The sequence below is a fragment of the Cygnus olor genome, chromosome 18 (assembly GCF_009769625.2).
Source record: "Cygnus olor isolate bCygOlo1 chromosome 18, bCygOlo1.pri.v2, whole genome shotgun sequence".
NCBI classification, from domain to species: domain Eukaryota; kingdom Metazoa; phylum Chordata; class Aves; order Anseriformes; family Anatidae; genus Cygnus; species Cygnus olor.
The window spans coordinates 4,048,859-4,111,434 of NC_049186.1; the positions used below are offsets into that span (position 1 = coordinate 4,048,859).

At 44.3% G+C, this 62,576-nt stretch overlaps 1 long non-coding RNA gene across 1 annotated transcript; it reads left to right on the top strand.

Moving 5' to 3' along the window:
• The first annotated feature begins 1,221 nt into the window (after positions 1-1,221).
• On the top strand, positions 1,222-47,656 carry LOC121057082. The gene is made up of 3 exons (XR_005813619.1): positions 1,222-1,463; positions 1,624-1,812; positions 46,539-47,656. It is a non-coding gene; the product is annotated as an uncharacterized LOC121057082 (long non-coding RNA).
• The last annotated feature ends 14,920 nt before the right edge of the window (positions 47,657-62,576 follow it).

Below are 62,576 nucleotides of genomic sequence, written 5' to 3' on the forward strand. Positions count from 1 at the left end.
GAATGGAAAAGGACAGGCAGATGCCCTTCGGGTAGGGCCTGCTCCCTGTCCGTGCCTGTTTTACGAGGCAGCTTGAAAGGGGCTGGAGAAAGAACCAGGAGCAGCCACTGTGAATCTCAGCGTAGTCTCAAGATGATAGCCTACCGTGGATCTCCATCTCCACGCAGAAGTGGATCCAGCTGCAGCTTTTGGGCACAGACCAAGTGAAACTGTGGCCCTTTCATTTCCATCAGTAACAGAAATAAGAGCAGGTTAACGGGGCTGCTGCATGAGTCTGAGTTATGGGCTGGTGCTGGGGAAGAATGACAAATGCAGGTTTGGGAGTGGGGCCTGTCAGTGGGATACAGGAACAGAAAGGGAGAGGTTAAAAGCTCCAAGTGACCCCACAAGCCCTTAAGCTAAGAATAGCACGCAAAGAGTAAAATGAGATGAATAAATTCAAAAGACTCACTGAAGCCCTATCCCTCAGTTCAGATAACAGGAATAGGCAAAAACTTATTTTCGTGCATAGAAGAATTGGAGATGTAGCAGAGCAGAAGAACTTGTTAGAGGGTGCCTTGCTTAGTTAGAGAGATGCTTTTTTGTAAAGTAGGAAATGTCTCTAAATACACTCATCTACCAAAAGTGAGAGACACATTCCCCTTACGTTTTACTTTAGGTTTATCCTTTCTCTTAGGTACATCAGGAAAAATTCTAAATGCAGAGAAGTATATTTAGCATTGTTTTATAAACTGGAGAAACTGAAGTATGGAACTGCTTGACTGAAAGTCCTGGGTGCTGCAGGACACAAGGTGTGCGCAGCTCCTCTGCTCACTTGCAAACAGGTCAGCTCGTGGCTCTTCCTAGCTGGTCCTCTTCTTGAGGAAAACACCAGTGTAAACCCTTTCTTTTCCTCTCCCCTTCTCCTATGCTGAAGTAATCATGTTCCCAAAGGAAGATCCATTAGTTTATGGCCCCAAGTTCCTGTGCTGGCTCTTTTATGGGAAGCAGTTAATGACCTTAATCTCTGTGAATCACACACTTGGTCAGAAAGGCCCTTCAGAGAGGTGTTTGAGGAACACGTAGATGTTCCTTGAATAATGCCTCTTTTTTTTTTTTTTTTTTTAACTTTCCCCTCCCCTCCTGGCCTCTGTAAAAAGCACAGCCTGCATCTATGTAACTAATCAGATTTTCTTGCTGATTGGACCCTAAATAATTACTGCATCTTTGGCTTCCTAATAGCTGGGCTGTTAAGAACAGAAGAGGCTCTATTAGGGGACAGAGACGCAATTGGGAGCATCACAGGTGATGCCAACTAATGTTCTCTCTAGAGTGCACCAGGAGTTCAACCCTATATGCCTAATTAATCACATTGTGAAACACTTGCAGTGCTGGATTGGTGTTAATCAGACTAGGCTGGGGATCAGCACGCTGCCCTGGGCAGCACGTGTTGCCGAGGAGGGGAAGCATATCTCAGCTGAGAGGTGGGTGCTCATCCATTTATTAGAAGCAACTTTAGGCTTTTGCCCTCCCTTCCCTGTTTCCTAGTGCAGATTAATGAAGAGACAAAAGGTTGCTTCTGACGGCTTTCTGGGCTGCTGCTGTGACTAAAAAAGTCTTGGTGATGGTGTTTTTTTCTTCCAGAATAAATGATACGCTGTTTTCTCTTCTTGTAACAGCACAACAAAGCGCTGCCAGAAGCCTGGTGCGTCTGAGGAGCCCTGCAATAATGAACAGGAAAATGAAGCCTAGTTCTTGTGAATAATCTTGTGTGTTAAACAGCCACAGTAGCAAGATGTTGAGACCATTAGGATGAATGCACGTTGCTCATCAGTAAGAGGATCTGAAATAATAATACGGAATTGTTATTTTTACTATGTTTAGATACTGATCAGCAAGCTAAAGCCCCCATGTAGATCCTGTAAAAAGGTTTTAGGATGAGACATGTCTGAATCCCTAACTCAACTGGTTTTAAGGAAGGAGAATGAAAAAGAGAAGCTCAGCTTGCTTCATACCCCTGCTGCTTGCCCCAGGGCTCTGCAGAGCCGTTTCCCCACGCATCTCTCATCCCTTTGCTGGTTCTTCAGATGCTATTGAAATCTCTACCCAGCTGTTGTTCCTCCTCTTGGGACCATGGTTCTCTTTAGTTTTGGTCGTGTAGCAAGAAAATGCAGTGTGAAGAACTGAGCAAAGGGAATTGAGGCTGTTCATGGGGTGTCTGTCCATAGCAGCCCAAGTCTGCTAGCATTCAAAGTATGCTTTGAGTTCCCATTTTCTCTGTATTCTGCAGGGAGAAAGGTGAATCTGTGGAACTTGTCTGATATTTCTGGTGGGATTTTTACTTATAGCATGATGTTGATTAAGTCATTCTGTGATTTATTGATTTTATTTAATTAGTACAGTACAACTCTGCCACCAGATATTAGAATAAGAATGATGGGAGCCATCTAAGCGTATTAGAAAGGAGGTCTGGGGAGAATGGGGACTTGATATGATACTATTGCTGTTGGTTGTTTTTCATCTGGTATGTGAACTGCTTTGAATCTGGGGACTTCACGAATGGAATAGGTCATTAATCCTAGAAAAGCTTGCAAATTTCTACCAGGTAGGTTAATACTGGAATTTCTGACATTCCTTCTTGTGCCTTGGTGTTTAATCTGTGATTGAGCTTTGTTCAGAGCCTCTTTCTTTCACATGTGCTGTGACACTTTCCTAAACCATTTGCTCTTAAATTAGCATCAGGGTGTGGAAGATAGCTTTTCTTTTGTTTTATTGCCTTTCTGTGGTAATGCTTTGGTGCACAGCTTTCTTCTACATATTTAATTACAAAAAACTACAAAAAGCACTTAAACCATTTCCACCTGAGACTCATCACTGCAAAATTAATATTTTTTTTTTCCTAGAATCAAGTTTATTCCCATAAAGATGGGGATGTGTAGAGATGTATCAAGTCCCAGTGAACACCCATGCATTAGGTATGACATCAGGGGGGCTTTGCCACACTGCAGGTGGCTCTGACCTTTATTTCAGAGATGATCCAGTACCACAAAGCTGAGGGCCCAAAGGGTTCTGCCTGTGTACTGAAAGACTTCGGTTGACTTGAACATAGGGAGTTGCCTCTGGAGGTGTTCTGGAAAGAAAAGCAGCAGGGACTGGAAAACAAATGGGGATTTCTTGTAGTTCCTTGCCTTACTGGTTTCCTGTTGTCAAATATTTTGATTTCCTTTATTCTTCTAAAGGCTTGATTCTGGCTTTAATGGAGCTGTGGGTAGGGTGTGTTATCTAATCAGGCTAAAGCTTGTGTTCCCAGAAGGAGCACCTAATCCATTAAGCCCCTCTGTCATCGAAACACTTCACTTCCCTTTTCAAACCTCCTTTTTAGCTCTGCCAGGTATTTTTGTTTGTTTTCCTGTCAGGTTAGGTCTTCAGTCTCTTTTTCTTCTCTTTTCTGGATTTCCTCCAATTTGTCTCTGCACTTTTTTTTTTTAAATCTTCAAACATTAACTTAATCTACAGGCCCTGTAGACTCCCTCCTGGGAGAACAAGCAGCAAGTATTTGAAGTGTTGCATTGTTTGTTATCGAGGTTGAATTGTCTGCTAATTAGAGAGTAGGATTAGTATATGGCTACTGGGGAATAACCATAAAGGTGGTGTTTTTGTCCTTTTCCCCCTTGTTTTGCAGCTCTTTATGTTAGCATCTGTTCATTTGCCATATGGCTCTTCCTCTTGGATCCTGCGATGTGCAGTTCTCTGTGCTCCCTGTCAGGGCTGGAGGACCTCTGTTGGCTGATCAGTGTTTTTGTAATAAATGAAAGGTATTTAAATATAATCATACTGTGGTTACGTGACTTATACTGAAGTGTGTCTCCTCTGGCTGGAATGCATATTATTTTTGTCTGCCACTGGGATGGCTGCTTCGGCTGATCAGTGCTCTGTGATAAAATGTTAATGGGACAAAATAAGGGGGAAACATCACATGGGAAAGGAGATAGAGCAGCCATTCTTCATCACCTCATGCCTGACTTTAGGTGTGTGTGTGTTCAAATAAACTATGACTCCAGCTGCAGCGGCACAGGACTGGACTTGTGTTTGAAGTGATGTCTGATGGATGGGACTGTTGAGATGTATTAAAGAAAGATGCAGGTAGCAATTCATTTGTGTTATGGAAGTAGCTCTTTTCCATGCTAAGGACTGGTGCCAGCAGCTGCCTGTGGTTACCTCTCTAAATTTGTATTGAGGAGGGAAAGTGAAGAGGAAGACTGATTTGAAAAGGAAGTTCTTTAGCTTTATTGATAGACAACCAAGATCCATCTGAAAGCAAGTGTTTCTGAAGACTTGAAAATGTGCCATGAATTTTTAACATCATCAGCTTCCCCTGCACAAAGTAGGAAAGCTTTTTGCTGCCAGTATTCCCTATAGGTTGAAAAGGCAAGGAGCAATTATGAAAGGGAACTTTTTTTTTTTTTAGCAAAAAGCTGCTAGGAAGAAAATGTCCGTGGCTTTGAGTCTCAGGAAAATCTATGACAGGATCTTGTCCAGAGCTTCGGTCTGTTCTCCAAAGTGCTTGTGTACTTTGGGCACAGGGAGAAGGTTCCTGTGAGAGCCAGCCCTTATCTGCCTCTGCTGCTTCATCTGCCTGTTCTCAGCAGGTTTGGGGGTCTCTGGGGGCTTTAATGGTGAGAATTTTCCAGGTTTCCTAATGAAGATGCTCTGGCAACTCTTACAAGGCTGGTAATCTTTGATATGTGATTTATACAGTCTTAAATACTGTTTCTTCTTAATGCTGTGGGTGATTTAGCACAAATAAGTGTCATTTGAATGTACTGATCCACTGCTCAGCCTAGGAATTTCCAGAGCAAATGTTTTATTTGTGTAGATATACATGTATACACACACCCAAATGTGCAAATGGGCATGTGTATATATAATTTCTGCTCTTATGTTGCTGGAACACCCTAAAATACCCTAAATGTATGTAAGGGTTCATGATTGTGCTATGCAATAAGCAGCAGTTTTCCAAATTGAGGGTCCCTCAGTGATTATGAATGCTTCTCTTGCACCTGCTTTCCCCTGATAAGGGACAGGAGTAATAAATTCTTCTGAAGATTGCTTTTCCCTGGCCAGGTAGTCATGTGGATGAAAGACTGCAGGCTTTGGTTTGTAATGCCACCTGTTGGGACACTTACAGTGAGCAGCAGTAAGGAAGAGGAAAGGAAAATTGGAATGAAGACGCATAAAAAAGGCAAACCAACCCAAATGTTCTGCAGGAACAGCCAGATGAATTACAGGAACATACCCCTATTTTGGAGTGTAAGCTTCAAAGCTATGCAGCTCTGGCTAAGAGGAAATCCAAACCCACATGCTGATGTGAAGCCCAGGTGGTGTGCAACCATCAGCACATGCTGCTCTGAACTTCTCGAGAAGCTGATTTATTTTTTCTGGGGAGGGTCTGGGTTGTGCCCACCCTGCTCTGCAGCATTTCCCCTAACTCGTGGTCTCTCCCAGCTATCAATCCTCCTTTTTCTTTCTTGTTCCATGGAAATGGCAATAAAAAGGGTGGGTTAATGCTGTGTGCTTTCCTACTATAGTTTTTCTTAACATCTGACTATACTGAAAGCCTGTAATAATGAGTGGGAAGTTATTGATGACTACAGTAGGGTAATTAATCTGGCCAGACCTTAAAGGTTTTTTTTTACTTGGGAATAAGCTGCTGCTACAGTCCCACTTTGCATTTTATCAATTTGTCAGTTTTTCTATCTGTTGTCTACATCGTGCTTTTGGTAAAAGATCAGACTTGCAAAGATGAAAATATTTTTTATTCTTCAAGTTCTAAAGTGTTATTGCAGAACTCAGAAATGAGTCTACTGAATAGAAAGGCCTGTTGGGGGCAGGGGGGCAAGGTGTAGGGGTGAGTGGAATTCCTAAGGCAGCAAAACATAGCAGTAATTGACAACTGAGTTGATAAAAGATCAGCTCTGTGAGTGTAATATTTATTCACTGTATAACATCAAGCCGTGTCTTCACAGAGCACCGTAGTTGTGTTGCAGGAAACTTTAATAAGGAAAATGACATTAAGTGATCAAAATGTGATGTTTAGGAGAAACAAAATGATCTTGTTAGTAATTCAGCTAAAATATTTGCTTAGGAGGCTTCTGGTCAATTGCTTAGACAATGCACATCTTAATTTTCTGCTGCTGGTAAGTGCAATGGGGTTGGTGCAGAGTAGTAGGAACCAGCCTTGGAGCAGCTGCTGCTGTGAAACGCTGCCTGCATGGGACGAGCTGGAGCTGGGCAGTTTGCCTCTTCAAAGAGGAGCTGGAGCAGAGCAGAGTCAGCAGCTGGAGGAGCTTTGGGTAGAGTTGTTGTTTGGGGATCAGACTCTGATACGTGCCCTTTTCTTTCTGCTGTCTGTGAGCACTGACTGAACCAACTGAGGCAGTCGTGGAACAGCATCAGTAGTACCAGGCACAGGAATGTCTTACACCTTATGGTATAAACCACTGGTTGTATAGGCAATGCTCTCGCCTCCTCTGTATGGCCTCAGGTGGACCTGGCTATAATGGGGAGAGAAGCCTGTGGAGTGTGGAGGTGGTTTTTCTTTTTTTTCAAAACAAATAATAAAAAAACTGTACTGGACCTTATGGTTTCTTCTGCCTCTTGTATCTGCTGCACAGTCTCATGGCTGGTGTGGGCCAAGGAAGTTTGTCCTGTCAAGTAGCCTTCTGAGTAACTTGTCACTACTCCTTGTCAAATGTTCTTGAGGCTGACACAATAAAATCTAGGTTGATTAAACCATGAGATGCAGTGAAAGACACAATTAACAACTTTCCAGCTGTTCACTTACAGCATTCTGTTTCTCTGCTTTATTGGTGGTTGGAAAGTGATCTTATTTCTCTTTTTTTTTCCTTCCTCCTCACCCTTTCTCTGGCAGGAAGGGTTGTCCTATTCCAAAAACCACTATGAGAAACCACAGCTCATAAAGTCAGTACAGGCGTCTTTGTGGAAAAAAAAAATTAACCTGGATTCAAATCCAACTTCCTAGCAAAAGGCAGTTTTGCTCAAAAATGTGAGCAGCTTTATTTTCATTGAGATAGATAAAGTTGCCTATATTGAGCTAAAGCTTGTGTCTGACTGGGCAGGACTCACTGATTTTGGTTTAAATTTTGACTAAATAAGGCCAGTGGCATTTGGACTGTGTAAGGCTCCTTGCTCTGACTGTAAGCTTCTCAAGGTGTAGCTCTATCATTGACTGACATTTGCCTTTTTTTTCCAGATAAAGAATTCTTTTTTCCCCCCTATGAAACTATGAAAAGACAAATGCTTCTTCTCAGAACTCATTTGGATATCTAAACCTCCCTATAAAAAAAAACCACAGAATGAGGATTTCTGTCTTGTTTTGGTGCTTCTCATCCTGGCTCCTATTTCTAACTTGCAATTTGCCTTGCCCCAGTGGCCAGTGCATGTGTCCCTTGGTGGAAGGTGGTGTGGTTTTCCTTCCTAAAGTTCCTGTAATTAAGAAGTTCTTTCTTGAGACCTAGTGTATTTTGGGAAAATATGGAATAATTTCATTTTACGAAGCCTCCAACATGGTTCTTTGCTCATTACTGACTGGTTGTGATGGAGGGACAAAATCTTCAGGCTTGTGATTTCAATAGGAGGGGAAGCAATTGAAGTGCAGCAGAAATAATAATTAATGGCTGTTTAATAACTGAAAGGTGGGGCTTGATTTCTGCCTTTGTGTTATGAGAAGTAATGAGGAATATATCAGCATGAAAGTTGCCTGAGGCATGGAAGGATTTGCTCCTGGGTGGGCAATGGGAGCATTCAGCTGTGTACAATTGCTGTTGGGAAAATCCACAGGACAAATGCAACAATTTCATGTGCCATTTCCCAATTTTTATGCTTTTCTTGTTTTTGACTTATTAAGGTTTTCTAGAGAATGTGGAAATTGCTGTTTATTTTTTCCAGTTGCAGCTGGTAAATCACTTGTTTGAAGCTGGACTGTGTTGCAAAATGTTTGCTTACTTATTTGAGTGGTTTATTTTTTAATGAATTGCTATGATCTTTATATTTCAGTCACCCTGGCTCGGTGCTGTGTCCACCTTGTTCTAGGAGTCTAGGACATCCCTGCTTGTCCCTGCAACTGCTTTTCAGGATTGATCCTGAAAGTTCTTGTGACCTTCAAGGTATTGCTCAAGAGATCAGCCCTGAAGCTTTGAGGGATTTGGACTCCTTTTGATTTATGGCATCTGCTCTTATGAGCCAGGATGACTCTGTACCAAAAGACTTGGAATGGAAAAGGAGAGGAGTCTAACAATACCCAGTTTTCAGCTTAATAGATGTGCAGGCTCTTTAGATGTCTGCAATCTCGTTCTGAAGTTTCAGGGGCATTAACAGTGATTGGAGCAGGCAGGGTGGAAGCACAGTATTCAGATGTCTCTGCTTCTGGGATTTGCACATGGAGAGCTTTGTGCCTGAAGCATCCCTGGCCACCAGCAGCATAGGCTATTGCAATCTCTTCCCCATCCCACCACAAAACTCAAGACTATTTTGAGGACTGCTAAGAAGTGTGTCTTGTTTTGTGCACTGGGAGGTTGCATGCCTTTACTTTTGTGGCAATTTCTCAGCTCCCACTGGGCACCATTAGAGCAGGCAGGAGGGGTGGCATTTCCCAAGCGCATCCTTGCTTGTGGCAATTGCTGCTTCCCGCTCATGGTTGGTTAGGACTGTCTGTCCTTCCTTCTCATCCTGCAATCCAGAAAGATATCAATGCAAGCCAGCTCCTCTTTGATGGTACTTTCAGTACCACAAACTCTTTTGAAGGCTGCAAAATTGCGGTTGCTCCCTGGAGTCTTTCTCAAATGATCTGAAGTCTGGAAGTGATGCCACTGTGCTGCCGTGGTGTCAGATGGCCTCAGCTGTTCCATCTTAAATATCTGTTTTACCACGCCTTCCAGGAATGCATTTGGTTCACTGCATCTTTCAGATAAATGTTTCTTATTGCAATTTTTGTCTCCATTTCTAAGTGATAAGGAAACCTATTTTTTGACTTAGGAGATCATGTAGCATGCATTTGTTGGAGGGCAATTTCACTAATTCTCGTTGTGTACACTGACAGCACAATTATCATCTCACTTGACAGCTGTTCCCTTGAATTTTAAACATCCAAAACACATCCCAAGTTCACTGGAGGAAACCAGTAGTATTACAGACTGTTGCAAAGAAGTGGTTAGATTTTAGAGAGGAGAATGGGACTGCAGAAACACTCTGAGAAGGCATATAAAGTGCATAAATGCCAGATATCTGATGAGAAGAGATTTGGGAAATATCAGTTTTAAGAATAATTTAAACCAGGGAATTTCCTGAGGCAGTAGTTATGATCAAACACAGAGATAAAATAGAAAAATAAGAAATATTAATTTAGTAAAACTTTGGCAGCCTTTGACCAAGTTTTCTACAGAATGAATGGGGAAGAGGCAGCTTCCCGTGATGTTTCCTATGACTTTCTCTCGCAGTGTAAGCCAATTCTGCTGTGCGTTGTTCACTTCAAGTGTTGTGTGGGAAAAAGAGCTAAAGCATAATCAGGTGCTACTGAGGATCGTGGTGATGTTTCCAGTGACACTGATACACACTGGACTTGGTCTCCTAGAATAAATCTTTCAAAAACAGCAATGTGAATGAAGAAAATGCCAGCTGGAGAGTCTTCATTGCTAAATGAATCCCAATTTTGATGGCCCAAACTCAAATGCGGTGTCTTGAAGGTATCAGAATTAGGCTGCGTCTATTTGTTGGTTGGGGCTGAAATTTTGATACCAGGCAGATGACAAAGGGTGAGACTTTAGCGTTTCCAGAATCATTTCTGTCATCCATCACTACTTTTCTCCCCTCTCTTGCAAGGATTCTGCTTATTTTCTTTAGCTGAAAAGGGGGGGAAATGATCAAAACTTCCAGAAGGAGCCAGATGTACAAATCTCATGAAGTTTTACTTATTTGGTATGCATAGAGAACTCTGAATCTCTGATAGGTTTTGTGAGTCAAGCTGTTTAAACAGACCATTTGAGTATTTGATGCATAAGAAATACTGTGAATCAGTAAATAGGTATGAAAATCTTGGCTACTTATGATGAATTGCACTTTAAGTTTTTCTTGCTGAGGGCTGGGTTGCCCACAGGATGGTTTGCCAGGGCTTTGGAGAAGAAAAGCTTGGGACCTCTTCACTGCTTGATGTATTCCCCTATCCACAATGGACCAGACGATCTTCTTCTGGCGCCTGTAGTGTGTTCTGTATTAACTGGTGAAATGGTAAACCGGGAATGAACTTTAAGATAATTTCATTTAACACAGCGCTGAGTTCCTCTTCTGTAAACTGAGGAAGCTAAAAACCCAGTTGCCCTGGAGACAATGCAGCTATTACCTGGCAGAGAAATGAAGGGGCCATATAGGATTTGTGTGAAAAGCACACTTGAGTTTGTTCTGCACTTTTTCAGGGAGCTCATCTAGCTTCTGCTATAATTGTGTTCTAGGAACAGAGCAGTGGTTCTCTGTGTCCTTTTTTGCATCAGAAATAGAGAGGTATTTGTCAATAAATAGATTTTCTTTTCTATTTATATTTGACTCAAAGCTGAGATCAGAAAGCTGGGTTTTATGGTACTGTTTCAGTAGAAGAGATGGTCTAAGATGGTCAAGCATGGTGTGTTTTTAATAGCACCAGTTATGGATGGGTGCTTAGGACAGAGTTTGCCTTGATGCAGAGCACCTGTGCTTCAAACTCCAGTGACCCTGAACAGAGTGGGTGAGATCCTGCAGTCCTCTCCTGGAGGTGTTCAGCAGCTGCAGTAATTAACATTTGTACAGCAGAGATCCTGGTTATCCTCTGTGTCACTGCATGAAGGATCATTCTGTACTATTACAGACTTGGCCTTTTTGTGCATTTTGTTGAGCACTTCTGTAGCAAGTGCTGCTGGACAGCTCAAGTATTCAAGAACAAGGCAGGATTAATTCACTTAATCTTCCTAACCAGTGTTCAACAAATTTGGCAAGTTTCCTCTCATTACGTGAAATTAATGTAATTTGTTCCTCACTCCTATTGCCAAGAAATGAGCTTGTGTCCTGATCAGCCCTTCTGATGGCCAGTTGCTTACTGGATTTCCCCCCTTCCTGCTCTTAAATCTTTGCCCTGGCTTCACCTTTTGCTCCCCAGTATATCTGCAAAGGTTTCCCAAGTCTTCTCTGGTGGATGTTTGTCTTCATCTCCATTTCCCATCTGCTCCAATTCCTCCTAGCAGTATCTGTTGCTCTAAGTGTGGTGCTGCTTCCACAGTATTGGACAAGAATAGTTTACTAATGAATACACACTGACTGATACCTTTTCCTTTAGAACACAATCTTTTTTTTGTAATATTAACTACGGTGATTGTTCAGGCTTGTGTTTGCCATTGTGTATGTTGTACTTACTGTGCTTTCAGTCTATGCAATCAGCAGGACATGGAGGGGATGCTTTGGCACCTTCCCTTAGTGATTAGTGTTTGTATAGCACTTTGAAAGCTTAAAATGCTGTAAGAGGGATAAGTAGTATTACTAATAACGACATGCTCTGCTATACAGAATGGAGCTCCTGTGTATTCATGGTGATAATCCACAATCTCCTCTTTTCTAAATGCTGTTGTCTGTGTGATCTGCCTCTAGTTTATCTTCCTCACACCTGTCAGAGCGCTTTTATTCCTCCTCTGATTAAAGGCACGGGGTGGGTGGGTGGGGGAAGATTTTGCTTAACACAATTCAGCCCTCTGGTTTCAGTGACCATGTCCAGATGTGGTCACTAGACCATGTCACGGGACTTTTATCTAATCAGTTTTTCACTAATCTGTATGATTATGTATTGCTGGACTAAGACCTGCCACTTATTAAAGCCCGTTTGGTTTTCCTCAGCATGTGAGGTTTGATATTACTGGAGAAGTGCTTTCCTGAATCCAGGTAATGTTTCATCTGAGCTCTTTTCAAATTCATTTGTTTTTGTCACTCCCTGTAGCTTCTCCTTGGAAGATGAGCTTTGTGGCAGAGGGAGAGATCAACACAGGCACAGAGAACATCAGAGGCTTTTGTTCTCTTAATGGCTGAACATGAAACGCAAAGTTTCCTCCCTCCTTTTTCCAGTTCAGAAAGCAGGGTAAATTTTGTTTGCCCCTCAGCGCATTACTGCTGGAGCTTGGTGTAGGTAGGGCTGTAAAATTCCCATAGGAACTTGTGTGCTCGGGATTGCCTGGGCTAACTTGGTCAGACCTTTCTGGCCTGGTTGCTCCATGTTTTAGCCTGTTATTTTTGTCCTGGTAAAGGACTTTTCTGGTAGTTTCTAATGCCTGAACCCCAAGCCCTGGAGCTCCAGCACCGAGGGCAGCCTTCTACCAAGCACCCTGAGCTGCCTCAGGATTGCAAGAGCTCTTAAACCTTCCGTATGTGCTTGGGGGATGTATTTTTGTTGGTGCTCTGCCACAGACACCTGCAGGGTGAGGTGGGAGGTTATTTTAAGCAGAAGACAAGACCCATGTTTGGCACTGCTTTTAACCTCCTCATAAGGTGGTGACACCAGCTTTATTGCGCTCTTCTCCAAATTTCATAAAAACTGCTTTCGAAACGGTTGATTTGGGTGACAGCAGTGAGGCTGTGGCAATTCCACTTTTTCCAGGTTAAATAATATACAGCACAATGTAACTTCCTTGTGCACTCATATGCTTGAGTTTTGAGGGGGTTAAGGCAGGATGTCCAGAAGAGAGAAGTCCTGATGGAGTCAGAGGAATCGTGCGTTTGTTAAATGACTTGTTCTCCTTTGGCAGGACCCCTTCCGGTGCACAAATAGATGTGTGCTCAGTAGCACACTGGCATCGTCAGACTTCAAAAAGCATGCTTTAAAACTGAGCAGAGCAAGTGGCTTTGTTCATTGCTGGCTGATTGATCTTGGATGTTTTTGCAGGAGCTGCTCAGGTTTCCAATGCTGGTAGCAAAATTTTGGTGTACTGGTAACCTTTGCTGCTTTACCAGGAGATGAAAAAGATAATAGTATTTATTTTTTTAAAGGGAGGCATAAAGCCAATGATCTAGATAATGTGGCATATTTATGGAGCTCATGACCATGGATTAGAAGGGCTAATTCAGAGACAGCTGTGCTTCTGAGGAGCTGATGAAGGGAAGTTTTCTTGCTGACTCTTAAGTATGCTCTCTGGGGATAACGGGAGCAGAGGAGCTGAAGATGGAAAACAGTGAGCCATGACTGAATCCCTGGAGAAAATGTAAGTGCTCTCAAGAGATGCTTTGGAAGCTGGTTCCACTCCCCTGTGTGACCAGAACAGGATTAGAAGTTGGGAGGCAAAACTTGAAAGCATACTTCAGTTTTGTGGGCTTTTAAAAATGATAGCTGGGGCATTTAAACTGAGGAGGTGTCCATTACAAGTTTGACGGTGTTCTCAGCTCATGTGGTGGGAGGACCAAGGCAGTGCAGGGACCAGGCTCAACACGGGACAGAAATTAGATGACTGGGGGGCTTTCCTCCAGCATGGGTCACCCTGTGAACCAAACCACCAATTCTCATAGGGCAGAGTGTCTTCAGCACTTGCCCTGGTAAGCTGAAGGGAGGTGGGAGCTTTAAATTTCTGAGTAGATCAGAAGCCAGGGCCAGCAGTTGAGAATTATGGTTGCTTGCTTCTAGCTAAGTCTTGCATCTCTAAATGTCCATGATAAATATTTTACCCCAATGGTGAGAGGTTTGGAACACTTCTTGTTTTTCTGTGCTTAAATGGAAACTGGGGATATTCGCAACTTGCAAAAATTGGTTGCCTCAAGTTGATTGTCCAGAGTGGGAGCACAAAAATGAGACCTCTGCCCAAGTAGGGGTCCATTTGGAGGTACACTCAAGAATACTGGCTGGAAATCTCACCTGCAAAGAGCCTCGGGAAAGAAAAGGGAAACATTAGCAGGGAAATAACTCTCAACAGAAGTTATTTGGACAATCAGTCAGGTTAGACAGTGTGCAGGGGGAAGAGACTGGCATCACAGTACTTTAATGTGCCCATCAGCAAGAAGGTGCAGAAGAGCTGTGCTGTGCTGCATTTTTTCTTCTGCCTGGAAGAGCTGGTGAGTTATTACAGCCTTGGAGTTCTTCAGGTGGGTTTGTGGGACTGTGCAAGTGAATTGTCCAGTTCTGTGCCCCTCATTCTGATGTGTTGGGGTGCAACCCCCTTGCTGAGGCACCTGTTGTGAGCAGTCTGAAATGCAGAAAGCCAGCCTGAAACACATGGGTCTTTTTAGTATAGTCCCCATTTTGACTCAATTCTTTAAGAACTTCCAAGCATCAGTATAGCAGAGGCCACAGAAATGTGAAAGAAGCTTAGTGGAGCGTGATGAAGGGGAGAATCAGGCTTTCTGGGGAAACTCATTGTCTATTTTTAGAATATGCGATAACCAAAATCAAATTATTGAACCCTTACCAATAAAAAAAAAATCAATAATATTGGGCTGAGGCTTCTTTTTCAATTACCTGCAGCATGTTCAGAGACTTGAGTGTAAATAGCAATTCAAAGCTGCCTACTGCATAGAGGCTTTAATTAACTCTAATGATAATTGCAGAGCATGCGTTGCCATTTTGGGCAACAATTACCCAGCTTATGTGGGAAATCTTGTGTGGGTGGAAAGTGGTGGGGGGGGAAATGGGACCTGAATATTTTTTTCTCAGTGCTGAGACTTTTAGACAGAGGAATATGCTTTCAGCCCTGAGAACTGAGAAATGTCTGACCCTTGCTGCACATATTCTTCTGGCCTTGCAAACTCAGGAGAAATGGAGCCTGGTTTAGCATTTGTTTTCATTGTGAAAAAGCAGGACTGGTCTCTTCGTTTACCTTTCAATATTTCAAGGATCCTTCTGAATGGGAACAGAAAGACAGCTTTTCTCTACTAGAAGGATAGTTGCTTTGAAAACCCCCAGGGTGAGGATGGGTATGTGCTGCTGTAAGAAACCCAGGCCTTTGCAAATAAGCCCATCTTGATAAGGGTGGCACCTGTGGGATTGGGCTCCAGGCTTTCTTCAGCTGTCTTGGAAAGCCTGTCCTAAATGTAGCTGTTTCTGAGAGCACAGCCTCCTTCGGTGGACAGTCTTGCATAGACCTGTCTATAAATCTTGGAAGTTTTCTTGCATGTAAGTGGGGATGCATCTTTAGTGAACAAACATAATTAGGCTATAAACAAAAACTCATTTTTAGTAGCTTTTCTTAAATGTACCTTTCTTCTAATACTTCATCAGAATTAAAAGTAATGAAGACTTGGGGCTCCATTTCTAGGGCAAGAAGAACATACCACAACTCCCTGTTATTGTCCTTTGTTGTAGGGAAGCTATTTCAAGTTGTCTGCTTGGAAGCATTGCTTTTTAAAAAGTGAACAACTCATTTTTATTTCAAGAAGCTAAACTTAGTGGAAAAACTTGCTCAATGTTCATTTTTTTGGTCACTGTTTGATGGACTTCAAGAATGCTCTTATTTCTGTAATATGAGGACTGTGAAAGGATCTCTAAATGTTGCATTCCACATCTATGTTGTTACCTACGCATAAAAAAGTGGATGAAAAGCTGTTTTTTATTTTTGACTGGAAGAGGTTGAAAAAGAACCAGTGCTGCAAAGGCACAAAAGAACCTCCCTTACAAAGACTGGTGTGAATGGGAAGCTGTGTATATCAACACTTTGAAAACTCAGCTAATAGCCTTATTTCAAAAGTCAAAGTGCCACAATGAAGATGATTTTTTTCTGCTTCCTGATCTTAAAATATATCAGATGACAGGATTTCTTCTAGAGTTTAAAAATAAAATTAATGCTTTGCTCCAAAGGATCATATGGGATAGTTTGTATTAATTGCACATTGACCCTAAGCTGTAGTTATTGCTTGGAAAGGATGAAAAAGAAATAAAGATAATCTTTACAGAATGTCTTAGAGGTTCCATACTTGGTGTTTGCTAAAAAAACCTGCTTAACCTGAAGAGACCATGAGGTGATTTAATAAAGCTTTCCATATTTAAGCTCTGCTCTGGTCTTAGGTGAAATAAGCTTGACGCAAGCTGAGGGGAAGATTACTTGTGTAATTCATACCTCCCTTATTAACTTAGATTTATTTCCTTGGCCTCACCTCTCTTGCAGAGGTGACTTCTAGTTCAGCTGGCAGTATCCACCACTTGCCTTGATGCCTTTTTAGGACTTCCTGATGGGTCATAGCTAATAACTTTGGTGTGAGGTGGGGCAGAACCAATAGAGAGAACTCTGAACCAATTACTATGCTGCTGTAGTAATAGTCATGTTTGATGTTTTGAGTTCAAAAGGAGATAAAGGACCATTTCGGATGCAGATTGTAGTTGCTGGGTGTCATTGCAAATATATTTCTTGGTGACTATTTCATGCTGAGGCTCCCTGGAGCGTTTGAGCTGATAAAAGGTTGCCAAGCTATGTTTTGCATCAAGTCTAATCATGCACTGATTCTACAATAAAAGGGCTGGAAACGATTCTGAAATCATTATACTACCACATGAGATATGCTTGCTGAAGATGTACGTGTGCTTGTGTTCATTGCCCAATTGAGGGGGTGGAACAAACACAAAACCATTATTTATACATGCCCATTTATGAATTCCACAGCAGTGCTCATTTTCCTGGAATTTTATAAATTGCTCTTGACACTTACCATGACTTAAAACCATATCTAGTCACAAAGAAGGTCAAACCTGGAAGTTAAAGCTGGCTTTAAGTTCTGCTAGCAATGCTGATGGAGTGCAGTGTTTTAAATAGTGTGCCTTAAAGTAACATGGCAATGCAGATGTTTCCCAAGGTTATAATACATGTGGGAACTTCGCAATTATTCTTAGCTATTGTGTGGTAATCATGACTGTGCCACTGCTGTGCTACAGCTATTTTTTCTCTTTTCTGTTCTGCTAGGAAAAGACCACTAATTAAAGCTTCAACACTCTGGCAACCCACCACTCTGGTCTCAAAAGTTGTGCTTTCTTTTCTTTTGTTCATCTCCTGGAATTTATTTATTTTTAAGACTGGAGCTAATCAAAGGTGAAAAATATACAGACTCCAGTAACAGCATGAAGCTTGTAAGTCCTCAAAGAGTAGTTTTTCAGGAAAAATACCTGTTCATGTGTCCCATTGACTTTTAGGGGTAAAACATTTTAACTACAGTACTTTTTGCACTATAAAATGACTGGGTGAGAGTGGGTAGTCTTGTCTGTGTCAGTGGAACTGTTACAGTAATTGTTTTTGTCATGTGGAGCCTGGGAAATGATGCATCCAAAATGATCTTTGGAATCACCTTGCAATGGGAAGGGTATGACTTTTTAGGTCATAGGAAAACAAAGGAAAACATTTAGGTCACAGGAAAACAAGAACCTAGGTTTTTCCTGGTTTGCAGGGCTGAGGTGCTGGTCTTGACAGAGAATGTGTCAAAATGATGTGTTAAGTTAAGCAGCAAATAATAAAGGAAAAAATAGAACAGTTGTATTTCTGGTCTTAAAGCAGTTGATCCTTTTTTCTCTGCTGTGTGATAATCTCACTATCTGAATTGCTTGTCAGAACAGAATTTCATAATGTAACATGCAGAGAATGTGGCTTCCATCATAATGCTGTAGGTGCTTTCTGTTTTATCTGCTCTTGCAAAAAAAAAAAAGGTTCAGAGCTGATCACTGAGCGTGGGTAACCCTAGGGCACTGCAGAACTGTCTAATGCTACAGTGGTTGCTGGTGCTATGAGCAGCCCTAAGTTTAACCTCAGATCCTGATCTCAAGCGTATCTTCGGGTATGTATTAGCAGTGCTCTCACCTAGTCCTAGTGTGAGGCTGATCACCATCTGAGTAGAAAACCTTGAAGTGTTTTCCAGTCACCTGCTCTCCTGTTACCATCTGAGAGGGCTGTGATCCAGCTGAGATTCAAGCCTGTTTCTCTTACTTTCTGTCCAGATCTGCATGTGTTTAATAACACTTCTTTGGGTCTAATTGATTCTGCCATCACTTTTTTTTAAACCTTCTCTGCTAAGACTCTGCCTCCTAAAGGATTTCAGGGTTGCTACTATTGCAGTCCATATCCCAGTTTCTTCTGTTTTTTTCCTTGTCTCTGAGTGGAGGAGCTTTTGCATCCTTGTTTGACTTTTCTGGTTTCGTGTCTTTCCCCAGGTCTGAATCACCACAGCCCTGGGTGTGTGCTTCAGTATCATCTGTATCCACTGGTATGCAGGAGTCGCATGCAGGGACAATTTCTTTGCCATGCCTGGTTGGTAGGTATTTGACTTGGAGGTATAATAGTGGTGGCAGGAGGATTTTCTCTGCTAGTCCTATTTTCTGACTAGGCTTGTGCAACCACTGCTCTCAAACGATCCTCATGATGATGTGGCAGTTTCCCTTAACAATAGTGATCCTATTCTGAAAGGTGACTTAAAACACATTTCATTTCCTGCTGCTCAGCACTTTGTGCATGCAGTAATTCCTCCTTGGTTGATGAGAACCTGTCTTTACAATTTACAAGGTGTCATAATTAGTTTGCCTCTTTGCCCTTGTACTAGGAAAAGTAGTTGGGTAGCAGCGCAATAAAGGTTCCTGAACAGGATCCCGTGCTTGTCATAGAAAAATATGTATTCTGAAATGAATGAAGGGTAACAGACTAGATGGGAGTCGATCTGAGTGCCTTTACTGGTAGCTGTTAATGAGCACAGGGGAGGATGTTGTCAGATCTCTGTATAAAAAAACTTGTTCTGTCACTTCTTGTGCTGATCAAGAAGTATGGGGACAAAGCTAGAGGTGACTTTGGTACTTTAGACGATTTTAAGATACGTGTAAAGAGGAACCTGAAGTCTGCAGTGAGCTGAGCGAGGCTGGATTATGGGCTGTTCTGCTGGTCTTTATTTGCTAAACAGTCCTTGCTCACAGCTCTACTGTGCAGCATTTCCCAACCCGTCCTTGCTCACAAGTCTCTCAGGGTGTTAAACTGATGCTTCTGTTAGAGCCTGCCAAGTGGCTTAACCAAAGCCATCATATTACTCTGGCTGTTGACTGAGTTTGTCTAAACTGCTGTTCGTGGTGCACAATGGACTTCCAAGTGTAACCTATTGATTGCATTCACGATATGTGGCTTCTGAGAAGCCTTGCATCACTGCTCTGCAAGAAGGCTGTATGCTGCTAATCGTTCTGACTTAAGGGTAAACTGAACTTCTAAGTTCATGATTGCATTGTAGCTAGGACCTTTATTGGTATCTCACAGGTGATTGTATTGCTGGAAACTTTTCTGATCAGGAACCAAAACACAAGATTTAATAGCACCCAATTTTAAAGAAATAGGGGCATTGTCAAAAACATTGGAGCAAAGACTGCAGACATTGGTAAGAGACATAAGTCATGCAAACTCCAAATGTGCTAGTCTATTGGTACAGTATCCTGTAACAGCAATAATGAACACAACTATGGGGTCCACAGATAAACAGATAAGAGCTGGAAATGAGGAAGAATGTCTTTTTGGCACTTGGAAAGAGAAGGCAGAACCTTCCTAGCTCTGTTCTGAAGAGAGACCCATCCTCATTTAGAGACTCCATCTGCAGGTGTTCCAGATATGCAAAACTTGTCCTGCTTGGAGGACAAGTTGGATAGTTGGAGGGCAACTTGGATAGTTGTCTGCTTGGAGCTTGGACCAGTGGAGCTGAAATGTTCCTGTACTGCAACATACAGATGTCTCAATAACTTTATCAACGTATGGGAGCAATTCAGCAGCCTGTGTTACCATTGCAAAGTACAATTGCACAGTTGTGCTGCCATTGACCTCCAGCCAAGTTCTTGGGAATTTTAAATAGGATGCAGCTGAGCTACCTGGCATATGCTGATACAGAAATAACAGTAGTACAGAGCTCCTGGTTCAAAGGGAGAAATACAGAATTTTGTTTCCCCTTAAAGACTTCAGCTGCCCTTATTTGTAAGACTTTAGCAATGCTTGTTTAAGCACTCCTCTTCCAGTTGTACACAGCTCTGCAGCTCCTTGGCTGCTGACTTATGGGACTTGAGGAACCAAAAAGATGCCCTGTCCTGTTGAATACTATCTGATGTAATTTCTAAAAGAACTACACTTTCACATGGAAAGCGCTTTCATACCATTTTAACTAGCATTAATTTTATGATTATGTGTGTGAAAGCCACATCTCCAGTCCCTAATTAGGATTTAGATTCCCATTAGTTAGGCTGATCTAATGACAATGAGGCATCTGATAATGACATGAGACATTGGAAAGGCAGCATTTCTTATCAAATAGCTCATTTGTTTTCCAAATGGTCAGCAAGTACTAATGAACGAGTCCTCCCCAGGCTTCCTTTTAGGAAAATAACTCTGGGTAAAGAGCTGGGTGTTATTAGGCCGTTTGTTTCCACCAGCAGCAGAACTACCAGGCTGGCATTATACTTGCAGTTGTATGTAGTGTTCAACACCTGAGACTTCTGCAGTGGTAGCTGGAGAGAAGCTTTATGTGGAAATCTTTGACATTAAAGGCAAAAAGAAGCAAGAAGCCCATCACTGTTAACAGCTTCTATGTCCTGGAGACAGCATCCTTAAGGAAGGGAAATGTTTGGGTTTTTGGATAAGGACGTGAGGGAGCTGCAGAAGGTGAGGTGCTGAGCTGAGTCTCCTCAGTGAGGGGAGGAGAGCACACGCTGAGGCATTTACTTCTCATTGCCTTAGTCGGAAAGCGCCAAGTCCTACAGGGAAGCACTGGGGAAATGTATTTGTGAGGAATGAAGTGCGTTGCTAGCCTCTGTCAAGTGTAATCTGCAGCAGGCAGTTAGCAGTGAGCTCACTCACTCAGTGCCAGAAGAGGATGGGTATGGGTGAGGGCTGCCAATTCTCTTGTTATTCTTGTTATTCTCCTGGGGAAAGAGGGTGAGCTGAGCCTGTGCTCCAATGTCCACGCTGGTCACACCTCTTTCCAGAAGGGTAATTTTATTTTTCCTTTTGCTGTGAATGTTCTTAAGCAATGCTATGCAGATGGAGGTGGGAGAGCTTGTTTTCCCAGGGAGTTGCTGATGTCCTTCTGCCAAACATCTGTTGTGGTGCCTTCGCAAGCTGTTGCATCTTCTTCCACCTGCCAAATCTGAGCTGGTGTCTGAGGACCACTTCATTGCAACTGGGGGGATGAATGGCAGCCCTGGCAAGGTGAGAAATCAGGTCAATGCTGCCCCTGGAGACAAGGCAGGCAGAGCCAGGGCAAGTGCTAGAGAGCAGCGAAAGAGAAATTGGGTACTTTTTGTCCAGGAGTAAGCAACTGTACGGCAATCCATGAAAACAGCAATTGCAACAAAAGGGTACAATTGCCCCGAGGGTCTGGGGGCCATGAACTTTAAGCTGTGGATAAAACTTAATCTCTCTTGAGATGTAGGAAACTGAGAATTGGCTTAAGCATTCCTCCACTGGAGGAATAGTTCAGAGCTATTCAAGAGGTTTGAAAACTCATACAGAACTAGACTGAACTCTGAAAGATATCAGTTTGAGCATGTTTTGGTTAGAAAACCAGCAAACCACAGAAGATGATGTAAGCTCCCTGTAGTAGTGATGGTAATGTGCTGTAGTGTCCTACGGCCCCTTTTGAAACAGGGCCAGCCTGAGTCCTGGCTCATCCCATTCTCATTTTGAATCCTGCAGATTAGTTCTCTGCCCTTTAAACTAAAATCTTGTTTCACAATGAATGCATTAGTTACCTGGGTAAATGTTGGCAATTGCATTTTTTTTTATCACCGTCAATAGACCTGCCTTTTCAAACAAACAGAAGCAAATTTCCTTTCTTTCTCTAGTGATTCTCCAGAGGATGGGAGCACGGAATCTACACGTAAATGGACTTTATTCAGATTATTCAGTTTTAAGAGTTGTTTTTTCACCTCTTACTACTTGGTTGAGCAGCATAAACTTCATCTGCTTCCCAAGTCCTTACTCCGCTGTAGCGAGTCTCTGTGTGAAATTACCAGCTGAGCACAGGGTCCTTCCAGGCATTGGAAAGCTGAGCAAATAGCCTGGTTAAAAGCAGTCAGCAAGCGTCTGAGCAAAGTTCAACCCTGTGCCCTGGTTGCCTGAGGATCCTAGCGTTAAAAAGTCTTCCTGTCAGCTTTCACTTCAGGAAGAGGCATATCTGCTCCCAGTGAGGTCCCTGACTTGTGTTCAGCTGCTTTCAGCTCATCTCACTCTCACCTTGCAGGTGTCCCTGGCATATAAGGTGGCAGCAAATTACATGGGAACTTGGGGCATCCTTCCTTATGGAAAGTAGCCCTAGCTTTCGGGTGACTTACAATTGTTCAAAAATCAAAACATATTTCAAAAAATTTCATGAACAGTCTAGAGTTTGTTCTTGCTATGAATAATAAGGTATTGGAGGCAGTGGGAAAGAGCAATGAAGAGCACACGCTGCAAGCTGGTTTTAAGACCGTTGCTTAAACCTGAATGTCCATCAGTGGTCACTCAAGTGAACCATGAAGGCCTTCCTGTGAGGAGCTTTGGGTTGTTGTTAGGTGTTCACTGTCAACACCTAATGTAAAGTTTATGCACTTGCTATTCAAAATTCAGGCCGGAGAATAAACCAATAGATACTGCTTGATGTTTTCAACAACAGGCATCAGGGAAATACTTTTGTCTTGGTGAAACTGATGCAAGTCCAGAGCAAATGCACGCACTGCAGCTGCTCCACCCATTGTATGTATTCTCCAAGAGTGTAAAAAAAAAAAAAAAAAAGTCTAGAATAGTGACATTTTAAATGTAAGTTGCTTGTGGTTTATGATAAAATCACTTTTGTCTAGGACATTGCAATCATTTGCTATGCACTTAAATCAGTCCTCTCTGACTATACGTGTTCTTAGCAGACACTCATTAGATGTTAGGACATAAAATTACAAGCCAGAAATACCAGCCATGTTTTTGTATTGTAGTGCTTACTAAACACTTACAGAACTACAGTATGTCTGATGCTGTGCGGTGTTTGTTGCACTTACTCAGTGAACACTGGTACCTGTTAGCCACACTGAAGAGCAAAATCAGTGGGAATAAGTGGTATTTACCTATGGGACAGTGATTCAAATCCACCTCCAGTAAGGACTTGAGCAACTGAGATCTGGATCTGATGTTGGCATCTGTCCCTTCCTCTGCTTTGAAAAGCTGCATCCACAAATATGGCCATTCACAAATACATTTTAGCCTGTTAGATTCCAGACATCAATCCCTTATTGTAGGAGCATGCTATTTTTTCAGCTGTTTGATGGAAATGCTTTATTTCACAGCTCTCATTTATGCCTTTAATGAGGTACTATTTTTTTTAATAATAGGCACTAACGGGCCCTTGATAATAATACAAATTAAGATCTTTAAGGTCCAATATATATAATTGTCAAATCATTTTGTTCTTGACAGTACCGGGGTGTGTGGAACAGAAACAGTATGTGCTATTTCAGTACCAAAATATTCCTCCAGAGGGAGAGAGCAGAGGCCCAGGAATGCTTGTGGTCTCTTCCCTGAGCCACTGAAAGGTTTGAAATGACCTCACATCTGCCCTGGTTTTGAAATGGAGGAAGCAAAAGCCCAGCTGTGGAAAGTCCTGTGCTATAGAAGATACCAGTCTATAGCTAGGACAGGGGCCTTGACTAATCTTTCTGTAATGTAGCAACACCTTCTGGCTCCATGCGTCTTGTCATTCCTCTGGCGAGTTCACCCTCTTCAACGCAGACAAGGTGACGATAACTTCATTTAGTTACGGGTTGAAGAATCACTTTCCATTGTAAAAATTGTCATTTTTTTCATTTGAAAGCTTCGCTATAACGGAGTCCTCACGGATGGCCTGCTACTTTGTTAGCTCAGTATGAATCATTCCAGCAGTTCCTTCCCCATGCCATATGGTCCTAATGCCCTGGCTCTGATAACGTGTCCACAAATTGCAGGTACCACTGGTTGTAAACTGAGAGATCTGTGAATCTTTCCTTCCCCCAGCTGGACACATGCAGATTTGAGTCATTAGATGGCTTTTGCAGTGTTTTTTTTTTTTTTGAACTGCAGAATGGCTCAAATGGGAGTTATGGGTACCATCTGTGGTAAGAGATGAGTAGTGTTTTTTCTTTCATTTGAGTTAGAGCTCCTCCTAATCCTTTGCTTAGAAATAATGGGGGATTGCAGTGGCCATTCAGGCTATACAGAAATGTAATTTTTCTGGGTTGTCAGATGGAAGTGGTCCCTCACTGGGGGACTGCCCCCATTTGAGGTGAACAGTTATTTCAGAAAAAGTATTGTCTCATTTATCTGTTGTAGCAGTTAAGTGTTCTGAAATGCTTCAGACAGGCTCCTACACTTCTGCTTTCTAACCTAGATTTGGTCTAGTTTTACACAATCATCATGGCTATCCCCCTGAGAGATGAAGACTCTGTGCTACTCAGGGAACCAGCTGAACTGTAAGACTTCAAAATGCTGGAGGTTATGAGGGAAGGGAAAACATTCAACAACTGTTAATTACACTTGGCTGCTCAAAATTGCCCAAAGGTGCGCATGGAGGAAGGAAATTGATGCTGCAGATAGGCATGTAACTTTGGCATTAGAAGGGAAGTAAGATAGAATAGAATCATAGATTCACTGAGGTTGGAAAAGACTTTCAAGATCATCAAGCCCAACCATCAACGTGATCTACTGAGTTCCATCGCTGAACCGGGTACCTTAGTGCCATATTCACGTCTCTTAAATACCTGTAGGGAAGAAGACTTCCACTTCCCTTGGCAGCCCATTACAATGCTTGACCACCCTCTCAATGAATACACTCTTCCTAATGTCCAATCTAAACCTCCCTGGTGCAACTTGAGACTGTAAGATATGGCAGAGTTCAATCTGTTGCTAAAATATGGTAAATTTCTGGGATATATCTAGCTCCAGTGTACAGTGATTGGCACATCAGACTGAATTGGAAGGTGACCTCATGTGAGAATGGAGTTTTACTGGTTTCTTTTCTCTTTAAAGGAAGCAATGCCAGGCTGTACATAAGTACTGTTATGACCCTTAGTTAGCCAAGTAAGGTGTAGGTGTTAACATCATTTGGTGTCCTTTCTATCCAAACAGCAGAGGACTATTTTTGTCTTATAATGGCTGTGGCTGAGTTAGAGTAGTTTGTTTCGTTCTTAGTCATTTATGGTGCTCATCCATTAAACTTACTACAGTGAAATTAAAGAACTGTGTCTATAAGTCTTTTAATTAAAAAAGAAGTCAGGAAGTGCATTCATGAGCTTATCATAATGGTTGCTTTTATAATGCAGACAAAACACTGTTTAATATTAATCAGAGAGCAAAGAAATTGAAGGCCAAATGTCAAAAGCTTTGATTGTGCAAATAAGAAATTTTCTAAGAAAGCCCACGTGAGCTCCAGAACCCATGAGCCTGCAGGGGAAGGCTGGAAATGATACGTTTTGTCACAGGGTGGCACCTTGTGAAGGGATTTGCCTCAACATGTCTACAGATAAGGAAGAAAATCCATGAAATTTACTGTTTCTTTGGTTTACATAGGGAAAATCACTGCTCACAGAGAAAGCCTGGCTTCTGGGTTTCAAGGAGTGCCTGAAGTCAGTATTTAAAAGTAGAAGGATGTGTAGGCTAGGCTTTCATTGTACTCTTTTTTTTTTTGACTAAAAAAGCAGGAAGAGAAGGTAGATTTTTCTTTTTGGTCATTCAAATACTTTCTAATCTTTTTAAGAGTCATGAGATTAGAAATGCATTTGATAATGTTGCTGACAACTTTTATGCCTCATTGAAATGTGGAGTGTGATATAGGTAATGACAGTTGTGCGTGACATTGCTTTCTCCTGTGTGGAAAAACTGCAGCTAGTTGTCAGTGATGCTGCTAGAAATTCCTTCTTCATGGAAGGAATTGTCTGTTAGGAAGGGACCTAGATAGCTGGAAGAGGAGGCAGATCTGGGAGCTATTAGAAAAAGCATCCTTAGTTGGGCAGAAACTTTGAATCTTAGATTGTAATATGCAATTGAAATTGTAAGCAAACAGAAAACAGATCTCTTCTGTGCCCCCCTACCCCCTCTGATTCTGAGAAATTGCTCCCTTTTGGCACTGCATCCTCTGTTATCCACATAAGCACTGCTGTCTAGGTTTGGGATACCAGAGAAGCATTAACTATGCGAGCAGACAGGATTATTGCACCTCATTGGCACTTAAGAAGGAACTTAAGAAATCACTGGCAACTATTGCAGGAAACCTGAGCTTGCCAGGTATGTGGTGTAACCTTGTGTAACAGCTGGTGATCTCAGCGGTTTTGATAACCTGCCTATTCCTCTTGCCTCTCTGTGCCCTGCTAGGGAGCCCAGATAATTGAGGCCTGTAAAATCTTCCACTTAAGACTTAATTTTCATGGCCACATTGGTGTTCATATATATATATATATATATATATGTATGTATGTATGTATGTATATGTATATATATAATATATACACATATATTTAAAAAAAAAAAGGCAAATTTCTTTCTACCTGCCTTTAGTTTTCTGTTGTTTGAACTGTTTTTGTTCATCACCCATCTATTACTTACATAGCAGTTCAGTGCATCTATGTCAATGTATAGTGCCATCTTATTTCGTGTGAACGTATAACTGGGAGAAGTGACATAATAGGACCTTGGACTTGAACAGCAAGTGGGTGTTGCAGGAGATTGGTCTGCAGCAAAAAGCAGGGAAGTGTTTTCTGTGGTGCTTTGAGCCTACAGTGCCCAGGTACGTTAAGTTAAAATCTCGACTGTTTTTACAGTTTTCTTTAAGACAGAAGTTTAGGCAGGACAGCCTGTGTTCAGAGGGTCGACAGGGCAGCAGCAGCAGCGTGAGTGCTGTAGAGTCTTCTGTATGGGCAGTGTAGGCAGAGCCCAGCCTTCTGCACAGCCTCCCGTACATTAAAGCCATGAATCAACTTCAACAGAATTAATGGAAGAAAGGGAGCTTGTTGCTGAGTTTTGGATTGGGCCTATTTCCAGAAAAGACCATTTGCATCAGACATTTCATCTGAGAGCTGGAGGTTGCTGGTCTGTGACGAGCTTGATATCTCACTTCTGCCCTTTAATTCAGTTTTTATCTCCATCCTCTGCTGTGGACTCATGCCAGGTCATAACTGGTTATGTCAAAATTCAGTAAACTGTTCTAAGCTGAACTGGCATCGTGTCCTGCATGCGTAGAGCTGGGCCAGTTTGGCTGAACTGACATATGCCATCTCTTTTTGTGCATGGAGAACAGCACGTGAGTCCCCATGCCATGTGTGCATGGGCTTTGCTGGCCTCTGTGGTTGAATGTGATGTTTCAGCCCAGCTCCCAGCCCCTTCTCAAACCCTTGTGAAGCAGGGGGACTTCTGGCATTGTTTGACTTCTTTTTCTGCAGTCCTTGACTGTCATCAGCTCAATTGTATGTCTCCAGCTTTCTTATTGTCCTTTGTAACTTCTTTTCTAATTTGCTTGGTTATCTCTAAGGATGTAATAAATGAGAAGGATGAAGGTGACTTGGCATAATTATCGTCTGGTAGGTTAATGGGGCCCTTCAACACACACAGTGATTATAAACATTAAGTCCAATTAGGAGCATGGATAACAGTTCTGGAGAGAGCTGCATTTCTATATTTTCTGAACTGTGATGGATTTCCTCCCTTGCAGAGCTCAGTGTGTTTAGCTTCTCTGTATTTTTTTCTCCTAGGAGCAAAAAAAAATACCCATAAATACTGGGCAGTGTTCCTAGTACTGTAGCAAAAAGGGTGCATTTTAATTTCTTTGACCACTAGCCCTGTGGATTGCAATAGGATACTCCAGGAGGAAGAGGAATACATCAGACTCCAGGGAAGCGAAATGAAGAAAAGAAGGAAAAAAGCAGAGAAAATTTCAAGGCCAAAGAAAGCAAGAATACTAATAACGAAGGGCTCAGGAGGGCATGTGTAACAAGCAGCTAATTCATGAGTACAGGAGGATGAAACTTGCTTCGAAATCCCTGATCAGGCAGCCAAGGTCAGGTGTTGAAGATCAGGGGGAGGTGGCTGGAAAGGTTTTAGAGAAGGCACAGTATGTGAAGAAGAAGGGTTCGGAACTGTCTCAAATGCTGATGAAATGTTAGTTTAATAGTCACCTAGACTGCAGGAATTGTGTGGCATCTGAGCTGTATGAGTCTACATGGATTTACTGGGGATGTATAGAGCAAGGAGACTGAGGAGCCACCTTGGAAAGCCACACTGTGCATGGAGGTGAGGGCAGAAAGTGGCTCCAGCTGTGTGCCAGTGGTAGCAAATCAGAGTGCTTTGCTTTTGTAGTCTAGCTATTGTAACATTTAACATCAAATATCTTTGCATGCATGATATGCATGCAGCATGCAGAAAATGACTTCTCAGACCTTGAAAGTCTGCAAGTAACTGCTTTTTGTTTTAGTGACCCCAGCCATAAAATCACACTGACTGCTCTGTATTGCTGGCTTATAAAGTGCTTGGATATCTACGGGCAAAAAACAACTGGTAGGAATAGACTGAAAAATCTTCTCTGGACTTTGTGCAGCACTTATCAAGAAATAGGCTTATATGCTTCAGATGATGTAGATCTATGGAGTCTGTCATTTATGTGAAGGATGCACTGCGAGACCTGAAGTATAGCAAAAAGCATAAATCCAAGTACCATGTGAGCCTTTAATGGAAATGAGAAGAAGTGGGCAGGAATGGGAAATACACAGGGTCACATTCTGCTAGTTTTACACAAAGCAGATGCTGCTGACAGTAAGTGAGGTAAGGCAGAGCTGTAAGATGGTAACTGATTTGTTAGCCAGGTATTTGTGACCAAGAAAAATGCTCTTTGCTCTGCCAGGTTGCCCATGCGGAGAACTGTGGCTCCAGTTACTTAGTTAAATACTCCCTTGCATACCTGGCTCATATAGCTTGCGCAGCAAGGAGTGATAAAGTGCTGTGAGCCGTGATGAGTCTGCTCAAGGTCACGACCATAAAACTTGCTAAACAAACTGTTAAACCTAACAGCATGTGTGAAGAGGGGTCCCAAGCTGGGCTTCAGGAGGTGAACTAACAGGCCAGTGGGGCAGGGAAGATACCAAGCTGTTAAATAGTCTGCTAGAAATACACCTGCAGGGTAATGCCTCTTCGAAAAATAAACTTGGTCTCCAACGAAAATGGCTGTAGGGTGGTGCCTGTGGCAGGGGCTGAGGCTGGGCCTGGCCTACCTGCAGGGTTGGGCCTGAGGGGAGGTGGAGGCCTTATGCCTCGGCTGTCTCTGGGTTTCTTTGGGAGGGTTGACACAATGACGTGGTGAAAGGAATGAGCTTAATCCTGCATAGCAGAGGGCCTGCAGGTGTGGACAGGCTGTTCTGTGGTCTGTGACCTCCACTGGAGGTGAGCTGCCAAATGCAGCTCCGTGGCAGATCAATGGCATGACACTGTGCTCGTCTCAGACCACCCCAGCAGAAATACTCTGCGATGTAGTTTTAAAGGTCAGAGACATACAGAGAGAGATCTCCCCAAGATACAAACTCTCAGCTTGCGTGCTAAGAAATGAATGGCACCGAAAGGCTCTGTGGCCAGTGCTCCTCTTTCTTAGAGTAGTGATTCAGGGAGCAGTCACAAAGCAGAAACAACACAGTTAAAGCTCAGCTACAAATCAGAGCCAAACGGACACCTGAAAAGTCACTTCAGGACAAAAGAGAAGAACAAGGCAAAGAGCAGAAAGCAGGAAGGGTAGAAAGCAACAGGTAGGTAGAAGGTGGGAATTCAAGAAAAATGCTAGAGAAAAGTTTCTTGTAAGGCTCTGTCCCTGCGTGAGACTTCAGCTTAGCTTGCTGACTGAAACCTTGCAGCTTCAGTGCAAATGGATTTCTATCTTCATCAGTTCCTACTGTAATTAAACAATTTGAAAGAATCCTCCCCAAATCCCCAACCATGCCTGTTGTACTTAGCTCTCCCTAGTCTGCTTTCCTCCTGGACTGGTAGCTTGTCAGAAGGGTTTTGGAGTTGGCTGGCTTTGCCATGAGCTCTTGCTGATTCATATTTAATCAGATCTTGGACAGAAGATACTGGGTCTGAGCCCAAACCACTAATGCTCAATCAAAGATTATGGTTCAGAGGTCTCTGCTTAACCAGAGCTTGCGTACAGGTGGATATATTTTTCGCCAGTCTCTGGACTAATTATCTTTTGTTAGTTGTCTTTGCTCTCAATGCCCTGTACCTAACTTGTACCCCAGGAATGCAAATATCGCTTAGCTTGGCTTGAGTTCCCCTATCCCTCTGAAATGTTGTGGGTTTTGGTTTCCTTTGTATTCAGAGCATTGCTTTGCTTTGCTCCTCTAATGCTATGATTGATGCTATACTGCTGTGTCCATCTCGGCCAGGAATGGCACAAGTAGGCTAAAACTGCTCTGTGTAAGTTCTGGCTGTGGAGATGGAGAGCATCCTGCAGCAGAGGGAAGCTCTGGGCCTGCTCAGCCTCCACACTGCTGCAAGTGCTTGGACTATTTTTATTGGGACAGTTATTTAAGTCAATGTCCCTGTGGGCTTCTACAAGCTAATAGTCTGAAATGAAGAGCTCTGAATGTGTCCTATTTTTGGATCCTTGTGTAGCACAGGAAAGGGATGAGACTTTTATTCCCTGGGGAAAACCGATTAAGTAATTTCAGATATAATTCATTTTCAACCATGATAAATATTCTACGGGATTCATGCTGTAATCACAGAGCTGAAAAGATCCCTGGGATCTAGTCCAACGTTGCATTTTATCTTTGTGTACCATCTCCACATCATCTTGGAACTCTCGCTCCAGGAGCTATTTTGAGAGAGAGAGATTGCAGCTGCCGGGGCTGCACAGCTCTGTGCCCAGTCACTGCCCTCCTGGCACCAGCAGCTCATGTAACACTGTGCTTAGTTTAACTGGAAAAGTCTAACTGGAGCTTGTGGTAAGCTGATGCTGTCCAGTCTGGAGTTTTGGTTATGTCATGTGTTATGACGGTTTTCTTTCCCCTCTCTCCAAAGTGCTGCCAGAGTAATTTTTCTTTCTTTTATCCTTCATCTGGTGAATGTTAAACTGGTATTATTTTTTTCTAGTGTGCATGACCTCCCAGGCTAGTTTGATTCCCTGGATCTTGGTGAATGTTGCATCAGGGCATGGAATAGCAACTGTGTTCACAGTAACCAAAATAAAAGTGACACAGGCTGTTAATCAAGAGATGTCAGCTGGGGTCAGAGGAGCATTCCCAGACACTTTGCATAAATGAGCTATGAGTTTGCAATCTTGCTGCTCAACAAGATTAAATGTGCCTGTGGCCTTTTCCACCATAGGAATTCTGACATCCCTGCATGAAAATGCAGAATGTTTTTTTCTCTTGCTGTAACCTTGTGAAGCGTGGCAGCCAATGTCATCAGCCAGAAAGCACTAGATTTGCTTTATCCAGGCCCCAAATTCCCATGGCAGGCTGAACTTATCCCATGTAGTTTCAAGCATGTGAAATGCCTGCTTCATATCTATCTAGTCAAGGAAGGAAGATTGGACCAGTCTCCAAAGGACGGACAGACAGATGTCACAGGGAAAACACTGTGGGCAATGAAACTTCCGAAGTCTGTCTTCTGGAGTCACAGTGGAAGAGCACTGCTTTGGGTGGAAGAGCATTGATTTTTGTCAGAAGTGTGTGGGTCACTTGCCCAAAACTGCCGTGTTTTCTCCTGGTGGGGAATTTCACAGCATGGCATTTAAACCATTGGACTGGGCCACATTAGAGGTGCACTGGATGCGTTTGTAGCTCTCTCCAGTGCTACTGAAGCATTGCAGATCAGCACATAGTTCTGAGAAGGGCCCATTTAAATCTTCCTTTCCTCCCTGCTCCCATCGTTCTCCACTTTCTCAGTATTTCCCTTGGCATTTTGACTGATTAAGCTATATCTTGTTAGACCAAGTTGTTCCTTGTCTGCTTTCTTTAGCTCCCTTCTCTTAGACAAGTCATAAATCTGGATTTGTAGCTGTTATTGTTTGCAGGGAAGCAGACTGCAAAACTGCAGACAGAAGGTTATGACTTCCCTGAGGGATGTGTTTGAGAGGAAGAATTGGCCCATAAAGTGGAATAGATGCAAAGTAGTAGTTGAAAATAATGGATGAATGATTTGGAAGGAAATCGTCCCTGTTTTAAGTAGTCTTCAAAGGAAAGCCCTTTAACCTACACATTTCCCCTCTCAAGATCTCTGACTGTTCTGGGATCTGATTCATGTCAGCTGTTTCATCATTTGCATAGTGTTATTTTTTGAGAGACTTCTCCTCTGCCCCCGGGTCATTTATGAGCCTGAGCTACAAGAAAGTGATTCCCCAGGGACTGTCCCCATGTGGGAGCAAAGTGGCTGCAGAAGCAGGTCAGACTGCTGTGATCTCAAAGTTCTCAGTGTAAAGGTTTGCTAAAAGCAAAGACACAGCATGAATTTCTCACATGCTGTCTAGCTTTTGGCTTGGTTGGGATTGAGGCTGCTAATCAGCTCCTGTTTGTGGTATTGGTGAGGAGTGAACTTAGGGGGTCAGTGGGGTAGCACTGCTATTTCCAGTTGCTGCAACCTGCTCTATGGTTACCCCTGCCTCACTCTGGGTTTTTCTTTCAGATGAAGGGAGCTCTGAAAGGGAAATACAGGGACCCAGTTGCATTCAAAGGCTGTCTGTATGCTTTTAACAAATAGCGAAGAAATCTTCCAATGTAGCTTATTGCAAGATAATTGTGCAATGCATTTGGCTTTTCACCTGTGTGAATGCGTTGTTTGATAGCAAGGGTTCTGTGGACATGGAGTGTATCCTGGCTGGTCATTATGATGGAGCATGGGAGAGCATCATCTCTCCACCGTGAATGTCCTTTGCCAGTGAGTCTCAGTGCTGCAGCTCCCACCTGGGCACGCACTGGCTCCTTTTCTCCTCCCCTCTGATTGCGCATCCTCCTAGGGCAGCTGCTGTCATCATTTCAGTGTAATTGAGCAGTGCCTGAACACAATGGTGCCTCATGACTCCATTGTTATACAAATGCTGATAATAAAGGCTTTTATGCATGTTATTGGACTCGGTATCATCTGTTTGGGACAGATAAACTGTAGATCAGTGAGACTGTCTTAGCTGAGACCATATATTGGTGAGCATGCAGTAAATCTGTGATTAGCAGTGTCTGGTTCTGTTGTGGAGCTCTGTGCAGAGGCCGTTGTATCTTCCACTGCAGGAATAAAATAGCTGGAGGCAGAGAGTGGTTAAATCTGCTTGGTGAACCCTTCAAAATGTTTGGATTTGATGCTACTTACTAAGAGGATCTCTGCTTATTGTAACCGTAAAAATCTTTTTGTGCTGTCAGCAGCAGAGTAGCAGTCCTGGCAGCAGTGCTGGACTGTTTAGCATTCAGGATCGCAGGGAACAATCATTGCAAACAGCCTCTGAGCTAGGGTCCCAAAGGAACAGAGAGGAGTCCCAGACTCCTCTTCTCAGGGTTTGGCCTTGACTGTTCTCCTCTGCACATGGTGGATGTGGGCTAAAGAAATCTGTCTTGCAGCTTGATGGAGTTGGACTTATGTATAGATCAAATTTACCACGGACACAATTTCATAGATTCATAGAATGGCTTGGGTTGGAAGGGACCTTAGAGATCTTCTAGTTCCAACTCCCTTGGCATGGGCAGGGATGCCTCTCACTAGATCAGATTGCTGAGGGCAACCTGGCCTTGAACACCTTCAGGGATGGGGCATCCACAGCTTCTCTGGGCAATCTGCTCCAGTGAAGCATCCCCTTGAACTCCATTTGTACTGGGTGATGTCTTTGTCACTTTTTCTTCAAATAAATGGGAATCACAGCCCTGAGACAGCAAGCTGGGCTCTGCTATCACTGCAGAGATCCTTCCATTGCCCCTCTGCAGGAGCTGGCAGTCTGCTACCTGGAAAATTTTAAAAACCAAAGCCCTGCAAACCCTGTTTCCATAAAATCCTGGAGCTTCAGAAGTGCCGGAGACAGGAAATTGTTGTGCTTCAGTGGCGAAGCTGAAGGAGTCTCTGGGTATATGCAAAAATCAATCAATGAAAATTTGGAAATCTAAGTTGGCAAACTCTTATGGAGTTGCAAATCAAACTCATTACCGGAGGGCTGTTTATTAGCTATTGTGTTTTGGTAATTGTTATCGTCATGCATTAAAGCCTTCGGTTAATTCCACCTTTTTCCCCCTGACAAATTAAGACTACTTTTCTCCTTAAGGTCTGATCTAGTGGCAAGCAACAGCAGTGCAGAATATAGAGGGAAAACATTTTGATGTTAGGTGCAGCACTTGCATAGCTCAGAAGCTCCAGGGAGAGACCAGTTTAACTCTTCATGCCCTGCAGTGGGAATGAGCACCAAGCCTGGCTCTCAGCAACTGCATGCTACCAGCTGCTCATTTCACCTCGCTTTTGAGAAGGAAAAGCTTTTCTGGTATGAACTAGCAGTTTCCAATCTGTGTGGGCTGTGGTCTGTCTCATCCTAGAGAGGGGGCTGCAAATCGGCTCGGTGCTTGGTGCATGTGGTGATCTGTGACAAGTTCTGAGGGTAGCTCTCAGGTCAAGTGTTTAGGAAATCATTGCTATGTGTTTATAAATCATTGCTCTCTCTGTTTATGTAAGGTTTCTGGTGATGTACAACCAGTGCAATACTGTGGCTGAGGCTGGTACTAATTCAGAGTGCAAATTTGCCCTGTATCCAGTAGTTTTAGTGACTTTATATTTGCACATCCATGGAAGCAATCACTTTTGCCTGTAAATTGACTTGCTTTTCTTCAATGTAGCGAATCATTCACAAGCAGTTTAAAATCTGTTAATGCCTGTATATAGTATAAAGTATTTCACAAAGTAAGTTCTGGTTTGTAAACTGAGGAAAGCAGTGCAGCAGCACATGAACGATGCTAGAGTTTGGATCCCTGTTGGTTGGTGCTGGTTGGCAAGGCAGAGCCACAGCCTGCTCTTTGTGTGCTTTGGAGTGCAACCAGTTCAAACCTCTCAAAACAAAAAGCTTTCTAGAGCAGATTCAAAATGACTGTCAAAAGATCCTTAGCTGATGTGAATGAAACCAAAAAGCCCATCCCTCTGCCCACCAAAAGTCTTCAATAGGGATTTTTTTTCCTAGTGAAGAATTAAAACCTGTTTTGCTGCTTAGAGCAGTCACATCTCCAAAAATTGCATGTGTTTTTTGGCAAGTGCTGTCTGAATCTGATAATCCTGGCAATCTGTGGCATTGAGATTGTTTCAGAAGATGGCATTTTCAGAATTGCTGTTGAGATCCCAGCTGAAGGAAGTAGCAGCCTCATCATTTTGCTGCCCAGTAAAACGTATCAATGAAAGGAGGAAAACAGCTGGCAGACTAAGTTGAAATCTGCTTACAGCCAGGCTCCTGAGCCCATCCTCCCTGAAGCATCCCTCCCTAAGAAGCTTTTCGAAGCATGAGGGATTTTGAAGGGGTTTAGCTGGGAACTAGAAGCATGATCTTTGGGTCTACCTAGTAAACTCTTTCATGGTGACTTTGCCCTAACTGACGTCAACACCTGTGTGAAGACTGGCTGTGCAAGCTGCGGAGAGTTTTAACTGGAGCTGTAGGACCAGAACATCAGCTGAGTTTGCATGCTCAGCAGCCTTTGCTACAAAAAGCTTTCAGTGCCTTCTCTCTAGCATGAAGATCATTCAAGTCCCGGGCAGGAGAATGGGACAGTGTCTCAATGCAGAAAGCTGGTGTGTCTTTATTTCTGGCTGGTGAGCCATTTATCTGTGTGGCTCTTCCCTTCACAGCCATGTGATAACAACAGTGTCTGCTCTGCTGAGAGCTGGGGTGAGAGTCATCCCATCTAATCCAGCCATGTAAAGCTACATTCCCATGGGAATGGACAGCTGGGGCCCCTGCAAGAACAGGTTGAGCTGGATGCTCGTTTTGAGGTGGCAGAAACGACGTTACCAATGATACCTTAAAGATGAGCTCATTGTAATAGAGCTCCTGGATGTATTAGTTGCCAAGACCATTAGGCATCAGCACTGAGACCTCTGTCCTGCTATGCCCAGTGAATACTGCTCTAGTGACCCAGTGATGTGCACAGAGAAGCATGTGCTTGCTGTTTTCAGTCTTGATTTCTTTGCAGACCGTGCAGAGGGTTGAGACCCTGGGTTCATATTTGGGCTGAGTGCTGGACCCAGTGCAGGTGAACGGCAGTGTCAGGCTCTCCTCCAAAGGCTCTCCCCTGCTCTCACCAGTGTTGCAGACTCAAGTGCTTACTGGCTTGTGGTTCACTCTCCTGGTCACTGTCCAGTGCTGTCTGCAACCCAGTAATGAAAATAAACTGCCTAAGATCCCCCATTGTATTGCATAAGCATTTGTGGTGACGGAGAGCTTTTGTGGGATAGCGTAGGTCTGTGATGGGCAAGATTTCAACCTCCACTTACAGTAGTCCAAAACCTGATATTAGCTGGAGAAGAAACTCTTGGTAATGCAATTCTCTAGGCAACTTCTATGCTTACGAACCTCCTGCCTGCTGTATTCCACTGATCCGACTATGGATGCTCAAACTCAGCATCAGTAGAAATCCTGACTCTGTTCATTGTGTATGCCCGTGGCTGCTGTGTGGCTATTTATCTCCCCGTGTCTGTTACTGAGGTTTAAGAACTTGGTTTGTTTAGTCCCGGAGCCTGCCCTTGACTGTGATGATGTCAAGGATTTTTCTGCGGCTTGTAAAATTGTCCATTCATATAAATGCAGCTGAATGGTTCCCATGGCAACAGGGCGCTCAGCTTGCTCCATGCTGGGGAAAAATGGATTTGCATTTATGAATAACTATGATGCCCTGCTAAGTTGGAGAGTCTGGGCTGGGAGAGGGGGAAACCACTGCCATAGCAGATGGTGGAGGTGCCGGTGTCTGGGTGAGGAGGGGCTCCTGGAGGTTGGAGAAGTTTTGGACTTCTCATGTTCTCACTGCGAGACTCACCAAGGTGTCTCAGGTCTTACCATCACCACAGTGTCAGTGGGTTATCTGTTGGGAGAGGCTGGTCTCCTATGTGGAGGACACAGGAGCCTGAGCTGAAGCTGTTCAATTATCCAGCCCTGCACTAAGGCACTGTGTGCACGTCTGCAGCTGGAGAAGGACGGGCTCTCCTAGTGCAGGGGGAGGCGATGAGGAGCCCATGCTGGGAGTGGGAATTATTTTTGATAGTTTTTTTTGCTTAAGCTTTGTGTTGGAGAGAATTAAAGTAGCTGTGCATCCTGCCGGGAGGGCTTGTTTGCACTTTAGAGGATAGCCTGTGTTGGGGGACGTAGAGGCACTGAAATTCAGGTGTCTGCATCTATGCAGCAGCTCATGATGTTGGAACTCTTCGGGTGCCCTTGCCACAAAGGCTGTGAACAGAATTTTGTCAAATCATTTTTGCTTGGTGGAACTCTGACCATAACCTGAATGAATCACAAAGCAGCCATTAAGGATGAGATCATCCTTGTTTTAATTTTTCCTTTTTGTCAAACTGAGCGTTAGTATGTCCCAGAGCTGGTAGACCTAGCCTAGGTAAGGCTGGCAGCTGGGAGTCGTGTTGGTGAGGAGCTCAGTAGAGGGAAGCTTAATTTACAGCTTAGCTGTGGTCTTCAGTCTCCCTAGCATTAGCTGAATCAGAGAGTTGTGAATATAAATTCCAAGGCAGTTATAAACATACAGGACTAAATCTATTCCTCTATCTCTGGGGTGTTCAAGGAGACGCATCAGGGATGGGTTTTCTCTTTCTAGCTTATTTATGCTTTTGTAGAGGATGGACCTGAAATTGCTTAGGAGTTGTCAAATTGACAGGAATTCCTGTACCTTTTCACTGTCAGTTTGTGTGCTTTCGTCTCTCAAGCAGATAATGCCCTCCTGATGTTCTCAGTTGCTCCAGGACCCCCTGTCCTGTGTGTCAGAGCTGTAAACCCATCCTTATGGGGCTGCAGCCACCTCGGGAAAATGTCTTGAGTATTGGTCACTGGCTATAGGGCCATATTTTATGGTAACTTGTTAGGGCATCTTCTTCCTCATATTAACTGCTCTCACCTTCCTTCTCTAACTGACTCCTGTTTTCTTCATTTTAAACTTTTTCATTTTCTCTCTCAACTTAATGCTGTTTTGCCCCGTGGCTCTGTCTCTGCCTCAGTGCCTGCCCTGCTGCTGCTGTGTCTGGGTCTGCCTGAGCCTGTGTCCAACCTGTGGTACTCGATAGCCTCCAAGACAAATCCATTATCCCTAGTCCTTGTTCTCAACCCAGACGTATGCAGAGGGAGAGTTTTCTGGCTTTACGAATTCCAGGGCGTGCTAAGCTTGGAGAAGAGGAGTGAAAACAGAGCTGAGGAATACAGCGCACACTGGTACACTTACCTAGTGTCTGTGCTAAAATGGGGGAGATAATTGCATGCCATTACTGCTTGCTGTTTTTCATGAAATCTCTGATTTTTTTTTCAAGGGAGATGCTCACTTAAGCAGGAAAGGTGTGCAGTGGAGCGCTCTGTGGTAGGTTCAAGCAGCAGAGGTCAGCAGAGGGATCGTCTGCCTGCTGCTTCCGCTTCCCTCCTTTGGGTTCCGGAGAAATTCCAGGTGTGTCAGACAGGAAAATGCAAAGTGTTGGGAGGGCTTCCATCGCCTGCTGGTGTGTCCAGGCTGCTGGAAGCAATCTGTCGATGCTTTGTCTGCCCTAACCCCCACCCCCGTGGTGCTCCATGTGTTTGTGTCGGCTTAATTCTGCTGGCAGCTCAGGCTGGGATTGATTTACCAGGAGGAGGGAAAGGCTTTTGTGGAGCCAGAGTGACCCTATCCTTGACCCTGTTAGAGCTGGTGCAGTGCCCACATGCCACGGATGCTGTGCAAGTATGGAGAGTGAGGATCGTTTCGGGAAAATGGGGTTTTATTTTCCATCTCCTCTCAACACAGAGGAATTACAGTAACATGAGTCCTTCCGAGTGACAGCATAGCCCTGTGATGCGCTCATGGGCTGGGTACCAAGTTCCTGCTCTGGCACTGTGAAATGGCCACAAATAGCGGGTGAGGGCATGAGCTGTTCCTTCGTCTCTTCCTCTGCATCACAAATTTCGCGGAGGTCAGCACGGCAGTACCAGCCCTGCTCCGGCGCTCTCAGCCACCGTCATCGCCACTGGCTGCATGCGGTGCTGAGGCTCCCTGGAGCATCCTGACGGTGCTGACTCACCGGCGGTGTTTGGAGCTGGATCCTTCTCTTTGCCTTTGACTCATCTTTCAGCTGAGAGCGCAGCCATACTCCTTTCCATTTATTCATACTCCTTTCCACTTATTTGTGGTTACAGAAGGACAGACCCTGTTGCACGCTGAGCACCAGTGGGGCAGTGTTATCACAGCTGGTGAAGTGTGGCTGTGCCGTGGTGTGTCACTCACAATGGCGAAGGGTTTGCTTTGGTGTACGAGCGGTGCCTTGAGGACCAGCCGAATGTCACCACTCTGATGTTCAAACTCCAGGTCTGCTTAGGTTTCCACTGTGTTCCTCAGGGCCATATGGCTGTGCCCTGACCCCAACACTACCTTGCTTGCAGGCCTTCCATGCCTTCTTGCTCTTCTTTTTTTTTGTCATCCCCTTCCCTTTCCCCCTCCCCATATTTCCTCCTGTGGCACCTTCTCCCCATGAGTAGAGGTCTGGGCAGCAGTTACCTATAAGCTAGCACCACTGAAGCCAACTCCCTGCTGAACATAAAGCTTTACACTTGCCTTCGTTGCCTTTGAGACATGACTCTGAATTTTCACATTGCTCGTATTCTTTTCAAGATGGCTATTTTGTAGAGTTTGGTAAAATGGCCCAACAAATCATGACTGCTATTAACTGAATGCTGTTTTTCTTTAGCAGCAGCAAGTCTGTTTCAGGAATGGCATGCAAAACCTTATAATTTCCCTTGAAAAGCTGTCATAAAACAGTCTGTCTCACCCTGACATCCTGAAGACCACAGACTGCTTAACATTTGATGCGTTTTGGCACCCTGACTAGTTTGTGGCCACTTCTTGGTGTGTTATTTAAGATGCATTTTGGCAACCTGACTAATGTGTGGCTGTTTTTCTGTGTTATTTGAACTTTCATGAAAATGTGTGATCTATTACCAGCAAGGCCCAGCGGCAGACCAATGGCACAATTTATTATCTTCTAGAACTAGAAAACAGCCTCTCTCTGTAAGGGTTTTATGTATCTTCCAGTGTCTGTAACTCTTCCATCTGACAAATAGTTAAATAAAATCTTTTAGTTTGTTTTAAGTCTTCTGGGTTTCAGGCCCTGGAGGATGGTTTAATGGTTAAAGCTGGATAGCTGTAAGACCTCCAGGTCTGTGTTATTCAAAAGAGTTATTTCTTAAGTTTTAGGGTATGAAGAGGTATCTTTTAAGTTTTAGAGTATGTTTTCAGGGTTCTCTGCAATAGAGGCACATAGATTTGTCAGCAGAGAACTACTTAGCCACCTCAATTATTTTTTTAAGATATGTATATCAGAAGGCATTTAAGGTCTTGTAGGGTCAACTGAACTTCATGTTATTACGCACAGAAAATGACGGTCTGCATCTACGCAGAGGCTTTGAGTCATTTTTATCAATGGTCGTTGCAGCAATCTACTCTTGGCAACAGTAAAAAAAAAAAAAAAAAGCCACAGTGAAATTTCTTACCTGTTTTTCAAAACCGGGGGCCAGATTTCCAAAGGCAAATGCCTTTGTGCTTGCTGAACAGGGCAAGGGCAGGCAAGATGCAGCCCTGTGAGGGATGCTGCGTGGCAGGCCAGGGCGTGGGGAACGGTAGTTTTGTTCCGATTTGGCCTATTTTGCCCTGCTGTGCTGGTGAAGTGCTTTCCTGACTGTAGGAATGTTTGTGTTGAGCAATACAGAGCTGCCACTGGGATGAATAATTCATAGAGTAATCAGTCATGGCAGAAACTTTCAACACTCAATCAGATATCTTTTCCTTTTTTCCCCTCTTAATTCAGGATGATATTGCTGACCTAATTTATATACGGGATGATCTTAGCCGATCTGGATAGACAGGGATTAATTTAACATTAGAAACTGTGGGGAATGATGTGATAATGAAATATTAAACCCTTTACCTTGATGCTGCCTCTCTCTCCAGGCAGGGCAGTACTGTGCTCGGTGTCCCCACCAGCCCTATGGCCCTGGGTCGCACACGTGGCTCTGTACGTTGAGTGTTGGACTGTGTTTTGGGGCTTTGGATCGTATTTCAGCTTTGCCACTGCCCTGTTGAGTGAATTTGGAAAAGTTGCTTGGCTTTCCTGTGCTGATGTCACCGACCATTGTGGGTTGCTTTGGCTGGTAGAAAACACAATGGCAAAGGATTGCTCCGTGAGGGAGCAAGGTTGTGCTCCAGGGATGGAGATGTCTTCAGTGTTGGGAGCATAATGGGACTCTCATTTTAGAAAATATGGATGGTGGAGTTGTTATTCTTTGTGCCATTTTCGGTGGTTTTGGGTCTTAGGGTTTCCCTTGGCAGGCTGGAACATGGCAAAGCACAGTCTGATTCCTGAGCAGGAGCAAAGCTCAGAGGGGAGTGCACATGAGGAGGGGGAACCCTGTCCTACAGGAGCCCGGGAGCCCCACTTTCTGATTATTTTCTGCATTTTCTTCAGTGTTTCTTTCACTATGAGCTGTATGACTGACAACTTTGATATCAGTCATGTTTAATTTAACCCCTAAATTGGCTCTGAATAAAACCACCTTCCATAAGACACCAAGGAAGAAAACACGTGTGACTTCTGATGCTCCAAACAGGCTCCTGAGGCCACGGAGGCATCTGCAAGCACCAGCAGTGAGGGCAGCAAGGCGTGAGCATGGCACAGTCCCCTTGGCTTTCTGGAACGATATCAAACATTACCCTTGTTTGTGGCTGGCTCTTGGCCTGGCTGCTGTGTGCTGTTTATTTTAAATATTTTTTATTTTGAAGAAATTATACGAAGCAGGAGAGCTGAAAATGCTTAATGTTATTTTATCCTAATACAACGGGGCTGGGATAAAATCTCATATAGCTGCTAGCGAGATGCTTGCTAAGTATGCTGGCTATATTTTGATCTCAGTTGTTAATGCTTTTACTGGCTGAATATATTGGTTTGCTCTGGGGGTTTCTCCACATGAGTTTCAGCCAATATTGATACTGTCTGTAACCACCGCTGCTATATGCTCTTATTTTTTACTTTATCTGAAGGAACTGTCTGTTTTCTTGCCTACTGCAGATCTCTGTCCTGGCATATCCCCTCACCTCCTGTGATGGCTCGGGACTCTGCACTGGGTGTAGGAACAGCTTCTCTGCCACATCCGCGCAAAGCAAAGGGATTTGTGCATGTACTGCAGGTCATAGAGTCCTCCTCAAAGTCCGCAGTGGGTAGCACAGACTTAATTGACTGACAATGTTTTTGCAGGCTGGCACAAGGTTTTTTTCCAGCCTTAGTAGCCACTGTGTGCTTTCCATCCATGCGTTCTCCAAGAAATGCTCAGCAGTTTACCCTGAACTCCTCAGGTGTCCTGAAGTACAAGAGAAGGCTCACAAGAAATCAAGTTAAGATTTACTGTAGTGAGGTAAAAGCATGAAGAACTTGAGGTTTTCACTATAAACTTGGAAACAAAAAATTACAAGTACAGTCAGTCCTAGGTATTTTTTTCCCAGTTACTTTCGTATGTCCTGGCATTGTGGGCTGGAGGGGGTTTGGCATGCTGCTTACCCTTTGAGTAGTGCTTAGAAATTGAGGCTTTTTTTTTTTTCTTTTGGTGTGGTATCTTAGGGTAAGGAGAACAGAGTTCATCTTTCCTCCCTGTATTGTCTTCTAAATTACTTCTGCCCTGCTTTGGCTGAGATGGCTTCATAAGCATTCCTGGGCTCATATGAGAATAACAGTCAATTCTTGCATTATACAGCAGGGGAAAAAAAAAAGAGGTTAATTATAAATGCCTTCTGCAAAGCTTATGCAATGCATTAATTACACTCTGTGGAGAGTGCACAGGATTTCTGGTGCATTGTAAGCACTGCTAACAAGGTGCTTTGTCTGGGTATGCCTGTAAGAGCAAATACAGTGGTCCCAGAGCTCATGCTAGGACCTCGTGTGTTACCATCTCCTGGATCAGGCTGGAACTGGGGAAAAAGCTGAGGTGGTGTGTGATGAAGGGTTTGTCTTGGTTGGGCACACGAGGGCTTGAGTATGAGTGTTCTGACTGCCTTGGGGGAATTGTGAAAGGGAAGAGGAGCCCACGGTGGGCTGACAAGCCTGGTTAGCTCCCCAGCCAGCCTTGTTAGCCTGCCTTGGGCAGATGGCTGAAGGAGAGCATCCGTTGCGCTGGGGGATTTGACCTGGAGAGCAGAGATAGGAGACAGGATTGTGAAAAGCAGGGACAGGATGTTCATCCCCACAGAGCTTGGGGATGGGACTGAGCTGTGCACATTACCAGGACTTTTTCCTGGAACTACAATCGCGTGTGAAGTTATTTTTACAATGGGTACAGTGTACAAAGGGTCCTAGGATGTTATATTTGCCCTTGCCAAACCAGCCTTGGTCTAATTATAGCAGTCATTGCACTCCTTCTGAAATCACCACCACAGAGGAATTCCTCACCCCAGCCTAACCTCTGCAGACCTTTACTTGTAAAAATAAGTGGAAAGCGAAACTTAAGTGCCAGGTGAAGCCTCTTGTCTCGCCACAGTACCTACTGTACCCTTATCGAGTTACCAAGCCCCAGCAGAGTGCTGTGATATCTGGCTGCCCTGGCAGGGCTATTTACAAGAAAGGCTCAGACAGAAGATCTCCAGCAGGGCAGGTGTGGCTGCCTTGGGTCAGCAAGGTCCAGCCTGCAGAGGGAGACTGTCTGTCTGTCTGGAGCAGTCCCCCAGCGAGGGGAGACAAGGGACAGTCCCAGCCTGTCGTGGCTGGGGGCCCTGCCCACATGGGCAGTGCTGAGGAGTTACGGCCCCAGGTCATGTTCCCCTCTATGGGGTGGTCTGTGGCATAGGGGCATGGTGAGGAATGAGTTGGTGGGATAGCCTCCTGGGCCACCTGTTGGTCTAGTGAGTTTGTTTGAGAGTCTTTTTCCAGATAAATCCGAGAACTAATGGGAGAGAAAATTTGACTCATGCCATCTCATCCTCACGTCACAGGAGGAGGATAAATAAGTGTGAGAAGATTGCTTGAGCTTTCATTTAAAGTGACGTTGACTGTTCCATTGAGCTAACATCCCACACTGATGCACTTCTACACTGCATATTTGAGTCATGGTAGTTAATCAAAACTACCTCTATTACTACTGCTGTTCCCCTGATCAGGCTGATAAAATCTAAGAGAAGCCATATGGCTGCTTAGCTTGCAATGCGAAATGCTACTGAGCTCAGCTTTTATGACCTGTGCTTTATTTTAATGCTTCTTGCTGCTCGGTGCAACTTAGCTGGCAGTTGTACAGGTACACCCCACATCGTAAGAATTTAACATCAATATGCTTACAGAAAAACGGACTGGCTGGCTTCCTGATGGGGAGGGGTGGAGAAATCTGCTCAACCATGAGCTGAGCAGGTTCTGTAGTCAGTCCACCCTGCATGTTTCTCCAAGCTTGTGCTTGTCCTGGGTGACAGAGCAAGACTGACCCTGGTACCTCTGCAAATTGCTGTGAGTGGCCTAGCTCCTACTTAGCTTTAAGTTGTGTTGTTAGATCAGCAGTCCACACTGTACAAAACTTTTCCCAAACTAAACAGCAACAAATTATAAACTTTCTTGGCTTCCACTGATGTTGCTACAGGCACTTCTGTTCCTAACCCCTAGTCCCATGCCCTTCTACATTGCAGTTCCCAGCTGAGGGCTGTCCAGATGTCAGTGGAGTCAGGGACAGAAAAACATTGTGCTCAAAAACACTGCTGAATTTTGTAATTCCTCCTCTTTATTTAGAAGGTTTGGGGATAGGTTCAGAGCTACAGCCACTTTGATGGTCTTTTGTCACAGAAGCTGAGAGCTTTTGCTCTACCGCTCAGGTCTGTCCACAGCTTAATGCATGACTTCAGCATTCATGCAAATACTGTAGACCAGGTTACGGAGCTGGTTTTGGTACTCTGGGACTTTGTTTCAACGTGGGCCAATAAAGGTTAATTCTAGCAGCCTCCTGGGAGTGGTAGCTGGTACCATTTGGAGCAACCGTAGCCTAGACAAGACACTGCAAAGTCTAAATGGGGGTGTCCCTGTGTGTTCCAGGCAGTTCTCGTAGGTGTTCCGCAACTTTGTGGAGGATGCCCACTGTGTTAAGTGGCATCCTTCATCACCAAACTTTGGCTACTGACTATATCTGTCACTGTTGATTTTATTTTGATTTTTTTTGAGCTTTAGGCAACAGAGCCTTGTGAATTGAACAATCTCCTGTATCATCTGTCCTAGAAACTTCATGCATTTTCTGTTTCTTTTTATCTTTGTTATAGATCTGTGTATAGATCGATGCAATTACTTATAAAGAAGGGATCAAGCTGCTGTTGCAATTTTTCTTCAAAAAGCTGTGAGCAACATCATGTATTCTTCTGGTCAGCCATAAAATTTCCAGCTGAAATCCACATTTTGTTATATCATTGAGGTCCCTTTTAGTGGGTTACAAACTCCATCTCAGCTGGAGGCAATTATTATCTGATATGTACCCTGAGCAGAACATAATTATACTTGTCACTAAGTGACACTGTGTAAATTACTCTTTAATTGCTGCACATCAAATCAGCAGCTACCCGGTCATTTTTCTGTGACGATGGAGCTCCAGTACTAGCTTTGTCACTCTGGCATCTGCCTTCACCCAATCTCTCGTATGTTCCCTTTAGTGCCTAAGAAGTAATTTTATGTGATGAAACCTTTTAAACGTATTTGGCATTTGTCCATTAAAGCCTTTGTTGGCCTTAAATATGTTGGTAGAAAGTTTAATGTTAAAAACATAGGGAGCGAGGTAGAAGATATGTCCTTCAAGGACTGCTGTCAAGATCATTATTGCATTATCATTTGGGGCCAAAACCTCTTTTCTGGCTGGTATGCTTGTAAAAGAGGGGCCGTTGGCAGGGGCTGAGGAGTGCAGCCATTTGTCATGACTTAGTTGGACTATGCTAATTTTTTTTGGCCTTACTGTGGAGTAGATAACTGCATTTGAACACTATTGAAGTGGATGCAGTTTTAGCCCTCTTAACCCTTGCTGGGTTCAGAGCAACCAGAGGGGAGGAAAATGCTGATCTGTAGGAGCCTTTGGATCTTGGTTTGAAGCTGTTTATCTTACACGACAACATCTGGAGGCCAGGCCTCGGACCAGACTGCTTCATTTGGCCGTGTTCCCGTTTGGGGTGGATCGACATGCATCCTGCTCATGCTTGCAGCTCAGGCTGTGGTGAGCGAGCTTGTGGTCCGTGCTGCCCTCCTTCAGGCCCTCTCCGCGGCAGCAGCTCCGAGTGTTGCTTACACACAATCACCCCCACAGGCTGTCTACCTCAATGCTGATGGATCAAGAAATGAGTTCAGGTTGCTCAGTTATAGGATGTCAGGCTGAAATCCAGATGTAGAGTGGAAATCTGATGGTGGTGTGTGTTACAGAAGAATCACAGGAGGACTTCGCAAGCTTTGTCCCTCTTGAAGCACAAAGCAGATGGGCCTGCTCATGTGGATGGCTGCTGGAGCAAGGTCCTTGCTTTGTGCTTCTGTCCCTCTTTCTGCTGCTGACACCAGATACCCTTTGGCAAAGAGGCTGCAAGGAAAAGCCAGGGCGAGCAGCCAGGCAGCCCTGCTTTTACATTCCAAGGCTGTAATTTCTAAAGCAGTTTATGCCATCAAGCGTGGACAGACTGTTCAGAATAAAAGAAGGAACATTTCCAGTTAGAGGAAACCTCACCAGTGTGCCTATGCGACGCCTGTCCAGTCTCCCTCCTCCAGCAGGGGCAGGGACCAAGCCCTGCAGCTGGAGCAAAGCTCCTTGTCCAGGGAAGGAGCTGCTGCTCTGGCAGAGCACGGACATTAAATTCAAAGTGTTACTAATTTAGTGTGTGCAGCTATATTTCATAATCGACATAGAAGAGTAATTGAAAGCCAGTATTTCAAATTCCTTGCAGTCAGTGAGCTTCTTGTTGTAGGGTTTTGATTTGGGTCCATTCTGATGGGGCTTTCTCCAAGAACTTGCCACATTTCTGAGTAACCACTGCATCAGGAAGACCCAAAGAGCCTTTTCAGTTTTCTTTTTCATTAGCTTGCTTGTTTCTTTTATCCTGCCCTTGTCATTGGTGCAAGGCTTTCCGGAGACATATGTGCTTGTTGGGGTAGAGGGCAGGCAGTGAAGTGAAGTGTTTGCTGTGAGCTGAGGCTGTCCTGGGGCTGGCTTGGGTAGCATGGGACTATGAGAAAATAGCCCTGTATTTCTCTTCTTCTTTGTCATGCTTATGAGCTAACCTGTACAACACAACCCTAGGAGCTAGTAACTTAATAGTACATAGTATATATTTAAAGAAAGATGAAATTTTCCAGCAGTGAGGGGATTTCAGGAACCAGAGCGTTTTAAACAAAAATAAAATCACTCTATTTCTGACACTAATATCTGTCACTTGGTAGAAAATTTTGGGAGCTAGTGACACAACATCTTATAGTCCTGATAGGGCAGTGAGAAATCTGGTTTTAAAAGTCCTTGATTTACGTCTCTGTGGATTCATTATTTCTGCCCTGTGTAAGCACTAAGTAACATAGATGGACTTTGACATTTATTTTCCATATATTTGATTCATTGAAAGCTCAGTTGGGGTGGTATTTATATGATAAAATTAATGTTATGCAACACTGGGGAAATTCATGGCCATGGCTAGGACTCCTGTGATTTATAGCTGCAGACCTTTTCTATAGACACCCTTACCCCTACATGAAACCTCAACACACTACATTTAATACTTTCAAACCATAAAAATTATTGCAGACTAACTGCACAAATGTGCACCATTAATGAGAAGTCCTGGCAAACTCGTTGCCTTCTATAAAGACCTTCTATAAAGAGTTTCTTTTATCTGCCCTCTGGAAATAAAACCTGGCTGCTGGTTGCCAGCTTCAGCTGCTTTTCCTGCACCCCAGGGTGATGGGCTGGCGGGAGCATCTTGCTCAGTGTCTGCCTCCTTCAAGAGCGTGGTTGCTTTTTTCTCACCTAACCAAACTCTGAAGCTGGTCACTTATTTACCGCATGGGTATAATCATCCAGTCCTCATCCGAGGAAGACATTACATTTTTCTTCTGTTCAATCCTCTGTGCTGAGAGCTCCAGGACAGCGATGAACCTCCTGGAACTGTAGGAGATATAAATCTCTATAATTGTATAAAGCAGTTTTCTCAAAGTACCCTTTGAGAAGTTCCTCGCTGTCAGTAGTGACAGGTATAAATCTGTGAGCTCCCTCAGACTGGTGGCTTTCACAAAATGCCACACTTCTCCTTCAGACTGCTTCCAGAGGCTTACTTAACAAGTCAGTGCTTATTAAATGTTGTCTTCTCTAGTCCACAACTGCCAAAATTCATCCTTGAGCTCTTCCTGGGAGCTCTGCCGGGCTTTTGCTGGCTGGGTACATGAGTTTGATTTTATGCAAGGTCAATTGTTTCCCTAAAAGAGTACGGACGTTTTCCTTCCGTGCAAGCTTTCTAAATCAGACACGGATGCAAGGAGTATAATTGCTGTGTGATATCTGCCACTGAGGCTGGGTGCCATTTTTTGGGTAAATATTTGTCAAATTAAATTTTGCGTTTGCTTCTGCTGTACTTTTTGTGTGTGATCCTCTTTGTGGTCTAATCCCCAAGTGCTTCAGCTAATGCATTTTCTGGTAAGAATGCCTTCGGGGGGAAGAGCTAATGTGAGAGATCACTTGCAGGAAGCAAACGTGTCAATTTGCAAGTGTGAAAATGTTCATCAGAAATCAAGTCTGTTTCACTTGCAAGTGAAGTTTCATCCAGTCTGGGACCAATAGCAGTCCTGTCTGATACTGGTATCCACTTTAACCGAGCACCAAAAATCAGAGCTTACATGCTGAATACTCACCATGAAGTAGCTCATTAGGTGAGGCATACTTCAAAGAAATACATGCTTGAAACTAATCCAGTTGTGAAAATTATAACTGGATTTTTTTTGTAAATCATGAAAGACAAGTTAGAGACACGGTGGAAATTTTGCCTCACTCTGTGAGATGGCTGTGGCCATCTTGCACTGGCTGATTGAAGCTATGTTAGGGTCCTTCGGTGCCCACAGCTCTTTTGGGTGCAGAAAAGCCACGTCACAGGATGGAGAATTGGATTCAGGATCCAGTTAATAACATCATAGCAGATATTTTCCTGGTCTTATTATGGCAAATGAGGGCTGTTGCCATTGCATGGTTTCTTTGAACTTGTCACTCCTAATGCACCATTAATACATCAGTTGCCCAGAGCGTGAAAGTGACTGTTGTCTCCATCGTGGTGCAAATGAGCTCTTCCCATATCGGTCCTTTCTTCTTCCCCATACTCATTAACTGAGGGGCAAAAAGTGTTGGGGGGCAAATGCATTATGCTTATGGTTTAATGAATTTGTGTACTTCTGTTTCATAGTGCAGATGAATCGATTTGGGGAAGATCGTGAGAGGGAACAGTGTGTCTGGTGGCTTTAGTACTTCTGCATGAGAAGTACAGATCCTTTCTGCTTTTCAAGTGAGCCCTACACCCAGCTAGCTAAATATATGTTGGGGAACACAGATTACACCTTACATTTTGATTGTCTCAAAGGCTGCTTTTTCCTGTGCGTTTGATCTGTTCCAACTGAGAGTAGCAAAGGAAAAGCTGTTCTTTATTAAATACTCGATAAAGGAATATAGATGCCGCTGGGTGTATGTACGTGCCGTAGCTTGGTGTGTGCATCTGCTACTTGCATTGCAAGGTGATGTGAGATTTTTAAGAAAGCTGTGGTGTCAGAAGTACTGGCACAGGCAGTGTTGTTGCACAATAGCATCTTTCTTCTACTCATGAGATGCTTCAGGCTGTATCTGTTGCTGCCTCAGCTTTTCCCTTATCTGCAGTTGTTAATGCTAAGCAGCATTTGCTTTCCAAGTATTTTAAATATATGGCGTGAGGCGAAGAGGGAATTATTTTAGGATGGCCAGACATCAGGATTTGACTGGGGTAGCCACAGGGTGGGGGTCCCTTTCTTCGTGTCAGAGGCTTCTCCAGGATACAAGTTCGTGATTTTGGTCTCGGCCACAGGGTTTCCCCCAGTTGTCCTTCAGATTATGACTGCAGCAATTTCCCTGTTCCCGATGCATGGTGACAGAGCAGGGGATGATGCCAGGTGAGTAGGAAGCCTGGCAGGAGACATGTGCCTGTTAAGCTCCTGTGCCAGGTCTATGTCGAGTGCACGCTTGGTACAGAGCCCTTTGTTCTGCTCCTGTAGGTTTAATTTGCTGCCGTTTTCTTAATGATGTGGAAGCTGAGTGAGGAAGGCTTAAGATAGGATCCACTTCTGTACCTAGATCCACTTTAAAGCCCCTGCACTGCCTGAATGCTTGCACTTAAGCCAGTGGACAGACTTTTGTTGTCCCTTCAGGTCTTTCAGGCAGCAGCAAAGGCAGACCACGGTGAGCAAGAGGAACACTGTGGCTTTCATTTGTTCCTGTGACAGCTTTCATTACTTTCCTACAGTGTTCCTCACTGCTGCATGCAGCCAAGCAGTGCTGGGCTCTGGAGAAGATCCCATCCACTGCTTGCTGGATGAGTAGAGAACTGTTGTGCTCTCTGACTGGGCAGAAGGGATGGGAGAGAGTGGATTTTCCCATCCCGGAGGCAGAAGGCTCCTTGTTGAGCATGAATGATCAGCTTCCAAGTTATTTGTGGGATTTTAAATTCATGGTAGTTTGTGCTTTTCTTTTTCAAACACGAAGGCACTGGATTTCTTAGGAATATACCTAAGTAGTGTGGTCTATGTTGCTTTTTCTCTTCTAAAGTTTAATTTTATTTTTAAAGAAATGTGAAATGATAACATGTATTGTGTGCACACAAAATTATACTATCAGAGCAGTGAAGGAGTGAACAGACATGTAGATGAGTGGAGAGACATCTTAGACCACCAGAAGAGACTTCGCTGGTAGGAAAGCTCAAGCAACTGGGAGCACATCTCTGAACAGCTCCTGCTTTGTCACTCAAAATCAAATTTCTATAAATTTGCAAGATCACATAGGACTTGATTCAAAGGCTCCCACTGGCTGAGTCTCAGTCTCCCATATGAGCAGACAGTGCTTTTTGACTACCAATGTGACACTTGTTAAAAAGGTCCCTATACAGAAAAAGGTAATGGCAAATAATGAGCCATGTTAAATAGCTGATTTTTTTTTAAATCATCTCAGCATCTGGATAGAGAGGTTTTTTGAATGCCAAGTCTTTCAACCAAATAATTAGCAGTAAATTATTTGATCTTCTCTTACCACTGGGTGGTGCAGAAGAAGGATATGGTTCAGATGCCTTTTGCCTGTTGTCAGCACAGGTCGGGTTTCACCTGCTGAGAATAACATGGATAATAGACCAGGACAGCTGTGGAATAACAGGAGCAGGAGGGCTCTTACTTATACCTCAGGATGCATCCTCCCAGCGTCCCCAGCCCTGTCGGTGGTCCCACTTGATGCTGAAGGCATGTTTGTTCCCTTGGAGGTGAAGGAGCTTATTAAAACCGGCTCTCGTGGTGGAGGAAGGCAGTGCCAGCCTCTGCAGCAAGCTGTCCTGCTGGCATCAGAAGGGCTGGCACTGGCTTCTGCTTTTCCTCTGGCCCAGCTGCACCGATCGCTGTGGGCTGGGGCATGGTGCTGGAGGAAGGAGCAGGACGGAACAGCCACCGTCAGGTTTTGGGTGCCCAAGGGGAGCCTGGTGCTGTCCCCTGCAGTGTATCCCCAGGTTTGCTGGGGGGTCTGACATATAGAAGGTAAGGGTATAGCATCTCCTGGTGTTGCTTGCTTGCTTGTCCCTTTATTTTTCTTTATGTTAAGGGCAGGATATGCCCTAGGCTTTACTTGCGAGGTCGGACTTGCCCACCTCCTTGCCATCAGCAGACCACGTCCCTGCACGTGGAGCAATGCAGGAGCCTGAGCATGGCTGAGCCTCGGTAGTAAGACAAGAGGATCCCACTTGGTGCTACCCTGTGAAGACCTGCCCCTCAATTTGTGTCACCTCCTGTGGAGGGGAATTTCCAGTCTTAAGCACAATCAATAAAGACCTTTAAATTTCTGTGAAGCACACAGTCTCCAAAACGTAGGCTGCTTCAGTCCATTCTGTCCTTGCAGTTTGGGGAGAAGGGACAGAGAGATGCAAAACGCAGAATTTGTTCCACTTGGGCTCTCAGAGGCCAGAATTCCTGAGTGCGAATTGCGCCCAAGTGCTTTGGATGGCTGCTGCTTCTGGAAGTAAATGATACTGAGCCACTAAATTCTTTCAAATCTCTTTTCAGCGTGACATCAGCGCTGGCACTAGGATGTCTGTGTTTTGTTTCCTCCACTGCTCTCTGCTTTTTCACTCTGCTTTTTGCGGTCCAAAAACCGCTACTATTGCTGCTGATTGGATTAAAACAAAATGCAGTCCCACTGGAGACTTATGGTCATTTAGGGGGAAAAAAAAAATCTGGAATAAACTTTGGGAAATGAAAGTGCAGAACCAAGAAACCTCTCCAGTGTGGGTGTGACATGGGCGCAAGTTTCCCCCCTCTTGCTGCTGTGCCAACCCTCCTCCTCCTCATGCTCTCCAGGGATTTCAATCCTTCCTCTGTCTTGGATAGAAAGAGAAATTAAAAAGGCTGTTGACTCCATAAGGAAGAAAGATGTCCATTAGAGAGAAAGTTTAATCTACCAAAGTCTTCTGAAAAGGCCTGTAGTGAATGCCAAGGTAATGTTTCCATAAAACTTGATGTTCCAGGATGACTACTAGCTAAAAAATTGGTGATGCTGATACTCCATTCTTTCAGGGGCGGATTCAGATTCCTTTCTTGCCTGATGTGTATCAGCTTAGTTACTCAACATCTGTCTACTTCATTTGTTCTCATCGCTGTAGTAGCGCCACCAGCCAAAGTATTCGATTTCTGTCTCTAGCTCTGTCTCTAGGTGCCAAGCCTTGAAACGGTCATTTGTTCCTCCTTGGGCCTCAGAAATGAAGGGACCTCAATGCTTTCCTCATCCCACGATCCTGGGATCTGCCAGTCCCTGCTGGCAGCGGAGGATTTCATCTCTGGTACTTCCAGCCCGGCGCTGTTGGTGGCTATTGTGGGCCCAGTGCAGCGTAAGCCTGCAAAGCCAAGAGCACATTTCTGAGAATGTAACAGGCATTTTTGCTTGAACTCCATCCCTGAGGAACACGGGGGGACAAGGGGAGGAGCTGGGTGTATAGTTCGGCAAACAGCTGTCCTTGTTTTCAAAGTGCTTTGAGGAGGAATGAAAAGAAAACCTTCACAGAGATGCGAGCTGCCCCCGGCATGGCTGAGAGACAAAGCGCACACTTCTGGTGTGCCCGTGTGAGCAGAGCAGGCACCCTGCTGGTCCTGCCAGCTGGTAATGGGCCAGTATCTAAGTAGCCTCAGATCCAACATTGTTATCTAATAAGTAATTTAGAAGCGCTTATTTTAAGTCTCTCCCACCCATACATGCCCACTGTTTCTCTATAATAGCTTTTTTAATTTATGATGTATTGAATGATGTGGGGATAGTCACAGAAACCAATAGTAGTGGAGAAAGGGGGGAAAAAATGATTTTTCTCCCTCTGTGTGCTGTCTCCTGCTTTCCCTGTCTCCCTCTTGTTGAAAATTGGCAGCATTCATTCCACATTTGACCAAGCTGGGGCTCTGTAAGAGGTCTCTGTGTGCTGCAGAACATGGGCAAGGGCTCAAGCCAGCAGGAGGCTTGGTCCTGCAGGGGCTGAACCAAAGCCTACTGAGGCAGCAGGATGCTCTGCACTGTCTGCAGTGCCCTTTGAATTGGTCTCCTATGTACTGTACTTCAAATAACAGTGTTTTGCTCTAGGGCCCCAGTGCATTGAGCTGCAGAGCTATATCAAGGTCTTTTATTGTGGCTGGGTCCAGCAAGGTGCAATTTCCTGTGGGATAACCACATACCATACAACGCTAATTACACTGATTTCCCGTTGCTGTCAGGTACTGACTAATGGCATTCAGACTCCACTAGTTAGAGGGGGTGCACGCTGTTCCTGCTACACTGGGTTTCAGAACCGGCCAAGTTTCTGTAACTCCTGTGCTATCTATGAGATTATGAACCAAACTGAAAGATGCCACGTGTTGATGCCCTGACTCCCATGTGATGCAGGTCTATCCCAGTGCTTTGTGTTAATGATCTCCTATAGTCTAGCCCCTACGAAAAGTCAGGTCCCTCCCAGGATGGAGAGGAGGCAAGTGGTGCACCTACAACATGGTCTGTAGGAGGACGTGGACATTGAGGTCTCCTGCTTGAGGCTGAGATGGGATCTCACCCCCATGACTCTGGCTGTTTAATAGACTGAGCTTCTGGACCATGTTGGATATGAGCAATCTTCACGTCTGTTTGCATATTCCTGTAATTGTAGGTGTAGCAAAGGACTTGCAAACGATGCTTTCCTCACCCTTTGCATTCAGAGCCTGGCCCTTGTTCTCTGCTTGCTCTGTGCTATGTGTTGAGCTGGGTTTGCCTGTTATAATGGCACTTCTGGCGTATTGCTGCCATTGAGGATTTTTCAATGTAGTGGATGTAGGAAATCATAGAAATTCACTGTAGTACAATTTAGCTTTCTGTTATAGGAATGATAAGGGACAAATTGTTCCTCCCTGCGGGGGTTTTAGGTGCTGTTGCTGCAAGGCTCTTGTATTCCCTCTGCTTTGTGCAGCTGCTTTGGCACCTTGCAGCAGGAGATGCTTGGAGGCTGCGGGGGCAGTGCTAAGCAGATGTGATATGCATCTCCATGGTTGTGAAAGTCTTAGAAAAAGTCTTAGAAAATTCCTTGGATGAACATCTGTATGAGTGGCTTTTGATTGTCTCGTTGTGACCCCTTACCCAAAGCTTATACTTGCTCCTGCCAAGACTGAAAGACAGCTCTGTTATCTTTGCTGCTGATCCACCAGGAATGTTAACAAAGCTGCCTTGGAGCTGGCTAGGAGGAATGCGGTGCTTTTGCTCGTGTGCCTGGCCATATGTGTGCACTGACCTCCACACACTGACTCTGTCATACAAAAGGACGATGCAGTAGCTCTTCTACTCCCTTTCACAGTGATAGGACCATGTGCATGTACCCTCTGATATGCATCCTCTCTCCTACGTTGTTATTCTGCAGTCTGTAGATGATTTCCAGTTCCCTCATCAGTAGTCAGCATGAGTCCCTTCCACCCTGCGCCATGCAGGCGCTGCACAGCCCCCAGGGAGAGCTACAAATTCACAAGAAGCACATAAATAAATAAAACGGTGTCAGAGAAGCCTCCACAAGAGTACCGCCTTGGCTGGTGCCAGAACAATCCTGTTCTGCATCCCCTGCCAAACTTTGGTCCAAAGAAACATCTGCCATTTAACTCAGCTGGGGTATATTTTTCTTTCATTTAAAAGAGCGCCCTCGTAAACATCACTTCAGCTTCCGGGAGGCACGCCAAGGATAACTCCGCATTGTTCTGCTCCTGGGTGAGTGGCAGCACGCTGAGCAGTCTTCACATTTCAGCTCGCCTCCCAGGAGGGTAGGTTTTTCCTTAAGCTTGCCCATTCCCACACCAAGGAGGTGCTAAATCCAATCTCCTGGTGCTGCAACTGTTTTGCACCACGCTGAGTAGCTGGCTTCGGGGCCTTGGGCACAGCTCTCAGGTCTCCCTGCTTGTACCCCAACGTTTCTTACTCCATGTCCCAACCAACTTGGCAGCTCCTCTCTCTTCTTGAGAATTATTTCTTTCAGAAATAAAGGAGGCACAGAACTGTATGTTAGTTTATGCTAAAGAGAAGGTCCAAAAAGTATACAGCAAGCTGTACTGTTGTTTCATGTATTGATCTCAAAGGACTTCAGTAAGGAAAGTAAATATAAGCTTTTCTTTATGGACAGGAATGTGGTGGTCCTTGTTCAATGGTCCTTGTTTGAGGTCCAGACCTGGGATGGGACCTCAGCTACCCTGCAGGAGAGGCAGAGGGGATGTCCCCACACACTGTCCCTCCTGTTAGGAGCTGAGCAGTTTGAGATGTGTTTTCTTCTGGAGGAGTTTGCTAACCCATAGGAGATGGATATACACAGCCCTTTCACACCCCTGCCTGGCAAACTCAGATATCCAAAGCAGAAGAAGTCCTTTCCTCTGTGCACACCTTCTCATCTCCCTGTCTCACAGCTGTGCATTTAGGATTGCTGTGGGCTGATGTTTCCAGCTCCTCCCCTGGAGAAGCACTTCTGTAAATTTGCTGAACCGTGGCATATGCGGAGAAGCCCTGAGTGGCAGTTTCTCAGCCTTTCAACACCGATTTTCAGGTGTAGCTTGTAGGCTTGGATTGGTTGTGGGTGGCTACAGAGGGTCGCGGAGCAGCACTGGGCAGTGCCATGGATGCTTCGTGCTCCCAAAGCTGAAAATTCAACTTGTGTCTCTTAGGAGAAACAACTGCATTTAACTAACACCAGGGTCATCTGACAGCAGCCTGCTTTCCTTAGCCGAGATATGCAGATACTTTTCCTAAGTAGGAAAGATAGACAAAGGTTGAGGCAAATTAGGGAACAACAAAGGAAGGGCAACTTTGATAAGAGAATCTTAAACAGAAAAAATGAGTGACTGGCATGGGTTTGCATGAAAATTCTGTGTTGAAGACCCTTTAACTAGAATTTACTGAAGTTCAGCCAACTGTTTGCAGCACATCCCCGTTGTTTTTCTCTGTTCTGTGGGAACACGCTGAATTTTCTGCTGTGGGAAAGGTAGAGGAACGACCTCCTGTCCCTAGGAATGGTATTTTGTTTTGCTGTGGGGATATAGACTAGGCCTTTCCTTTGCACCACCAAGGCTTTGGTTTCTTTTTTTTTCTGATCTGAGAAAAATCCTGAAGCAGTTATTGGTGATTCTCAGCACATCCAATATCTTCAGGAACTGCATACCCTGTTATCAAAGGCTCTGGGCTCCTCTTTTCAGTTAAGGATTTTAAAAGTATAGTTCCTGTAGAATAGGAAAAATAAAATTTTAGCTCTGCAGGGGCTGAGTATAGCTTCTGCATACATTAGTTAAACTTTTTCCTTTAGCTTTACCTTGCGTGGAAGCTGCATGGATGGGGTGGGATGGGATGGGAATGTGGAGCCCTCTCCCAGCTGGGCATACCCCTTTCCTCCCAGGCAAGGGCAACCACAAAGAGCAGGTGCACTGGGGTCAGCGTGAGCATTGACTGTCCAAAATCCTATGCCTGGTCTTGCTGTGTGGTGCTTTGGTGCCTGTTGTTTTTTCTTAGAGGTTATTTAGCTCCTAAGTCCATCCATTGATTGGGGATAAATGCATAAATGGAAGCTCGTCTCTTGCCGTGGTGCAGAAGTGTGGCAGCCTTAGGGTTCGCTTCAGGGCATGTTCTGTCATAGGCTGGCCCAAGGACAGGTCATTTTCAGACATAAGTTTCAAATCAAGAATTTTCAGACAGTAGGCAATGAATCAAGCCCCAGCAGCTTACAAAAATGTTTTCTTCTTGAATTAGCTAAATTAAAGTGTAATCAATTCTCCAGATAGCACTGATTAATGAGGGTTTGCTAAATGGGAACTGCTCTTACTATTTTTGGTCCATCAAAAAGAGCTGGGGACACGACAATGCTTTAATGAAGCCAGATGGCCAAAGCTGCTCTACTGAAATCCAGCCATGAAGGAGAAGGCTGGAACAGCACAGGCTGACATGAGAGAAGGGAACTGTACCATTTTCTGATGCTCCAAGGATTGGAAATTCCACCTTGTGTTATGTTATTTTGCATTGTCTCTAATGTGACTTTTGGGTAGACCTCAGGTCGAATATTGCGGGTCCTAGTAAAGGAATTTGTCATTCACAAAATCATTTGCTATTTGCTGTCTTGAACTTCAGTCGTCCACATCAATAACAATCATGTTTATCGGAGTCCAAACTTTTTTTTTAAGCATAAATTTGTACAACAGCCTTGGCTCCAATGGAAATCAACCTGTTTGTATTTTTTAGAGGCTTTAGAGATTTTTTCTCCTGGTAAGTTTGCACACAATAAGAGATTCATAACAGACTTGGTACCAACTTTAAAACATAGTTCTTCCAGAGATCCCAGCGTGGGCTGTGATATATCTCTGTCAGCTCTGGGGGCTCCCTGGGTGGCCTGGCCCACAACTTTCCTTTGTCCATGGCCACCTGCACATTTCAGCCAGCACCAGGTGGGACCCACCTGCTGCTGCTGACTCCCATGCAAGTTTTGTCTGAGTATTTTTGGCAATATGCAGGACAAGGATGAAATCCACAAAACTCTTTTCCTCCCTTGCCTTCAGTGGAATTGTTTCTCTCATTTTGGAGCCAGGTCTCCAAAGCTGCTTGGCTGGAGTGGTCTCCTGGTGCCTCTCTGGTTCCCCAGAGAGGTTTTCCTGGGGACTGCTGGGGCTTGCAGCACTTTTCTCCCCAGTCTGGTTGTCCTCAGTACTGAGCCCTGTCCCCCCTCTGGGAACAGAACTGAAATTTGCCTCCAAAGATATCACGGAGTGCTAGTGAGTCACCGGCTCGCATCAACATTTTGGATGCAGCAATTCTGTTTGTGTAATGCTTGCAGTTAATGAATTAATAGTGTTATACTCTCTTTCAAGCAATGAACTATAAACTAAACAAGTAATCAGCAGGAGGTTGGCTGGGTGCGTTTCCCTTAGCATTTCAAATAAATGCAAACACGGGAAAAGCTGGAGCTGCACCATTGCTATCCACATGTACTTAGATTTGTGCATCGGGGTCAGTAACTGAAAGCAATCAAAGCTCCTTGCAAAGGAAAGCCTGGGTAAGGGGTGATTGCTGCTTCAGTTCCCAAAGCTTGTGGGTACCCGCTGCTGCTCTGCTGCAGAAGAAACCTCTCTGCTCTTTTTTCCTTTTGTGGCACAGCGATGAAGAGTTGGGAATCCTTGTAATGTTTCATCTTCAGTTTTACAGGGCTCAAAGAAATGCCCTACTGATGCTGCTACTTGGCTGCTGGCGTTTGCCTTTCTTTTCCATCAAGATTAATTTATTCTGAGGTTCTGTCTGTCGGTGGGTGCACCACTTGTGCTGCCTTTGGCACATCTGCAAGACCAGGTCTGGGATGGTTTGTGGCTGGAGCTGCCGCTGGTGCCAGAGAGTTAACTCTCTCCCAGGAGTTACAGACTGGCTGTGTGACACGAGTGTTGCCTGAACCAGCCAGGCTGCTTGGTAGTCAGAAGTGCTGTGATAAATCCTGTCCTGTGCTGCCCTGTGCTAGTGGAAGAAATTTTTCTCTGTCATTGAGGCAGCTTCTTTCACTGATTTTGTATATATTTGCTGTTATTGTATTATTTGATCATATTTCTAGACAGCTTTAAACCAGTCACAGCAGCTACTTGATGTGTAATTAAATCTAATGGCAGTTAAAATTCTGAATGCTTGAGTGTTTTGCTCTTTGAAACTAAATTTATGAGATTTGCACTTCCTCTTGTGGCAAAAACATGAGCTCTGCTGGCAGACAGATGGATTTCCAGATGATAAACATTCAGACTGGATTTAGCAGCAAGCCTTCAGCTCACATATAAAACTCTTACTTTTTTCGCCTGCTGGATTCCCTGCTCTCTAACTGTGGTGCTGGGGTGTCTGTTCCTGGGAACAAACAATGCAGCTTCTGCATTTAACCAGCTGCTGCAGGTCGGTCCCAAAGCTGCATGGCGAGACTTGCAGGTCTGCTGGTGAGGCTCTCACACACAGTGGGTCGATGTGCTTGTCCTGTAGTATTTTGCATCAGCGGCTGCTTGAAGTACGGGCTGAATGGGGCGAAGTAGCTTTGGTGATAGCGTGTGACAGCCTGATGGACTGCAGAACGTGAGAGGTGATAAACTGAGGGAAATGTCTCAATTGTGAACGAGAAGTGGCTGGAGTGGGCTGAACCATTTTTGCTCTTGGTGCCTTTCTGCACAGCTGGCGTGTTTGCTTGTTGCATTGCTGCTGAGCATGCAGCTAGTGACTAATTACAGCTCCAAGGTCTCTTTGCTAACGAGTAATGAGTTAGTGAAGAGTTCATCGCTGGACGTGTGAAACTAAGATTACATTTCCTCCTATGCGTTTCTTTGTTAATATCAGCAATGGATTTATCTGCTGCTCGCCACCCACTCAACCACGTATGATTTTTTTCTGCAATGTTTGCAGTTGGCTCTCAGCTTCACTACACTGGAAAATCTAGAATCAGCAACAAATTGCCTGCTTTTATTTTACCTCCCCTTTTGCAGCCTGCTTTCAAATATACCTCTCTATTCTTGCAGAATGATGCGTTCTGTGCTATTACACCATCTCCTCAATTATCTTGGTTCCACCACGTTTCTGATACACCCAAATCAGCACCCTTAACTGCAAATCAGGTGTACCAGAGCAGAAGCAGGACCTACAGCTCAGGTGTTGAATTTAGAGATGCAAAAGTGATCGGAATCGTTTAGAGGTGAGACTTTCTCCAGGATGTGACAGCTTACGCAGGAAGGAGATGGCACAGCTCCATACACCACCCCTCACAATTTGGCTACGTGCTGAACCTGTGAGATAGAGCTGGAAAGCTCCTCCCGTGCATATCTTAACCCGGGCAGACCTTGCACATTTTGCAGTTTAAATGAAACAAAATATGGGTGTCCATTTATCTCTCAGGTGCCCAGGTGTAGGAGCAGCTGGGAAGGAGGGATTGTGCCCTGCTCTGCACATAGGAATTGGGCAGAGGGTGGGTGCTGCAGTGCTCCCTGCCTTGGGCACTCACCGTGTCCCAGGACGGTTGGGACAGACGGATGCAGGGCACCATGAGCTGTCCTCTGAGCAGTGCTACTGGAGCCCTGGGATGTTTTGTAAGAGTCCTGTGGTCTGAACAAAACAGAGAGAAGGCATTCTAAAAATCAAATGTAAGCAAACAGGAGTAAAACTTCCTCCTGAAGTGAGAAATTGTGCTGTTTTGCCTCCTAAAGGCTAAAATGAGACAATTCAGTATTTGAAAAGAATATATAAAAAAAGATTCTTCAATTTCTGGGCAGATTTGCAAATAGTTTAAGTAAACACAAACGTCATCATTTTGTGGCAAAGGCACTGTCCAGCTGAAAACCTTGCCTGGCCCCAGCTGTGCTTTGTGCCTGTTTCAGCCACCAGAGTGGGTACCAACCTTTCCCAGCCTGCAGGACCACAGAAGGGGCTGGCTTCTGTGTCCTGGTCCTTCTGGATACCCTGCTCTGCTCTATTTGTAACTTGACTTTTTTTTTTTTTTTTGAGTCTCAGGCTGTTGCTAAAATGCTCTCTAGCTTAAGCTAGCCAACCCCCCCAAAAAAAAAAAAAAAAAAAAGTTTTGCATTTTGACTTCTGGTGTCTGGAGTCAAGCTGGTGCCATCCAGCCTGTGGGGCACTGAATGCCCTGGAGAATGGGGGATTTCAGACATCAGGATGATGAATTCGCTCCTGTTCTCACCCAGTGGAGAAGAAACAAGGAGCAAATATTAGGATGCAAGTGTAGGGGGTCAGCAGGCACACAGCCATGTGTGCACACATATTCCTGTGATCTGTTTATGCAAACCCAGTGGCAAAAATTAGCTCTCAGATGTGTGACTGATAATAGTTTTCTGCAAGGAGGAATAATTGCTTTATGGCTATAATTAACAAGGAATTCATCTGCGTCTCGGAGGAGGCAGTTCCTCCTTTGGACTTCACAGGCTCACCCATTTATATGCAGAGGCTGGTTTTAGGAACAGGACAGCTGTCTGATGTTTGGTGTCTGAGTGTGGCTGATGCCCCTAAGTTAGCTGGGGACACGGAGCTGAGGCACAAGCTGCTTGTGAATGGCTCAGAGCCTTGCTTTTACCTGCAGACTTGGAATAATACCCCTTATAGTTGCCTGCGTTGGGTGGTGATGGATGTTTTGGGAACAAAAATGTTGTTTTTGCATCAGAATTGGTAACATAAGCATGGGAAGTGCAAGGCATGTTGCTTCCTGGGATTGCATGATGCATGGGGGAAAAACAAGTACTGGGCTGATATTCAAAAGAAAATGACTGATGGGGTGTGCAGGACCAAAAGGCTAAAAAGCTATAAAAAACAGTAAGGAGGTTGCAAAAGATAGGAAAAACAAAGGGAGGAATTAAAGGTTAATAACACTTGTATGAAACTAGTAACAAATGTCTGATAGCTTGTGAATCTATAGTACTCAGCCAGTGAGGAACCGGGGGATAGAGTGAGAGTTAGGAAACGGTTGTAGAGGATGTGAAAGTTGAGATGCCTGCCTTTGCAATCGTGAATAAAACATTACTTCATTGAGGTCCTTGCCTGAGCCTGTGTTGTTGGCTAGTGAGTGTTTCACAGATGTGAATGTTTGAAGGTAGGGAAAAAAGAAAAAAAAAAGAGAGAGAGAGAATAAAAACATA